Source organism: Dermacentor albipictus, unplaced genomic scaffold, assembly GCF_038994185.2.
Source record: "Dermacentor albipictus isolate Rhodes 1998 colony unplaced genomic scaffold, USDA_Dalb.pri_finalv2 scaffold_82, whole genome shotgun sequence".
NCBI classification, from domain to species: Eukaryota; Metazoa; Arthropoda; class Arachnida; order Ixodida; family Ixodidae; genus Dermacentor; species Dermacentor albipictus.
This window is the reverse complement of record NW_027225636.1, coordinates 830-72,918: the sequence shown is the minus strand read 5'-3', so window position 1 is coordinate 72,918 and position 72,089 is coordinate 830. Positions and strand designations below refer to the sequence as shown.

Here is a 72,089-nt window from a genome sequence, read left to right as displayed (position 1 = left end):
GCAGAAATAGAAGCAAATAAAATAAAAAGAAAGTACAGCGAAATTCAAGTCATTTCAAAAGATGATCTGTTACAGCGGTTTTCAATGGTTATGCATTAATATAACATCAATAGAACAGTAACGTAACCTTAGAATTCCTTTACTTTATTAGAATGAAAAATGTAACCTAAAACTTACCCTTAAAAAAATTACGCTGCCATCATGGCTAGAATAAAAAACAAGTGCTATAGCTATCACCGAAGAGACACGAAGGCGAACGCCTTGTGAATCCTACTCTAATTCACTCTAATTACACCTTAATCCCTCTAATTCAGCCTTATCCCCCTGAATCCAATCACTATAATGAATATATATATAATTAAATTTGCTAATCATTTAGCATCTCCTATACACGGCTGGACATGCTTTGGTTCGTTTCTAGCCTTCCTTGGATCGTGTGATATGTTCTGTACCTCGCAACACGGCCTTGGAACATGCAGATCAAGGCATTTGCCTTAAAAATTACGTTTTCTCTTCGCCAGCATAGAAACACATCAGGTTCCTCGCGAAGCCCAGCTTAGCTAGCACACGCTTTTCACGCAAGCGACAAGCGCTAGAGAAGCCTGTTGTAATCGAAACAAACCCTGATTTATAAATCAGCTGCCCACATTTGAACTGTGCTGCTGCTACAGCTTAATAAAAACAAAAAGCGCAGCAGCCCGCTTGCCGATGCTGTGGAAACACGGCGGGCTACGAAGACCGGATGGTGCCGCGGCACCCACCTGCGCTGCAGCGCCCCTAGTGGCAGCCGCCGGCATTCATTGCATTTGGTGCCACCCGAGAGGCCGCGGACGGCACACTAGCCAGTATATTCTAGGCACTATAACACCGGGTACGCGCAACGCTGGCCCACCTTGAAGACGCGCTTGGCAAGCACCGTTCCGTCTGTCACAATGATTCATTTTCTACTAGAACAGCACGTGAAAAGCTGTTATAGCGTTATTATTACACGAAAACATCTTTTGTTTAACTATGAGAACTTGTTATTGTGTGTACGACTACATGTTACGTAAAAAGTATCAGTGGGCCGCTGAAGTTGGAGGACAGACGACAAGGTTCGCGCTCGCTTTGAAACAGTCGGTCGTTTGTTCTTGCTTTTTTTTCGCTTGGTCGTGCAGTGTGGTTGAGTAAAAATGTAATATACGTGAATGGAAACATATCATTAAGATTTTACTTTGAGAACGCGTTATTTGCATAGCCATATCCACGTTTTAGACGAAGCCTCTTGCAACACCAGCCAACACGAGCCTCGCAGACACATATTGGCGGCGAGGAGTTACGGAGTCGCCATCTATCGGAAGCGCCTCGCTGGCGTAGTATGAGGGATCACGTGGCGCGGTCCTCATAGGTTTTGCTGTCAGCGCTCACTGAAAACACCACGCGCGAACTCTCCCGGACATTTCTGTACGTACTTTCGAAACGAGAGAAGTTTCTTACTGTCTAAATAATAATCTTGGGCAAGCTGAAAGCACACAATCGTTTACAGACGCTATCTCTTTAACGAATACGTACAGTGAACGCCACTGCGCGCGGTCGCCGCGATGGAGTTTCCTCAACCCGCTTCTTGCGTGAAAGGAAGGTAAACGCTGGGAGCAAACTATGTGAAATATGTTCTTATAGTATTTGTATAACTAAATGGAGTGTAATAGAACGAAGATTTAATGCAGCGATCGCGCAGATTCGCAGCGACCGACTGCGCGTCTGCATGCTTGTCCGCGCACTGTGTCGCTTTCTCCGCGCGCGCATTTTCCCACCGTGCCATGAGCTTCAGGCCGCAGAATATGAGCATTTGACAGTATACAAGCAATCATTGTTGCGTGGGCGCTATCAGAGCTGTTCAAAAATAATTTTATCGTAGAGACTTCGACGCCTACGGGGACTGTGATGTGACGTCGTGACGATTCAATCTTTTTTTTCTTCTAAATTCTTTGACCTTTCGATACTATTTCTTGAGTTGCGTCGCACTGTATGTTTATCGGTGTTCTCAGCGTGCCATTTCCCGCTGCTTCTTTTTTGTAATCCAGTGCATTAATTCATAACACAAACATGACCATATGCCATGCGTTTTTTAAATGTGCTTCTTACCGCTGCCTTTCCACTCCGCTGACCTTGCCAGTATCTAAAGCATCGACAAGTTCATAGCCCAAACCATCATGACATTAGTCGGGCAGCGGACTCGGGCGAGCGTCTCAGTGCGCGTTTTCAGAACATCGCAGACCGGGCTCCGTAGCAGAAATCTTCCTCGCGTCTGTGCTTGCTGCATACCCGAGTTGTAGCCGATGACTGTTTGCCGGTTTTATGTTTCGCGAGCCAAGCTTCACGCAGCTTCTTGTCCTGCGGCTACGTGTGAATAAGGCTGACACCGGCTTCCGTTACGTGCGTCCGGCCCTGCGGTACCGAGCAGTAGCCTACCATGTAAAGGAGACACTCGAAGCGGGAAAATTTCGCCACTAAATGAGGACCGCATTGTACGAGGGAATTTAAACTCATTTTCAGCTCGCTTCGGCGCGCCCGAAGCAGCCGACGCGGCCGCTATGTCCACGTGATCCTTCCTAGCACGTCACGCCGACGGTGGCGCCAGCTTTTCCAGTGGTGGAGCTCGAGGCCAATACTAGAGAGGCTAGAATATACATATCACGACCTACTGGAACTCCAGACCTGCACAGATATGCGGCTTCTATGGAAGCAGCTTGCGCCCACTTTCGTTCGACCGACGGCCGTAGGTGGCGCTTTTATAACCTGTTCGTCTGCTACGAGGTGGGCTGTTGTGCGGCGTTGTTAGTAGTACGGCAGCTGTTGTGTTGCGACGAACTGCTTCTCTAGTTGACGATTTTTGCTAACACAGTGACAGAGATGTCACAAGGCTTTGATCGGTCACTTGGCTCCAAAAGTTGACTCACCAAACCTAAAAAATGTCGGAGCGTGTAGTCCGCTGCTCTCTAAAATAGCGTTAAATAGCCGCTCCCACTGCCTTTTTAAAGGAGATTATTATAAATCGCATTGTGTATAGAGTTCGCAACGTACCCAACAGTTTCATCGTACACGTTGTAAAATTCGCGTCTGCGCTCTTTAGAAACTTGAAGCCACCGTAATGTTCGACGACAGAACGATTACCACTCATTTTAACTCTTAAAAGTTGTCCGTGAATGCGTCACGAGTTCAAAAAGTGAATTACGCACACAGCTTCACTGCATACGTATCTTCAGCACCACCGTTATGCTGCCGCCGTACTACGCGGAAAAGCTAGCTTTACAGTTTGAAAAGAGTTCCGTGACACGATTTTTAAGGCCTGCACTGCAGCACGTTTTAAAGCACTGGGATCGCTTAATTTTTTGCAAGCTTTCTACTGAGCTACACATCCAACGATATTAAAAACAAGGTATGCTCACCTTCCCTTGAAACAGAATCGATCAGACTATTGCACATATCGGGTGGAGGACTTACTAGTGAATACTTTTACTATACTTTTACGAGATCATCTTCCTTTCACTACGGCACACAGTAGTAAATCCTAATGTCATCTACGACATTAGGCTGTCTGTAATCAACTAAAGAAAGCTAGATTATCCTATGAATCTTTTTAAACAATTTTTCCAGTCTCTTAAGGAGGCTAGGAAAGCGAAATTTATGCCGTTGATCTAGCATTGCAGCGGCCACCTATGCTCGTTGTTTACATTTCTTGCACCGCTCATCCTCTTCTAGTTTCACTATTCAAACGCAAAGCATTCGCAAATATGTCTTCTTTTGTATATTTGTGAATTCATTCATTTACCGCCAAAACAAGCGCTTTGTGCCTGCCGAAATGGCAAGATAAGCGCTGAACAGATCGCAGAAGCAGACGACAGCGAACAGGTTATGACTAGCGCCACTCTGCTCGTACGTTCTTTCCCTAGCGGCAAAAGGGGGCGAACTAGACCAGGCGTGCTGGGGGAGGGAGATCTGTGCAGGTCTGTAGTTCAGTAGGTCGTGATACATATGGCGTAAACTGCTGACACGCACGTGGTAGGAGCGAAATGCCATACTAAAACGCTGCTGCCACGCACGGAAGTGACGTCACAGTTATGATGACGTTGTTTAAACAAGTATGGCGTGTTCCGGTTTATAGTTTTGCGCGCGCTGCTGGAGCTGCTTCAGCTTTTCAGCTTAGCTAAAACAGAATTTTACGGTTTCTTACTGTGTTGTGTGATAGAATGTTGTTCTAGTTAGTTGCGCTGGAAGAACCGGATGGGTTTCGAGCTTGCGATCTCGAGCCACACTTGGGCGCAACGCTGGAGCAGCTCGTTTCTTTATGCCTTGGAGCGCGTTTATGGTTGGTAGTGTGGTCTTGTGCAGCTCCTGTTACGTTTTTCAGTGCTGTTGCTCTTGTTTGTTGAATTTACTGATGTGAATGGAGCATATGTGGGCTCTCAGTTTGGCAGAACTTTTTGCTCTTATGGTAAAAAACGTTTAAACTCGTTCCAAATGCTTGTTGCTGCAGTTGCCGCTTAGTGTTGTGCATCGATCGCGAAAAAAAAAAGTTTCATCCTTCGTAGGATTGCTGTTGCAGATATTGCCTAAGTAAGTGAGCTGTTGCAATTTTTATATGGCACTCGATGTCGCATTTACCTGTACTGTTTCTTGTCTTGCATGTTCGTACTGTTCCCTTGTTTATCGGATTTTGGCGGCTAGCGAATCGCGACTTGCTTGAGCACCTGCTCGCCACAGTTCTAAAGGAACATGTTGAGCAACCCCAATGTAAACTATGAAGACAAATATTGCAGAACGTGGCCCAGCCACTCATAGTTCTACTTTGGCTCAATTTTGTTCTAAAGCTTGGCTGTCTTGAAGACCAAGAAATTTTCTTAAATTTCTTCCAGCTAGTTTGCTAAGCTGCTATTTAGTATTGCTTCTTGTGATAGCGCTATGCGAGGTACCAGGTTTGCGCAAATGTTCCTCGCAACTTGTTTACAAACATGATGTAGGTTCATTGCAGGAACCTGCATTAGGTTATAGATGTGAGATGCACGCTAATATGACCGGTGTGGGTTTGCGGGTCCCTGCATGCCACTCTCAAGCAAATGCCAAGTTTCCATTGTTTGAATCTTCCTTGACTTCGCAGGGCTTGTTTGGTTAATCCCTTCATCTGTGCAATAGAATGCTCATTAGTCATGAGCCTTACCCTGATCCTCTTGTCCAACAAAAAAAAAATCTTTTAGGCATTGCATTAGGGAATATATCTGAGTGCCAATGTGACAATTTTTGCCTCTGTAACCTTTTTTTTCTCCCATCTTATCAGTGAAGGCCTTGTTCGAACAGAGTGCCATGCAGTGACAGAAATTCTCATCACAGTGAGAAAATCTCTGAAGGAGATTTTTGAGTCTGACTAGGACTTCGTCTTGGGCAAATTGGTGAAGTCTGCTGCACATTGTTTTTGTGTGCGAAAATCTATTTACAGAGGAAGGACACATGAAAGTGCGAACTACTAACTGATTTAATGATTCAAAGGATGAAACATAGTGTACAAATTTTGTGCACAGGCAAGAGGTGAATGTTGTGACAGTGCTAGTTTGTCTTTTAATGCTACAAATAGCCATTAAACAAGTGCACCTCTGGGGAATTAAGGCAATTGAAGCGCTACTAACATGTGCACTCTCTGATAAAATATACCTTCGTGAGCTCATGCGATGTTTTGTTGCTACTCCTGCACAGGATCATAATGTGCGAAAGCACGGCTCATATGAGCAGGCCTTGCAATGTGTGCTGCACCATCCGGTTTATTTAAATTGTTTGAATGCTCCCTCAAATAGTCATTCAGGCATTGGGCCGTTTGGTCCACGTAGAACTTGCCACAGCTGAGAGATATCTTATGACCAAACCACAGCACAATGCTCAATATGGTTGGCGTGATTTTTCATACACCCTTGTCTTTAGGTACGAGAACACAATTGGGCTAATTTGACAGGTGTATAAAGGAACAAATGGGACATTGTATCTAGCAGGCATGTTCTTGAAGCTGTGGGTAAATTTGTGCGCATATTTGTACATGAGGTGTACAATTTGTACACCTCAGGCCTAGTGGCGTCTGTTCCGCTTACATTTGATTAGCAAGTCCTTGTCGAGCTGCTCTTCAGCTTTCGGGAAATGGATTCGGCCATGGCACGCATGACCTAATTCCCCCACCTGTTCGCTAGTTGCGCTTCTGCTGTGATGGGTGTTGCGACGCTCGCCACCAAGGTGCTCTGTCAGGAGCATATACTAGATTGACAAGTAACCTTATTTCCGCATTTCTTGTCAGCAATTTGGGCACACTTAGCTAAAACTTTCATGTTTAGTGCACTAGTGAGTAGTTACTCTAAGCACCTTTATGACAAGTTGACTGTCTTTGCTATGCGCTTAGCTGAAAACCTTCTATGTTTTTAAAGCTGATTCTGAACAGTATCCACAATTGCCGACCAAGTCACTTCCTTTGGTCTCCTCGGATGTTCTTATCTTCCAAGCTGAATTAGCCTTTATTGAGCTGAGCCATAATTGTTTGACCAGATGATGAAAATAGGTAATGAACTCGGAGAAAGCATAGGGTAAATTAAATATGCATTTTTGGAATTTATAAATAGTATGGATAAGGGAAATGAAAGTGGACGAAAAGATAGTTTGCTGTAGGTAGGAGCTGAATCCACACCACCTTCATTAGGCATGTAGTGCCTTACCAATTCAGCTACTGTGGCACTCACCCTCCCATCCCCTTGGCATAAGCCACTACCACTCACAGCCACAGCAGCAGACGTCTTAACTGCAGGCATCATAAAATACATCAGCAGGCAACTGTTCAAGGGCTCTGACTTCGGCTGCCCCTTGATGCCCTAAGACAGGGTATGATGGTTTATTGGCCATTTGCCCAATTGGGGCAAGTGGCCTGTTGATGTGATTTGATCAAATGAACAGGCATTTGAAATCCCACTTACTCAATTGGTTGTACATGCCGTTACCAAATCTGTTCTTTGAAAGGTGAAGCGTTCCTCACTAGGACGCACCATCGCACATAAGAAGAACAGATATCACTAGATATGACTTCGTGCCATATGTGCTCAGAATTAGCCACAAATTGAAAAACTTGACTAGTAGATATGGTGCCCCAATGGTTTCTCCCGCACCGAAGTGATTAGCCCAATTGTGTCTTTGTAACACGAGTACTGAGAGACAAGGATGTACAAAGAACCATGCCAAGCACTTTGTGTGTTGTGCTGTGGGGGTTATCAGTGCAATACCTCTCTGCTGTGGCAAGTCCTATGCAGGTCAGAGGGACTAGTGTCTAAAGGGACACTAAAGGCAATTATTAAGTCAAGCTAAAGTAATAGATTAGTGCTCGAAAACGTCGAAGGCATCACTGTTATTGCGAACAGAGCTTCAGTAATTGATGAACGGAAGTAACTGCAATACACAATTAGAGGCTGCCCCAGCACATTAAAGTACCAGCCCGATGATGAAGGCACTCCTCATTAAAGTTCTGTCGCTAGGACTTATCTAGTAGTAATAAAAAGATTGCTGCATTGCATTATAAGATGAAAGAAAATGCTATTCGTCTAGTTCTATTTGATATTTAGAAAAAAGAACCCATTGAGGTTACCCTTGAAAGCATCGCCCACGCTTACATGTTTTAGTAGTTTCGTTATCACATAGTGCTGAGCTGGATTTTCTGGCTCGCGAAACTCGCACAAACTGCAAGTTAGAGAATTCGATGTTTATGTGATGTTGCGGGATTCCCGAACAGTCCGTGCTACTTGATCAAGAGCAGTTGCAGCGGCGAGTCCAACGTTCTGTCTTGGCTCGGTTGCTACATGGCCAGGCTTACGCATTTTGCACAGAAAACTGTAGCACCGTCTGTAGGGTACTGTTTTACTCACCAATGGAAGTGAAGGGCAGTGATGGCACAACGTCGCCACTCTGTCCTCAGGAGCAGGCGAATTGAATTGCTCTCTAGGTATGCGAACCCTTCAGATGCAATTTTCTCGTAAACTATCTCTTCTTGGCATCGAAGAAGCACTGTGAGGTTTATGGAATGCTACTTTAATAGGCAACATCTACTTAGTATTTGCCTTTAGTGTCCCATTAAATGGCCATAATAGGAAACACTCAAACAATTCAAATATATTTCATGGTGTGCATCTTGGCACGCTTTTCAAGGCCTACTAATGTGAACTGCGCTTTTTGCGTGTTATGATCTTGGGCAGTGCATGAGTTCATGGAGGCATATGTTATTAAAACAATCCTGCATGTGTTAGTTAATATAATTCATTTTAATTGCATGTGACCTTAGAAGCAGGCTAGTAGCCAATAAACTGTTGTATGCTACCCCAAGGCATTTAGGCGGTCAAAGTTAGGACCGTCGACCATTTGCCTGCTCCTAAGACCGATTAATGGCAAATCAGTTCTGTGGAAGCCCGCAAAATCAAGGAGGGTTCACGAAAAGGAAAATTCTCATCAACCTGACTTTAGCACAATGTCCTGGGTTCCATCCCAGGACCTGGAGAAAATTTTTTTTCAGCTATGAAGCTTTTTTTTTTCGAAGAAATCCCTTATGGGTTTTTAAAAAACTGCTTTGGGCTGAGAAACCTATGAAGCCATCATTGTTTTAACATACATCACATGACATAGCCATAGGTACGTACGATTGTATAACACATAATCACTGATAACTTGACAATCCATGCTTCTCTTTCATATGCTCGTCCAGTACACATGTAGAACGCAACAGTCTGCATGTTGTAAGCTGACTTCAAATGGCCGGAGTAGAAATCATGCTGTCAGTGTCACACAATCATAGTCACTGACGTCTTTTTGCTTTTGTTACACACATAGTTCATTTTACACAAACATGTTGGTCCGCCTAGCAACACTTCACATTAATCATAACAATGTTGGGTTACCAGCAAAATGTTACCATAACATTGGTTATGGTTGCTCCATTTTGATTTCCGACTTGTGTAGTTGTTTAACCCTTTTGCTGGAATTCAAATTAACAAGTCCTCATTGTTAATTACATGAATGCAATAATGACTTGCAGGCTAAGGCAATGTTTTCAGACTTGCGACGGAAGCACTGTGAGCAGAGGTGTATGTACAAAGAAGTTGTGCGAAGGCTAGGTTTGGTCGTCCTGGTCACCAATTTATGGGAGGCAGCATGAAGAGGTAACTAGGCTTATTCAAGCCAGCCAGCCATGGTGTCACGGGATCTTGGGAGCAGCCGTTCAGGTCGCGTGCACTAGCATGTTCTATTCTTGCTCTGCCTGTGCGTGAGCCCATCTTCTTTGCCTATGTTGGAAGTGATAGCCGCGCCGCTACAGAGCCCATGTCCTAGTGCGAAGTGCAATTGAAATAAAGTCCAATGGTAAAGCCCCCAGGTAAAGTGTGCAGACGGTGTTGTCATTGGTAGTGTCGGGTTCTCGCAATCTGTGAGATATACACCAGGCAGCATAGGTTGTGAGTGAAGCGCAGCCACATATGATACCAAAGTGAGAAATCGCAACCTGCCACAGGCACTCGTAGATGCACGGGCCTGTAGAAGTCGGAGCTCCAAAAGTAGACCATCTGGCAGCTTGGGACTTGTGTGGAGATAGCGCAAGTGTTGGTTACTCATGTTGTTGACTTGGAAGTGATTCTCGAGCTGAAGAAACCAGATGGCAAAGTTGCTCCTGCAAAATTTCGGTAGGCCATGCATCTGCGGAAGATGTGAGCACAACATCGGAAAGCTTGCCTGCTGCTGCTTTCAGTGGAATCTCGAATGCCGATAGCATCAGGGTTGCAGTGGTCACTCAGTGCATCACGAAGGTTGTGCTTGTGGCAACGCCGCGCCAACGAGAGTGAAATTTGCGCCTTGTTGAGTCGGTGGCTGAGCCTCTGAATTGGCGATGAGTGAGTTGCCCCGAGTGGAAAGCGGGCAGCTTGTGGGGACGTCTAAGGAAGAACATCGACGAGCTGTAAAGTAGCCGAAGGCGCTTGCGTTTAGCCCAGTGTATTTCTTGGAAAGAATCGTCGAGCAGCTGCCTTTGAGCTGGGGGAGGAAGCTCATGGACCACGTAGAGGTTTGATGCTGGGGTCGGCGCATGCCGACGACCGGCATGGGTGGAAGCAGGTGATGTGGGACGACCATATTCAGAATGACACGATAGATGGCGAGAGCTGTTGTGATGGAGCACCAGCTGGAGGAGAGTGAGTGCTCGAGGTGACATAGTGAGCAAGGACGGCTGCCCACGAGTCCTTGTACAAGTCAGAGCAGGGGCTGAGAGCCGGAGCCTGGAACCTTGTTAAGAAGGAAATGGTTGTTTAGCGGGATGAACCAGATGTCCAGCATGTCAATGTAGAATTCCCATGCCCCCTACAATCGCAAGACTTCTGCCAAACCGTGCGAGGCCACGTCACTACTCGCCTTGGTAAAGTCGGTGCGCTGATGCTGGCATGGCAGGGCTCAGTCGTCCTGGTCACCAAGTTGTGGGAAGGCTGGGCTCGGTCAGCTGTGTCATCACTTTGAGGGAGGCAGAGCGAAGAAGTAACTGCCGTAGCCACTGTTTGTTTAAGCCAGCCATGGTGCCACGGGATCTCGGGGCAGGCTGACACCGCGGCCGCTTTGGTCAAGTGCGCTAGCGTGATCTATTCTCGCACTACCTGCATGTGAGCTCATCTTTTTCGCCTGCGTTAGAGGTGACAGTCATGCCGCTACGAGGTACTAAACATGTTTACTGTTTGAGCATCTCTGAATTGCATGAGCTATTAAATACACCCATCACACAAGTGCAGAGCCCTTCCGCTAAGTCTATCTGGCAGGAGTCTTTTGTCCTGTAAATATTCACGTTTTCCCTGTCCATTGTACAGCTGTATCCTGCTACGTCTACTTGGTTAGGTGCCGACGCCAAACTTGGAGGAAAAAGCGAAGCTAGATCCTTATTAAACGATTTCAATGTGATAGAATTTTTACAATGAATGAAGGGAAAATCAGACATCCACCCATTCGTAGCAATCGCTACAAAGGAAACCCATACGGATTCCTCGAAAGAAAGGCCTCATAGTTGAAGAAAAATTCGTCCTGGTCCGGGACTCGAACCCGGGACCACCGCCTTTCCGGGGCAGCCGCTTTACCATCTGAGCTAACCAGGCGGCTAGCAGATGGCAGGGCGAAGTCGAATTTGTCGACAACACAAAGCAAAGGCAAGAGTTTGACGTAGTAGTTCTGCGGAAACCCGCAAGGTGGAGAGAAGCAATGAATGAAGGGAAAATCAGACATCCACCCGTTCGTAGCAATCGCTACAAAGGAAACCCATACGAATTCCGCGAAAGAAAGGCCTCATAGTTGAAGAAAATTATCAGCATTCAAAATTAGCTCTCATTACAAACCACATTTACATTTGCAAGAAACTCTCACTAAAAGGCAAAGCTTATACTTTCTGATGAGCCTACCTTGTGCATTTTCATTCCTTAAGAATTTGTGTACTTTTCCTTATAGCTTTTATCTTCAACATTAAGTGAACAGGGTTTTTCAACTTATGGTCAAAAGACATTTACACAAGAACTAAAATTCGTGCTATCTTGTGCTGTCAGGCCAAATTTAAGCTTTTCTGTGTTGTATGTCATCTTGCTTTTGTGTTCTACTTGGCGCTTAATAGACAATTTATGCACAAACAAACCATTTGTATTACAGACTCTTCAACTTTATATGCAAAAAGTATTGCCATTGCAGACAGAAAACACTGAAATATAGTAATTCTGAGAATTGTTTTCTGTGCAAGAAATTTGGTTGGCTTTGGGCAAGGGTCTAAAAATGTTGCATAATTTGGTTTCCTAAGTAAAGTCAGTTTTTCCGTAATACAGCTGTAGTCACAGGACATGTGTGTTCCTTAATTACAGACGTGCGCACCACATGTGCTTACACATGTGCTTAAGATACCCCGATAGACATTTTACGCACAAACAAACCATTTGTATTACAGACTCTTCAACTTTAAATCCAAAAAGTACTACCATTGCAGACATAAAATACTAAAATATGGTAAAAAATTCTGGGAATTGTTTTCTGCACAAGAAATTCGGTTGACTTTGGGCAAGGGTCCAAAAATGTTGTGTAAGTCGGTTTCCTAAAGTCAGATTTTCCGTAATACAGCTGTGTTACGCGGTGAAGCATGTCAAAAATGAAAATAGGCTGTTGTCACAGGACATGCGTGTTCCTTAATTACACATGCACGCACCTGCTGTCTCCTGTCATACTACAAATACCGACACATGTAATAACTACTGGCAGCCATTCAAAGCTGTTTGTGTGGAGATTTAAGGCCCACGTTCTGGGATGAAAAGTGCGGCCCTAGCTGTAAGAAAGTAACGTTTTGTTTATGAAGCCAAAGTTTATAGTGTTCATGTTTTTTAAGTGTTTAATATTTCTAGAATAATAGCTACATCCTTGCAAGGTAGTTGAAATAACAGCTCACATTGCCCCAGCCATGTCCAAAGTAGCTCTGATGGCCTGCTAGTACAATAGATAGGTGTATCGGTGCTTTTACTGACAGGAGACGTAGGGTGCACAGACGTATCATTAAGGGGACACTAAAGCAAAACAATGAATCAGTTTAGACTAATAAAGCATTGTTTTAGAACCCTGCAGGCAGTCATTTTAAAACAATAGTTTGGTTATTAGATGTGAAATTGAAGTTCGAAGTATCAGTATTTGAAATTCACGCCAAAACCTCGACACAGCTGCGTCAGTGTGACGTCAGGGATTTCAAAGTATATTTTTGCATTTGGGCAGCGTTAGCTGAGTAAAAATTCCAAAAACTTCATATTTGGTTCCTTTAGAACACAATGTAGACAGTCTGTACCGTTATGTACTTAAGTAGGCCCTAGAAGATACCGTCCAAATCCATGACGTCACAGCGACCAGGTCTGGGAACTTTAAGGAGGCGTCGCAACCCGTCTTTTGTTTTTGCACTTTTTCTGGTCTACCAAGCATCTTATACTGGTAAGAGTGGTGTTTTTGGTGTTGTAGAAAGGTAATTTACTAATGCAGAAGAAATAATTTTTCTCTTTATTGTCACTTTAAGGAACACATTATATGTCCCTGACAGTGGCCCCTTTCCACTTTTATAATATGCTTCGCCGTCGTACATTGCATATGCTTCACTGCATAACAAGACCGTATTGTGGCGAAGCTGATTTTAGGAAACTGAATTATGCAACATTTCTGGGAACCTTACATGGCTTCATTCTATAGAGGCTCTAGGAAAAGGCACGCTGCTCTATATTCGCAGCAAACATAATCTGCGTCATAGAAAAAGAAATGTTTGTGATGTTTATTCGCAAAATATTCATGTAACATCAGCCAAAATATTACCTGCCGTTTTATTGTGGCACTGCTGCCAGTAAGCCTGAATACCTGAGTGGATCTGAGTAGTCTGGCTCTGAAAATTGCCCATTGATAATATTTGCATTCCGTTAAGATCAGTTTTTGCCTTTACTAAGATGCAAATGAAAAAATGTTACTGTGATGTAGCATTTAGCATGACCTTTAATACGTCCCGAAGACATGGTGGACCGATCACACTGAAGGCGCAGTTCAATCTTAAGCTGGGTCCCCACAAGAGATGAAGAACACGATGTGATGATGGTCATGTGCAGATGATGAAGTGCCTAAGAAATGCCCACATTATAATTATTTGTGTCTATAGAAGAATTATAAGCAACCTCTAAAAATCTGACTTGTTGTGATGAAATTGAAAAAGTTGGCAGGTATGTATTATGACATTGATGCAGAAAACATTCATTTTGCCATTAAAGAAAGTCCTGTATGCATTCACTTTTTCATCTTCCCTCTTGTGTTTGGGCCTTCATTGGTCTGCATTGTGCAACAGGTGAAATGATGAGAAATATAACTAAAGACAAATAAAATCCTAGCCTGCTAACATACGCCTGCTCAGTACACTATTGACACGCTCTGGTTTATTAAGCGTGCTCACCTGTCAATTCAGGCACAGAAGCAGGTCCTGTTCTTGAGCTGAAACATACACAGCCATGCTTACATAGGAAACAACTTTCAGGAGGCCAATTATTGACACGCATTGCAGATAGTACTATGGATCAAGCATGAAGCTGACCACAATGCCCTCGAACTCTTCCCAACATACATATATTTTCTAGCATCCTGGGCCAACCTTCTGGCCATGCTTTGAAGCTGCTGTCAGGTTTCGAACCAAGCCCAATCTTTCTGGCTTTGTTGTCCTCCTCGTCGTACCATTTCCCCCCTCATTTATGTTTGTCTTATTGAGATAGATATTATGTGATGATTTTTCATTTGTGTGTAGTATGGGCAAAATCAATTTAGAATAAAACAAGCCACCCAGCTATTTTTATGGCCTAATTGTTTTTGCGCTCATTGATCATGGAGACCTACCTGCACGGCTGCATGTATATGGCAACTAAGTTCTCGTCAGATGTTATGTGAATATTTAATTAATAAACTTCATTTACATTTCTGCGCAGCACAGACCCATTGCGGCTGCAACTATACTGAGCTGCATGGCTGTTCGCAGCATCATTACGGAATAAAATCTGCCAGTCTTTATTTAATAAACAGTCAACATAGTGAATAACCGAATACTATTTTGTATATTCTAAATTTAAGTACTTTATGGCTTGCACTGTCGTGTTCTTATAACTTTGGCAGGCCTAAAAATCTCAACAGACCATCTAACTATGTGGAGTGATTTTTTAGCCATTACATATTCATTGCGTTTGCCTGTTTTCCACATGGCTACCAATAATCAGTAGATATCATGTCGGTTATTTATATTTGGAATTGGTGACTTTCCAAAAACCTCATAGTACCCCCCCCCCCCCCAAAAAAAAATCCATCGCATACATGCAATAAAAGTTTAATGCACCCATGGAAGGGGAAGTAAATCGTAAAGATTTAAGTTAGAAGCTGAGAGTATGATGGTATTTCGGCGTGAACAGCAGACTACAACAAATAAAGCAGCGGCACAAAACAAAGCGAATGAAAAAAGTATTGTTCAGCCAATAAAAACATTTCACTGTTGCTGCAAGGTGAGAAGAGGGAAGCAGCCCTGCACTCACCCCAGCAACTACAGGCTTGACCGAAGGGTCCAAGACATCTCGAACATAATGTGCACACTTGGCCAAAGAAGCGGGAACCATATCGAGAAGCTTGTGTTCTGGCCACAGAAGCGGGAGCTCACAGGCCTTGTGTTAGAATTCTGTAGCCTGGTGAAGTTACAAACCGTACTCTTGTAGCGATGTGTTGGCCAGGTTTTGACTGGTTGCCCTGGTCCAGTGAAGTGTTGACTGCATGTCTTCAGCACAATCCATGGGGCAACCTTCCTATGTGGCTTTCATCCATGTTCCAGCTATTCCCTTCATTTTTGTCACCTGGGGCTTCGTGGTCCGCAGTGATTAGTCCCTTACTTAATATGTACAAATAGGTCCTTTAATTTTCCTGTTTTCTTGCCTTGAATGCCCTCATACCTATTGCAAACAGAAAAGGAAGATAGCACCACTCTTCTATCATGATCGTTCACATTAGAGTTCCATTAAAGGAGCAAGATCAGGGTATCCATGGCATCTGTCTCGATTCTTTACATTTTGTGCCATAATACCCAGGACTCGTACTGTGGCTGCAGGCGTCATCTGTAAGTTTGGGAGGTGGGAGCACCTTCTGCTTGCTTCAGCTCCTGTCTGACCTTGCCCTTCAGCACAACAGTCTAAAGTTCACAAAGCCAGGATGCCCCCTGAGGTGAATGACACAACCTGTCAGCCCAGCCCTTGGAGCAGCCAATGACCTGCCTATCGATGCGAAGGACAACTGCAATGACAACTGCAAAGCTTGCAAGGCTGGGACGATAAATTTCTTCAGTGACATCCATCTTGAAGGCCTAGTCCTTGAAGTGAATGGCGCATAGAGTGCAGACTTATCTTGCCACCACAACGATGACTGCTCCATAGCTCACAAGGCTGCGATAGCAAGTCTCATCGGAAGGCTGATCGTGCAGGCCTAGCCCTTGAAACCACCAGCTGTGTGTCTGCCAATAATCTGTGCCTTCATCGTGATGGGCTCTCCAAGGTCTGCAAGGCTGGAACGCTGAGGTCATCCCATCTGAAATTTGGAAGCTTTGCCCTTAAAGCATCCAGTACCACCATTAAAGATGGGAGGAACTGCAAGGATCACTAGTGTTTACTAACAATTATGTAGCATCCTTGTCTGTGTACTCACAAGTGCCCTAGGGACCTAAAAGACTGAAATATGGGACATTGAGTGGCTGAGAATTATGGGAATATTCTTGCACACTGACATCAAAGAAAAGTAATAGGATACTTACATCTATGTCACAAATAGTTGTTAAGTTCAACTTAGTTTGCTTTCAACGAGAGTGACGTAGAGGCTTGTGAATACTTTGAATTGGACATCTGCTGCAGTAAAGTGAAGCTCGAGGTCCGATTGACCAAATTAGACAAAAAAGCACGTTACACATCCGCCAAGCCAACAGGGATTTTAATAAGCAGGCCATAGAGCTGGGTTTGTTCACATGACTAGAGGATGCCCATTGATAAAGCTAAGTAACTCGGTCTAAAGAATGCTGCAAGAATTTAACACTACTTTAGTAGCGATATTCTCACAGCAAACAGATGCGTTGCAGAAGCAACAGTCATAGCTCCAGAAGCACAGAAACTCGGAGGTGAATCTGAATTTGTGCCACAAAAGCCATTCTGTTCTCTGTCAGCAGGTCTGCTATGCTGTGTCGGTCAATGGGTGCTGTGTCTGCCCTGAAGACGGCGACAGCTTACCTTTAACTGGGACTGATAGCCCATCTAGCACCACTGCTAAAGTAATGTTAAACATTTATCCTAAAGACAAAAACGCAAAACAAAGCAAGAGGGAGGGGGGGATGAAGCTTGCAGAAAAACGAGACAAGGATTCTTTCAGATAAGGTGTGGCAGCCATGATCAGAACCAGAACGATAAGTCAAAGGAGAGTTTTTGCACTTTCGTGTGTGATCAAACGGACAGGCATCATACTGAAGGCGTCAAGAGGAGCACAAGGATGAAGCAAAGGCACTTGGCAGCTTGGAAAGACAGTCACGCAATTGAATGCAGAAAAATTGCGGGAAACAACTCAAGCACCTGAATGCAAGAAAAGAGTGAAAATAATACGTTATGTTAAAGAAAAAGGATTTCCTTTTGAACACAATATTAATATAACACTGCCCCACTGTACGATACATCAAACATTATACACAGCTTCAAAATTGCATAACTGTGCAAACTCAGCCTGAAATAGATGGAATAGAATTTGTTCCTTGTGAGCAAATCGGGATTGTGGCTTGCATAAGCTCAATGTGTGCAGTTTTTGCTTAGCAGAAAGGTTATTAATTAGTCAAACTTCTATAGTGGTAAACAAAATAGGAGTTCGGCAATGGGAAAGAAAAGAACATTAACATTTGTGTGCAGTAGTGTGAGAGTTAACGTGGGCAGAAGTGCAATGTGTAAATAGGTTCTATTTTGGGCAGATATACCGAGATATAAATTGCACTGGTATTGTACTGAATCAAGTTATCTTGACATGAAGCAATAGCCTGCCCTTTAATTTGCATAGATTTTGCCATACAGTCTTGCATGGCTGTTAGACTACTGCATACTTTGGCAAAGCCAAATAGCTGTCATGCTAAATGTCATGTATAAGGCAGCCATGTATGTCTATCCACGAGAAGGCATATCTGTATTTTATGACTGTGCGCAAGTTTATTGTTGACAGATACCGTATGTTGTGCATAACATAAAGTATGTCCTTGCATTCATAATGGACGGCAATATTTTTCAATTCTACCCTGCCCCCTCACTCTAGGTCTTTGTCCAGAGAAGGAATGCCCACTGCTTGAGTGCCCGTGACACAGTCGATGCTGCTTCAAGCTTCAACAATTGTTGTGTCAGTTACAGCTATGCAAGCCAATATTTGCACCAAAAAGATGTTACTTAGCTCCTTCAGGTTTTTTAAATAAAGTACTTTACCAACAAAACTATGCCCGGGGGCTGTCCCCCTTCGACTTTTCTTTGGCATTTACAACACATCCTAAGACCATAAATGCTTATTCAAAGCACCCAATACACTTTAGGCCGAACATTGTCTGCAAAGTTCCATTTGGAGAGGTACTGACATGATATCTTCAATTATTCCTTTTTTTCTCTCATTAAATTAAGGCTTTAGAGCTCTAAAAATATAATAACAAGCCTTGGAGTGGCGTGATTTAGTATAATAGCTTTCCTGGAGCCGGTTTCAGTTTTGTTTTCTGGGAGGATACTATGTAGTGACATCACAACACAGTATGTGGTCATGTGAGAAAAGGACATTGCAATGTTTTGACACTCTCTTGAGGCCTCCGGCTAGCTCAGTCGACTTGTGCACTGCAAATTTTGAAGGTCAATGTAGCAGCACAGTGGACGACTGAATGAGCTAGAGCGAGTGTCATAACATCGTAATGTCTTGCTCCCACATGACCATATACTGTGTCGTGACATCAAGGCATAGTATCCTCCTGGAAAACAAAAGTGGCTGTAAAGAAGCTACTATATTGAATTATTTACGGTGTTTTGAGGCTTCACCCCTCAAACGCTGTCTGTCGTCTTCTCTCCGCCACTCTTCAGCACTGGTAAATTCAATTATAAACGTGCACTAACCAGCTCAGTTAAGCACACTCGTGCAGTATGTACTACCAAGCGCTTTTTTATCCCCTTCCATGTCGCACTGTTACCCCGATGGAGGCGAAATGAAAAGGCACCCATGTATTGTGCATTTGGCGCATATTAAGGAAACCCAGATGGTCATAATGCGGAATCCCCCACTACGGTGTGCCTCGTAATCATATCATGGTTTTGGCATGTAAAACCCCATAATTCATTTCATTCTGATGAGAAGTGGCTAATGTATTTTTAAAACCTCAGTTGACAACGTGTTTTACCTGCTCAGAAAGAATAAATTTGCTTCTTCTTGTACTGTCCCATGGATTATGCATTGCCTTCGATCAAAAGCCTGACTAAGCATTGAGACACATCTTGGCTTGTCCATGGCAATGCTAGAGAATGCGAAATACTGTTTATGAGCTGAGCTTGTTCTTGGCCGTTTTTAGCAAAAAGCCACGGACGAACCTAGCTCGTCGAAGGCACGGAAAATGTTAAACATACCACTATGTGTACAAGTATTTCATTTCAGAATCAAGTAGGGGAACACAAGCTGCACACCTGGCAAGTATTGCTTGTACAATTGACGGAAAGCTAAGTCTACCAATCTTGCTAGAAAGCACGCCTGAAATGATGCACGTCAGCAATTCCAAAACTAGACAGCAAGGACAAAAGTCTAAGAATGCAAGGCATGCGGTGAAAGATGTTGGGTAGCTTTTGCAAAGAAACTGCGGGTAAATTATTAGGCTACTATGAAAATGCCTTTGGCAGACCAGTTCTTTTTAATAAGCTTGATGACACAAATTTGCATTGCTTAGACAAAGGAATACTGTTAAGAGCTTGGGGTCATATGGCTTTCAGTGAAAGGCAATAATGAAGAACAAGTCTTAGCACAGCCACCTACATGCTCTTTTTGTTTGTACAATGATTTAAAGCAAGGGGCCCGGCCCGGGTGGGGGGCTCAGAAGCAGATTAAGAATGATGTATGTAGGACATGCCCACGCATCATTAACAATGGCAGATGAGATAGGTGATATTTCTGGCTCCTGTTCCAGACATTAAAATATGAACCAGATTCTCTCTACGATGACTGCTTTATCATCAGGTTTATAATATTACCCTTTTTTATACACCTAAACTTATAAAAAGGAGCTGCAGACAGGCTTCACACAAATCAGGTAGCAATGTCTTTTGACAAATTGGCTTAATAGCATCAGCATTAGGCATATACTTCCACAATCCTGTTCATTAAGTACTACTTGGAACATATGCAGAGGAAAGGTCACTTATATTGATATTAATTAATGCTGCATGAATCTCGGAACTTTCAAGCAACCAGAGGGGCTCCATGCTGTAACGTCTTCCTAGTTGTATTAGTATGTATGGAATACAGGTTTAGTCAGATAAGTACACTAAAGGCAAAACATTTTTCTTAGTGACCATAGTTCTTTCTTTTGTGTTTCTTTTTCAACTTGGAAGGAGAGAAATGAGTGCAAGATGATGGTTGTCAGTACATTTAGATTGCCACAACAGAGTGATTAATAAAAATGGAGTTGCTGTGAACCCGTTAAACGCATATCCAATATATAAAGAAGGGAACCTTAGCAAAGCTGCACAACCATTAGTCAAATCAGTTCAAGTGCATATACTAGTTAAAAAAACAAGCTTAAAATATAATGTACCAAATATTAATTTAGCCGTCATGTATACCACTCATAGGTGCTAGCGTGGCTGAGTTAGTGATCAGAAATGATCCTACAAAAAAACCATTGTTGTAGAAAAAACAAAATCCGTGTTCCTGCTAGGGTTTGAGTTCATGACTTAATTTATAAGCCAGGTGTTCCATACATGACATGGCAGCAGTTTCATTCTTTTCTTTCTAATGTAGACACAATCCAATAATTGTAACCCAGTGTACTTGACCACATTTGAATGTTTCAACAATTCAAATGCTGAACTCTTAAGAGTACTAAAAGTGAAATATTTTTATGTGGGTAGTTCCATCAGTCAATACAGTCATTCTTAGTCCACTATAACTGCTGTTGTCTTAAATATTAAATGGTGGGCAATATTGGGAGATGTTGAACAAGTAAGCACCATCGGAAGATAAATAATTTTTGTACACCACAGGTCTTAGAACAGTTACCCATTGACAAAAAGCTAATAAAATTGACATTGTGCTTAAGAAGCCCGAGTATGTGAAAGTGCACGAGCAAAGGCTTTGCAAGTTTAAGAGCTGTCCATCAAGAAAGATGTGTTTTCAGGTAACACTATATCATAGTAAATACAAAGGGCAAGTGGAACAGTAGGAGCTCCAGATTATATTTGGTCATGGCCAGGACATAACGTGAAATGATTATGAGACTTTCAGCTGTCCACAGAGTTGACAGTGCAAGCCTTACCTTAATTAGGTTTCCCTAAAAGGCTGCCACAGTAGGTTGACGCCTACTTGTATGTAATGGTTCATTTGAAGTTTTGTGGGTTGTTTTCGTCACTCCACTTGGAAGAACCCTTAGCACACCCCTTTTACTATTGCAAACTAATCCTTGCCTTCAAAGCCTTCCACTTCCCCTTTCCACAGCCTTCATTTTACTCTTACGCACCTGATATCCTCCTCGACCTTTGCGAGCGATGAGCTATGTGGAAATCAGTTTTTAATAAGGCAAGTCCCTTTGTCCAAACATTGACTCCAGGCAGAAGATTCTTTTGTTCAGTGACTGTCAGTCATTTAACTTATTGTGTGGTGATCTACTTTCTCTACACAAAACCTTGCACAATAAGGTGTAATTTAAAACCACCATTAATTTCTGGCAAAGTGGTACCTTAGTTGGCCAGGCCATTGCCTGACCAAGTGTGCTGACCAACTAGCTATCCCTAGTTAAGTACAAGGGCATCTCAGTCATTCAAGTGAGTATGGGAAAGAACATTTCAACAATAAGTTTGGTTTATTCTCACATAAGAATAAGTTATTCTGACAGGGCTGCCTTTGTGGAATCGCTGGATCAAAAAAGCACACATGCATGAATCACGTGCATGCATACTTTCATATGAAAAGCTGACATTTCTATTGCGTCATTCTTTCACGCTACAAGTAAATGATATATTTCATTAATGTGGAAAGCTGGGCTAGTTGCTGATTAATCATCATACCTTGCAGCTAGTGTCATAAATTCTTAGGTGTCTTCGCCTTGTCCTTGTCAGTGCACTGCTTCACCTCCAAGATATGATAATCTATTTCATGTTTTGCAAAGGCTAACTATGAAGCTTTCGATGACAGTAGATACAGAACTATCAACTGACAACTCTGACTACCTAAAAGATAGACCATCAGAACACCAACATGATTGGGTAAAAAGGAAGCAGAGCAGTTCCTGACTGCCACCTTTGTTTCCTATACTAGCGAACGTGCCACAAATGTCGGACACGTAAATTGGGCAGCCACAACACAACGGCTCCTGAATTTCACAGGTGCAAACACCTCGCCAAAAATTCTAATGTGTAGTGCGGAAAGACATTTTTATAGTGTATTCTGTATGTATTGGTAGTGCGCTATCAAAGAACTGCGGCACAAAAAAATCGTGAAGCTATTACGAAATCAGCTATATTTATACATCCTTCACTGCAACCAACAACGTTATACCAGAAAGGAGTTCCTGCCGTTTACACATATAACCGAAGACAAATTCAAAACCATGCATGTTTAGAGTGTTCAAAAAACAGAGCTATCTTAATAAATTTACAAGTACCGCATCGTTAGCCTGCACAACGCCTTGTATTGCATTGGAAATAAGAAAGGAAAAAATTAAAAAATGTAAATACAACACATAAAAATGAGTAAATCATTGCATATTGTCCCAGTTTCTAAGTACTAACACATACAGCTTTAATGGACGACTGCAAACAGCAGACAGAATGAATCACTGATTGGTAGCGCACACCAAAAGACACGTAGTATGAGCTGAATGAGTACTGATTTGCAGGAACTGTGAGATCTGTGAACTGTGAACTGTGAACTGTGGTGAACTGTGACCATTGTGAATATGGACAGCAGTTCATGGCGAGAACCACTAATTTGTTAGTCACTGTGCAACGAGTAAAGAATATGTACTTCTGACATGCAGCTTCTTTGCAGTACAACGTAATAATGAACCTCACTGACAAAAAAACTAGAAAGTTGGAAACATCTCACTCGCACGAAGACATTAAAACTACGAAACTCAAGCTAAACAGCTATTGGCTTAATTTTGTGGATGGTTTATTGTACCAGTGCAGTCGGATATGTATGGTACACGTCGAATACATTTTCACTGCAGCAAAAATTTTATGCGATGAAGCCGATAGATTTTGGTGTAAAAGCTAGTTCGTCGCAGCCACTGCAACTGCTGAGAACATATCGTAAAAACTTGATTTGCACACACACACACACACACACACACACACACACACACACACACACACACACATATATATATATATATATATATATATATATATATATGTGTGTGTGTGTGTGTGTGTGTGTGTGTGTGTGTGTGTGCTGCATATATATATATGCATATATATATATATATATATATATATATATATATATATATATGAAGGCCGGACCCCGGCCGAAACGTCAATAAACCGCTTCATACGCGCGTCTACTTCACTGTGAATATTTACCCGGACCCAGAACTGCTTTTTTTCTGGTATATATATATATATATATATATACTGGCTACCTGCGAGACACTGAACATTGCGAAAACATGATGAAGCGCAATTTGTTTACCGGAGTTTAAAATTTTTACGATAGGCTTCACTGCATAATACTTAATGCTGCTGCAAAGCCCATTTGCAGACAACAATTATGCATTGCAGCGAATAGCTGGGTTTATTAGTTGGCTTTATTGTTGTTCGCGAGCGGTTGTGTAAAGAAGGCGCAAACAGAGAGGAATCCTGAGGGCAAAAAAACGGTTTAAAACACCACACCAGAAACACCTCTGAATGCATGTCGGTACACATATAAGATGGTTCTGTGCTCATACTGTGACCGGAGACGACGTGTACGCACGTCTGTAATTAGGGACTCTTATTATAGTCCCCGTGAGAGTTGAACTGAGCCCCCTTTCAATCTCAGTATGCTTCACAGCAATGCAGTTAGTTTGTATAACTCACCACATAACTTGTCTGTATTGTGGTGAAGATAAAGCAAAAAACAACCATTAAGAAACACATACAAGACCTTTGCCCACGTGTAGGTGTGTGTGTGTGTGTGTGTGTGTGTGTATATATATATATATATATATATATATATATATATATATATATATATATATATATATATATATATATATATATATATATATATATATATATATGTATGTTAGCACATATGCTCCTCTGCACTGCATTTTGTACAATTTAGCCCACAAGATGTCTATGTTGCGGTCAAGTTTGCCCCCTGTGGGTTGTATTTTGTCCCCAAACAATAATCGTCATTTATCTTGCCCACATTTCCTTTCTTTAATGCTGCGAGGCCGGTACTTCCTAGTCACGAACGGCTTGTGCGTAATCAGCTTGACACAGCAGTCTCAACAGTAAAGTATCGAGCACCGAGTTTTCAAGAAAGGAAATATGCAAGTAAGGCAGATATGACGATTATCGCTGTAGGACAAGACAAGCCCGAGAGGGTGTAAACTTTTTTTAGAGTGTACTGTGGACTGTCAGCGGCTGTGAAATCTTCAACATCTAGCTCTTCTCTCTCTTTCGAGATAAAATTTAATTGCATCTAGAGAAGCCAAAGCCCCAGGCTTGGAAAACTATTCTCCATGTTAGACGGCAAGGGACTAAAGAAAGGAAGTGAGCAAAAAAAGAAAAAAAGCACACTGACTTACACTTACATCCATGCGAAATGCACTATCGCAAAAGTGATTTTCTCATTGCCTTTGTGGAGCACAGCTCACATATATTTTTGGTTGCACCACAAATCGTGTATTGTGTGGCTACTGAATTCCTAAAGACAGCCCTCACTGTTACAAAGCCTCTGCAAATATAAATCAATGGTCCCTGTCCTAGTTAACACAACAGGCGGGTACATGTATGACATATGCTAGACAAATAATTCTAAATAAATCCCTCTTGAGCACATGGCCGTTAACGAGACCTTTAGCATTTTGAAATGCAAGTTTAGCTCTGAAGCGGTTAAATTGGTGATACAGCCATGGTATGTCTCGAGGTAGCATTTTCTTGAATCTACTGTGTGTAAAACACACTCACGATTGTTGACAGTTGAATTGTTACAATTGCAATCAGCAGAGAGACCTAATCTCGGCCTACATAGCTATACATACTAAAGGGCTCAGAGCACATATTCAACATTCCACCATCTTGCTTGAGTACCATCTCGTTTGCTTGAAAGTGGTGAGCTCTCAGGCTACATTTTCAAGAACCATTGTTACTCACTAGCCTCCACTTTCAAAGATGTTTGCATGTGCTGCAACATCACCATTTCCCCTTCGGGGTGAGAGAAAGCTCTATTAGAACTGTTTATGACATCTGGGCCTTCTTTGTAACCCCTGGTATTTAGAGGCATACTTGATCAAGTGCCTTTACAAATTCACTGTCCTTCGTTATTAAATGTGACCACTGTAACTGCAAAAAGACCATTGAACACCTCCCCTGTCAGTCTTTGATGTCCAATGTCAGCCCTTTTAGAGTGTACCCACACAACTGGATAGTCGACCTTTCACAGAGGCTAGGATCCTGGGTGCTTGGCCATATTAATGAAGAAAGCTATGCATACATGCTCTTATGACTTTCTAAAATAAACGAATCTGAAAAGATACTTATAGACACCATCTGTCTTTTGTGCGAGTGAACTGTCTCGACTTGCCTCCTTTTTTTCTTTTAAACCCTCATACCCTCACCCCCATGCAGGGATAGCCAACTGGATGTACGTCTGGTTAACTTACCCGGCCTTCCTTGTTCCTTTCTTTCTCTCTCAGATGTAAACCCCATGCAGAAAAACCAAAAACCACACAATATCTAGTCAGCCATACCTGTTGAAACTAAGATGCGACATGCTTAAACAATTTCAGACGTGTAAATTCACCTAAAATACAAGTACAAAAGAAAGGACAACACACATGTAGCACATGCACTACTGATTCTTGTGCTTTCTTTTAATTGTCCTTGTATCTTATATACATTTACAAGCCTGCAATGCTGAACCAACTTGCCCAACTACCTACATTGCTTAAACCAATTCAATTAATATTTTGGTTAATGTATACCCAAGAATTCGTGCGATGACTGGCAGATTCTTCTCTTGCAGAACTTCATCCGACCAAACACCAGAGAAAAGAGTGATGCTGATACAGACACACAAGTTTTTTTGGCAGTGGAATATGTTAACTGGACAAACTGCTGCAAGCGTTGCATAGCAACATGCAATGAAGCTGGTGAGCAAGTTGAAGTGCATGATCTGCAAATTTTCTGCCAATAATTTGCATTGTCAGACATCTGTGACGAAGGTGCAGAAAGGATTGCTGGCATCTGGACCAGGTTCTTGCTAAGTTCGTAGCAACTGCTATTACACTGGAGGACAAAATAAAGCAACCACTGGGCCACATGAAGCAGCATTCTCACTTGTTGCTTAATCCAGCAAGGACAGAAAAAGAGTGGAGAATGCTGCCTTCCAAGCTTAATTACAAGCAATGCAAAAGCAACCTTGGAAATCGAATCAACTGCATCATTCTGGGCAGAAATGGGAGAAGTAAAAAGATAGGATGACATGCAAGAGTACAGAAATATCTGTACATTGGCCCAGCACATATTAATTTTATATTATTGCTGCAGCTGAAGGAAGCTATGCTTAAAAAAAAGAGCAGCAGCTGGGCTTGGAGTTTAAAAACTGCATGCCATAATCACAATAATATCAGCTTTTGCCATGACTGGCAGGAGCTATGTCAACGTGTACAAGCATCAATGACCAGCAAATTAAAGTCCACCAAACAGGAAGTGGACTAAACGAGACATTTGCTTGAGCTTTGGCAAGTGTTATCACCTGGCATTTCTACTTTCATGGCCTCATCAATAAAGTAATACGCATAAGTAATACAATATTGCTTTTGCTGTAATGGACTTTTTATTGTGTATTTGCTTATGTTAGTATACGTTTTTTTGATGTAGTTTTATAGGTGCCACACAGCACAAAATTTTTTGTTATAGTTTATATTGAAAGATTTCAATAATGGGGTTGTTACTCTTACTTGTTTTTATGCCAACCCAGTAGCCCAAGTTGTATATTAGCTTGTGCCACTAGATGTGTGGATGTGTTATGTTTGTGATGCCATCGTGTTCGCTGCGTTGTCGTACATCATTCCAGCTTTGTCATGCGACTCTCACGCTACCTGCGTTGGAACCAGATGGCTCACATGAAAAGATTCAGGTGTCTCAGCAGCAGCACACCCACCCGTTGTTGGTCACCTCCATTTGAAATTGAAAAGGAAGTTTCACACGAGTGTTCATTTCGAATCACCGATAGCAATACCTCACCTTGGCATAGCCAACTACCTGTAAAATACTTCACATAACATCAATTTTCACATTGCGTGGGATTTACGCAAGTTTATCTCATAGTTTTCATGTAGAGCCTTTTGGACCTTTATGTGGGGGATAATAAAATGGCTTTTCAAGTCTAGCTCCTCTGAAATATATATAATTCAACACCTTGCATGCTAAGCTGCAGCTTCTTAAGTCCCAAACTGGCATCAAGAAAGCCAGGACTGTAAAATGATACTGGGCTGGACAAATCAGTTTCCAAAGATTTATGTTACGTTCTTGACCTCCTTTCCAGAGTTCCTGTGATAAGTTTGTGTGAAAAGACATTCTCGAAGCTAACATATGTAGAGACCACGCTGAGAAGCTTTATGTCAAGAATGGCTTAGCTGGCTGATGGTGCCTTTGGTGGAGCAATGAATTGCAATTTTTTTTATGATGTTATGAAGATAAATAACACCATAGCATGCAGACTTATGCTGCAGAAAGAAAGCAAGAAGCGAATGAGTAATTGCAAAGTGATCTGCATATTGTATCCCAGCTGTATTGTGCATGCCACATTACCAGAGAATCCTGCTGACCTTTAATTAACCTTTCCAGCACAACATGTCTTTATCAAGCCATACCTTTACATTGGGTTGATACATGCAGGGATGCCCTTTCACCTTCATGTAAGCTTAGCTCTGTCAACAGCAGATGCACTAAAGCTGAACACTCTTGCTACCTACTTCACATACTGCAACTGAAATGAAGGAAACACAAGTCTTAACAGTAAACTTTTAAACAGTGCATTTAAATACTTGTGCAACCTTCTTTTTGGAAAGACCATGTGGTGCCTAGAGATGTAGCTTGACAAGTAAGAAACTGATGTGCTTTTATCTAAAAATAGAATTGATTGATGTTTTGTGGGACAGGGTACCTGGTGTCTCAATGAGCACACTTTATGGCTGAGAATATTTTTGCCATTGTGTCAGCTTTGAAAACTTGTCAGAATCTTTAATCTTGGTGCATTAGAAAACACCTTGACACAAAATGAATGTAACCCTTGATGTCATTGAAAGAACAGTGCTGAAAACAATTCGATAAATACAGCAGAATGAAATGCAGAGAACTTAGGTGGGAAATAGGTAAGCAATTTACCAACCACATTATCAATGCAAGCAGCTGACACTTAATAAAATAAGAAAGCCCTGGAGCAAGTCTCTGGCTTGCAGTGAAAGACCTGTGCACACTTATGATGATATTGCAGTATTCATGGCAGGGACGGGCCATTCAACCTTACGCACTGTAACACTCTGTATATCTCTCTGAAATCTTCTTGTACCAACATGTACAAACTGCATGTTGCAAACAGCAAAATCATTGCTATTGTCCTACAGACAGTTTCCATGTTTATTGGATTCTCATTTTAACAGCTGACTTTAAGCTTCCATACTGAGAGCTGGACGAGTTAGTGCGTTTTTGAAAGAGTAGAAACAGTGCACAAAGTATGAAGGACAGTGAAAACGCAACAGGAGCACTGACTTGCAACTGAATTTTTTATTCAGGTATACATACAAGAATAATATGCACACACCATGCAATGTGAAAAAAAGCAAGCAAATGAAGTGCAAACTATTAATCATGATTGACATTGCTAGAAAACACAAGCATGAGTGACGTCGTGAGTTAACTGCGACATCATACTAAATCCATGCAAAAAACCATGTTAGAACTTACATGGGCATTATGCGATTCAATAAATTCAACAGTATGCTTATAACCTATGTATTCTAACATTTTACTTGAATAAGGTGCTAAGAAGATCAATCTATATATAGCTACAAATGCCTTAGTCACCAGATTTGAAAAGCGGGAGGACTTTCGTTTGTTTCAGAGATGAAAGAATACCTGTTGTGGGAGAATGCTGAGAAATAACAGCGATACTGAGGAGTCCATTGGGAATAATATAATGTACCAACATGCATTAGGAATTACGTCAGGATCTCCAAATTTATTAAATTTGCAGACATACTTCTATATTTTAACAATATTATTAAGGCATACAAATTTTAAAAAGAAATGCCACTACGTTAGTATTTGCCATAGCAAATGATTTCCTAGGGGTGCATGTACAATGGCACCCAATTGAATATTGTACAAATAAAGCTCTACCACATGTGTTTGACCCCTGTTGATTGCAAGTCGCACAAGCCTGTTCCCTTAGTGAGTGAAACTCAGTGAAAGAAACTTGGCCTTCTTTGTGGAGCAAAGACAGTTGGCAAAAATGAAGCACACAAAGGTAGAGAGGTTTTGGTATAGCCTGCACAGTGAAAGATCCACTCAAGATCCAGGTGCTGTACCGACGTATCTTCAGAAGATAAAGCATTCATCTAAACACAAGCACAGGGTGTAAATGATCGCACTCCGATGCATGTGATACATAATGACAATCGCCACGAAAGCCTATCGCATTACTATTACTTCCACAGGTAATTTTCATGGCTGCTATGGAATGGCTGTCTCGCTGCACCACAATCTATAGCAACTAATACACTGGGCATTTCAAATGGTTCATGAAAGCGGGTTGGGCCCTGGCCAGACTGAAGCAGCGGCACTCGAGAGACACTTTTCAACGCCCAGCCTCGTGTGAGTCACTTGACACTCGTCACGGACACTTGCTGACATTGCCTTCAGGCGGGAACAGGCCTTTCTGTTATATTCACGTTTCACGTCCAGGCTTTCGTTACTAGGCTTCTGCGTGCGTAAGGCGACGCGAAATGTTTGAACGCACTTTGCTCATCGACAAAAGGCGCCCTTACTTTGCACAGCGATTTGGAAATGTGTATGCACCCTACATCGACGTCAATGCCGACGCGCACCACTTCTGCGTTTTCGAGCTCGAGAGCAGTGTGTCGACGTGGTGTCCAAGGCCAAATAGGCATTCGACTTTGCCAGAAGGCGTACACACAACTTAAAGAATCGCTACATACGACACACCCTGCAATATGCATGATCCGTGTCGGCACCATATGCAGTCGGCGCTGTGCTACCACGACTCTTCGAAACCGACAGTCCAAATGAGGCGACATGTCGTGCTGTTTCGTGGATGCAGCACAGTTCGTTCGAAGCTTCTGTAGCTTCGTAACGGCAGCGTTATTCGTACTCGCCGATATTACACAGTGACCCAATATGCAGTCGGCGCTGTGCTACCACGACTCTTCGAAACCGACAGTCCAAATGATGCGACATGTCGTGCTGTTTCGTGGATGCAGCACAGTTCGTTCGAAGCTTCTGTAGCTTCGTAACGGCAACGTTATTCGTACTCGCCGATATTACACAGTGATTTGTACACACCACACAGCCACAAGGAATCGCAACGGTCCTCCCACTGCGTGCACGCGTGTAGGCGCCGACAGTCATTTTCGATTTTGAAACGCTGCACAAAATAAATGCTTTATTTATTTAGGCGTAGTGTATTTAACAACAAAACGATAACGTTAGCATTTCATGTATTTTTTTCTAAGTTTTCTTTTTGTGACGTCATCATGCGTGGCAGCAGCGGACTCCACTTGGGGTCGTCTGCTGCCACGTGCGTGCACCCAGCGCCGCCCTGATACATATACCGTCATTCCCATGACGGCACGGTGCCCCCATAGAATCATAGAATCTCCCATAGACGGTGGCGCCAGAATACCCTCTAGGTGTTATAGTGAGAAACTCTATGCACTCAAGGAGAATGGTTGCAATGCATTCTAGCGTTGGTTCTAAATTCTGTGGTTCTAGCCAGATTAAAGTTCTTTATTCTATGAAGTTACTATCGCTGGTTCTTTACTCTATGTGATCGCATCACCACAGTGAACTCAATTGATGTACGTACTGTACGTTAGCGTTCGTGCACATACGTCGCTTATCAAGCCGTTCAAGCAGAATTCGCCGGACGGGTGAGTTTGGAGTGGATTGGCGGAAGGCCGAAACTATGTCCAGCTTAAAGATGTCGCGCGAATGCACCGGCAACGGTGATTGTCACAAACCAGCAAATGTTTTGTCGTTCCTGTCCCATGTGAAGTCGGGTCATCTCATCGCTGGAATATCCGGTGGTGTAGCCTCAACCTTAGCCGTACATCCGTTTGACCTGTTGAAAATAAGGCTCGCAGTGAATGACGGTGCGGTGTCAAGCAGGCCTCACTACCGCGGGTTTCTCAACGCGGTTGTTACGATATTTAGGCAAGAAGGCATCATTGGATTCTATAGAGGCGTGACGCCCAACTGCATCGGCGCCGGTGCCTCCTGGGGCTTTTACTTCTTCTTCTACAATGCCATCAAATCTCAGATGTCATTAAGTGTTCGCACCGAACATCTCGGACCCGGGCAGCACATGCAGGCGGCCGCCGAGGCTGGAATTATGACGCTGCTCATGACGAATCCGATATGGGTCGTGAAGACGAGAATGTGCCTTCAGTACACAACGTCGCATTTGCCGGAGGAACTTCAATATAAGAGCACGTTTGACGCCCTGAGGAAAATCTACCGCATCGACGGAGTTGCGGGCCTTTACCGAGGTTTCATCCCAGGCGTCTTTGGCGTGTCGCACGGTGCTCTGCAGTTTATGGCTTACGAGGAAATGAAGAAATTCTACCACAGCCACCATCGAGGCGACGCCCGCAAACAGCTAGGCACGTTGGAGTACTTGGTGTTTGCTGCCCTCTCGAAACTTTTTGCGACCACTGCGACGTACCCTTATCAGGTAGTGAGGGCAAGATTACAGGATCAGCATAAGAAGTACGCCGGCATCGTCCAGTGCATATCAAGGACTTGGCGATTTGAAGGCTACAAAGGCTTTTACAAGGGCTTAGTTCCGAACACACTCCGCGTGACACCGGCCACTGCGATAACATTTGTGGTATATGAGAACATTGCCAAACGGCTTGTGAACAAAGATACTTAGATTATGGCGCAATGAAACTTTATTTCTGAGCAGTGCGCAACGCAGATAAAATATGTGACAAAATGTTTTTGTTCTAGAAAATAATAGATATCCTTTTCATAAACATTGTTACTAAGATGCCGTCAGTCATTCTCTGTGCTAATAGGCAATCCATTAAGCCAAAGAAAAACAGGACAGTGTTTGTACATATTTGTTGTTTCTATTATTGTGGCAAAGACTTGTCTTGCAATGCAAAAGCATGGGGATGCATTGTGATCAGGGCCCACTCTATTTCCATGTATGACTTCATATATTGTTCTTTGTTTTAAATAAATATTTGAAATGAAAAAATGTCTTAACATTTTTTTTTTACCCTGCTTGATTACTTGGGTGCATCTTCATAAGTGGTATGAGTGGCCTAGCTTGTGTTTGGAAAAGCCGCTGGTGGAGCGGCCACTGCCAGTTGCGGAAGTGCGAGTAAACAATGACGACTACAGTGGCTGTGTTCCAATACTTGCCGAAGACGGAAAAGTAGACAGCTAAGTGGACAGTGGCTATTTTAAGCCTTTTTCCAATTCTTACACAGACATCAAAGTAGACAGCTTTGCAAAGATAGCATCGAACTCAAAAACGATTTAGGCTAATGTCCTGTCCAGACAAGGTGGCGGCTGAGCAGGACGCTCGGAAAGAAGACAGAAAGGTTGTCTGTGCACACGAAAACAGACACTTTGCAGGCACAAGCACTTAAAATACAGAAATAATTTGGGCTGCAAGGTGGCGTCACATTGCAGAAGCATCTTCCGTAAGGCTTCCAGACGGTTAGAAACATGTTCCGTTACATGGCCTCAAAGCTGTGTCAGCTGTCTGCGTAGTGTGGTGTTGCATCCTAAGCCGGCTGGTGGAGGGCCCTATCATCGGAGAGGACCACACCGTGAGGTTGGCGGAGACGCTTGTTCCGGGTGAGAGGGTCTGGCCAACGTGGTCTTTATTCAACTTATGTAGTATTTCAAGGACAAATTGCGTCATGCTATTAGCTGTTACACAAGTGGTGTGATTATGATTGGTGGTACACAGGTGGCATGATCCCACCTGATTGGCCTAATGAATTCATACAGATGCACAGACATGGAGGTCACAGCTCCATCATGCGGACATTACAGATAACAATGGCAGCAAGTGCTACTTATGACACGAGAGAACAGCACGACACAACATCATCTTCCCCTGGGAGGATTATTACTTCCTTATACAAACTTGGGTATCCTAGTTCTGATATGAATGGACCCAAAGAAATACACACTGGAAGATGTACACTTTCCTTCTGTAGAAATAACAAAGAAGATCATTCAGTTCAGATGTATGCAGTAGATAACACAGTATACTTCCCATTTTTAGACGACAATTGTCAAGACATTTCTACATGTACAAAGGTAACTATGTGCTGTAGAGACTCGTGCATGAGGATTACCTGTATTATACTTTAGTTCCACGTGGAACAACTCGGAGCTGCGCTTTGTAAGTGGCATATGATATTACTGATGCTGCAGAGAAAGATTCACTTAGTGTCATCCACATCATCAGCCTGGCTACACCCACTGCAGGGCAAAGGTCTCTCCCATACTTCACCAACTACCCCGGTCATGTGCTGATTGTGGCCATGTTGTCCCTGCAAACTTCTTAATGTCATCCACCCACCTAACTTTCTGCCCCCCCCCCCCCTGCTACGCTTCCCTTCTCTTGGAATCCAGTCCGTAACCCTTAATGACCATCGGTTATCTTCCCTCCTCATTACATGTCCTGCCCATGCCCTTTTCTTTTTCTTGATTTCAACCATGATGTCATTAACTCGCGTTCGTTCCCTCACCCAATCTGCTCTTTTCTTATCCCTTAATGTCATGCCCATCATTCTTCTTTCCATAGCTCGTTGCGTCGTCCTCAATTTAAGTAGAACCCTTTTCGTAAGCCTCCAGGTTTCTGCCCCGTACATGAGTACTGGTAAGATGCAGCTGTTATACACTTTTCTCTTGAGGGATAATTGCCACCTGCTGTTCATGATCTGAGAATGCCTGCCAAACGCACCCCAGCCCATTCTTATTCTTCAGATTATTTCAGTCTTGTGATCCGGATCCACGGTCACTACCTGCCCTAAGTAGATGTAATTAGTAATGTAATTATTAATCATAAAATTTAATATTGTAAATAATTGTAAAATTAAATGTAAAATTAATGTAATGTAATAATTACCCTATGCGTAGGAGGATCCTCTCTGGGGGTTGGAAATCCAACGGCGGCATGGATAGAGAGGGACAGAATGACCAAGTGCTGTGACATTTCAAAATTTTATCAGAACTCCAGGCGTGTTTATCCAGCCCCTAACCCCTCGACAGGGCCCAAGCGGTAGACTGGAGGCAGTTACAAACCAAGACCTTTCGCAACCCCGTTCATCTCAAGAGGACATATCCAGACATTTATTCAGACGATAACTGCAAACTATGTGGCAGGGCTCACGCATCTTATACACATTCTCTGGCAATGTGAGGTTATAGGCAGAGGAAACACAGCCTCCCCAGATGAAGCTGCGGCACGGTGGACGGCCACGCTGCGCAACTAAAACCCCCAAGATCAACTATGGGCCATCCAGCAAGACCGTGAGGCGGCGAGCAGACAGCATCTCCGAACCTACTCAGGGGCAGCCCAGGCCACTAAATTTGCCGGATTTTCAATGAAGTTGTTACTATCACCATGTTTAGCATGTAAACTAACAATTCGTAGGAACATGCAAATGCGTTTCGGGAGTAACATTTACTTCAGGCTAAGATATTGCAGCAAAATTATCAAATAACCATAGGCGGCCAGAAATTGAATGCATGGTATGTATAAATAGAATGGGGCAAATCTACATGTCACAACAGCAAATATTCAGCTGGGTTTGTAAACAAAACAGGTGGGCCAAGCAGGTAACAGAAACAGCACGGCACTGCTTTCAACACTCCTTATTTGTCAGAGTTGGTGCAAACACGCAGTGCCACACATACATAGATCACAAAGGCACCCAGCATGTATTGGCCAATAGTCCAGGAGATTGACGGCGCACGACCATCGAGGGACGTTATGATGCTTGTTCCTGCCCTGACCGTTTAGTGTGGGAAAGACGCTGCGACAAAACAAGTACTACTGCCATCTACTACTTGCGAAAGCAGCGAAGCATTCACACAAACCACACCACCATAAAACGAGTCATCCAAACACGGGACTAACAGCACATTCTACAACTCTAGCACATTAAATTTACAGGCGAAGCCCGTTTCCCCATGAACCAGAGTGCTAAACCAGCCAAACCGACTAATTACGGCAGCGACCGAGACGACATAAAAGGACCACACGACACGAGAACACCATGGAATAAAGAACACGAGAACAGAACCATGGAATAAAGACCAACAGAACACTGAGAACACGTTCAAAATATTTGCCATCTTCACGCCACGCCTACACATGCCAACACTGCCTACACGCTCACGATTTAAGCTGGGGTTTAGCTGCTGGGTGGATGTGGCGTACGGTCCTGTGTCCAAGCTTCAGCGACGTCGTTCGTAGCTAAGTACTCTTTTCGTTTTATTATCTAGTGTATTCAAAGTGTTCTCTTTTGCATGGAGTAGGGGTGCAAATTTTGAATTCTTGGTAAGAGTAGTAAACGTAGCGGCTTTGTCTGAGTTTGGCCATTCCCCCGTTAGGCCTAGCTCCATCACTGGAAAAGCTGGCGCCACCGTCGGCATGACGTGCTATTAGGGATCACGTGGACATAGCGGCCGCGTCGGCTGCTTCGAAGCGAGAGTTTAAAATCCCTCGTACGCTGCGGTCCTCATTTAGTGGAGAGATTTTCCCGCTTTCAGTGCTTACATTACAACGCTTGAAAGCACTAGAATGGGTAATAGCCAACGTTACTAGACTAGCTTCAGTTTTAAAACTCGGCGCCGTTGTGCGGAACCGCCACCCGCACGCGCGTTCGTGGCGCTGCAGTCCCGCCCGGCTTCACTTCCTCACTAGCTGGCTACGCGGGCCGGCCGGACTAAGCACGCGGTGCGGCGTTGGTGTATTCTGTGGTTCGTTGTTGGTGGCGAATTTCAGCAAGCATGTCATCCGTGAAACTGTAGCCTTCGCCGAGTTTCTTAAGAATATCAGCAGACGATGCCGACGTGCTGCGTACCTGGCTGCACAGGCCGCTATCGGAACGATGTCGACAGTTCGGCGCACCACTTTTTCTGTGCTCCCAGCAATGCGACGCTTCGCTCGGCGTGAAACAGAGCGATTCCTCGTGCCGATCGGGAAGTCATTGCGAAATCAACGGCACGCGCTCGTGCCACTGCTCCCGCGTTCGTCGTCGTCTTCCACAGCTGGCTGTGTGGCCGTTCATCTTTCCAGCGTAGTTTCACTTCACTTCTGTCGTCGTAATGGGGAGGCCGCGTTTACGGTGGTATGAGCCATTGCTTTAGGGAGTATGAGCCACTCATGGTCATACGTAACGGAAAGATTTAATTTTGAAGAAATTTAATTTCGAAGAATCACAAGCAGCAAATCGCAGGCGAATGCTGCTAACCACGCCGCCGAGCAAACTCGAGACATCGAACGCAAGCGACAACTGCGGACATACCGTCAGTGACGTCGTCAGTGGCTGGACTGCACATACTCTTTGAGAATTGATTCATTGTTCATAAGTGCACTGGTACTTTACTCTAAACTGGAGGGCTCAAGTTAGTATGGAAGCACAATTTTTATTAAGGGGACAAGATGTTGCCGAGATGGTTGCAGCACAGCTTTTTTTTTCTCCCAGGCACCTTTTCTACTTGGAGCTTCCATTGCAGTGTTTCGAGCCTCTTTGAACCAGCACATAGTGTATATAAAAATTGGACACTGATTGGGAACATCACCTAAGTTCATGCCTATCTATAGTAAAAAGATATAGCACGACCAGACAAAATAAATGAAGGGGGAGGGCTGTAGCAATACTAAGTGTTAAATGGTGCTTTATCCTTTCCCTGGAGTTTTCTGTTATTGTGCTTTTTATGGATCCTCCGCAGTAACCATGCGAGTGCCAAACTTGAGCTTGTTGGTTTCAAGTCTCATGGTTGTTACTAACAGAACAGTGTGATAAACGAACAATGGATTTGAGGCATCCATTCACCTTGCTTGCCCCATGGTGCTGCTTTATAAGCACCGTAAGCATCCAGGCCAACTAGGAAGGGAGGTTTGTTGCAATTGCTTCTGAACTTTATTGCCACCAAACCAAAAGTGCTCTCAATGACAGATTTTGGACAGTAGAATGCTTGCATCCAGCAAAGTCTTAAGAAGGGAGCGTTCAGGATGGGGGGGGGGGGTTGGGGGGTGCAAAATGGGCTTTTGAAGCTGGCAGCATTACTGAAGGGGCTTTGCTCATCTGCCCTTTCTATGGATACACAAAGATAATTTCCTCTTTAAGAGGGATTGTTTCAGAGTTCGTTACATGGCAACAGTGTTGGGTGTTTAGTAGCTTGTCTTTGCCCACTGTTAATAACCTGTTTCTTCTCCAGTGCCCCTGTGAAGTGCCTACTTTTTGGACACAATGTGCTCTCCATGCATGCATGCATTTTTAGCTGGTAAAGACGTCTGTTACCCCTTGCCTCAAGCTGGTCGTTGCTGATGTCACCCAAGAAGGCATTGGGGAGTATGGCAATGTACGCTTACAAAACACTGTTGATACCAGTGAAAATAAATTAATGGAGCTGCTGTGTTTTTGTCCACTCCATCCTTGTTAGTTACAATGAGCAATGCTGAACAGAAGGCATATGTAGTTGGTCGTGCATAGCCAGTGCACTAAGACTTGTTGGCATGTTATGACCTTAGCACAGTGTTTATATGTAAAAACCTTCTGATGTGTTGACGACTTCCTTCTCTTTATCATACTTTGCCTGATGGAGCCAGCAAGTAGTGGGTCAACCAGATGTTTAACAGGCTTCCCACTAGTTTTGCCAGAGTCTACTTTACCAGGGTGCTGCTCATAGTTATCTGTTTTCTTGACCTTGCACTGCACTTCACGCATGGCCACACCTGCTAAACCTATAGCATGTGATCAAAAAAGTGCTATACATCATGTTGCTCCAAACTCACGACATGTGCTACAAGGCCTTGAGGAACACCCCCATTTATTTACGCCCTCATCATACTGTACGAAGCTTTGCATAATAAGTGCGAGAATTAACATCTGCTGGTATTTCAGTGTTGTTCCTGTCCAGCTTGCTGAAAGCTATCCTGAGTGTTTCAAAAGCAAACGACCGCTGCTGGACAAGAAGTGCTTAAAACAAGGGTCGCTATAACCACATATGTCACACGAAATGAAAAAGGCCACTGAGTATACAGGCGGTTTACTTCATATCCAACAAACTTGGTTCTCCCTTTGCTAGTGAGTGAACTCAACTTGCCCCGAATACATGGCCAGTGACAAACTGTGTGCCAGATGCTGAGTCCCCTGCAAAGCTGAAGACGTGTATGAGATCCTGACACCCTACAGCAGCTTCTACACTGGACAAACAGGCTACTATAAAAACGACTGGCTTTACTAATATGCTAATAACATGAAAATGGGCAGAAATTTGGCTATTCATTGGACCCAACTGCAGGTGCAAGCCACTGTTCCACTATATGTGTGTTCACAGAAACTGGAGCTATACAAATGCAGATAAAGACAATGATGTTTGAAAGTAGTAGAGTTGAACTATATTCTGCACAAGCAGTGCTACCTGCAGCACTGGTACCTTGTAGCCACAATTTATGGCTGCACCACCATGCAAAGGCACTGTTGAATTATTAACTTCTATTATATTTATGGTAGCCATATATTGCAATTACATATCATCCACATTGTGCGCAATATGGTTAAATTTCAATTATGATAGCCATTCCTAATCTGAAATGCAAGAAAAGAGCAAATATAGGCAACAAATTGCAATTCAAAGAGACAAAAGACAACCAGTGCACAGGGTAAGGACAGACTTCCTTTCATTGAAAAACAAATGTGACATGTGTCATGCCACCAGCAGTGGGTAGCAATCTTTTAAGCTTGGGTGACAGAGGACTTAGCAAAATGCTACAATCACGCTGTAAAATGGCCTTGGACACAAAAAAACGACATCATATTGTACAGAATGAAAGGGCAAGACTCCATCTAAGAACAGTCTATGGCACCACATACTTGAAATGGTGTAAAAAATGTTGACATGCCCTACCCATAAAGAAAAAGCAACTAACACAGAAAACACACCTTAAAATGCAATGTGCAGAGTCTGAAACCAACAAAAACAACCCGAGAAAGGTTTCACTAAGTCTTTCAACGATTAAAATTGTCAAACTGTCTCATCACTTCTTAATGAACCTGCACAGCTGAAAAAGAAGGAAAGCCCAATAGCAGGGCTGCAGAAAATGCCACCGAATAAATATACTTTGCTTACCAACGGTACCTGTGGTTTAGTTGTGGTCTGTGTATAAACTTTTCTTGTTTAGAATGGTTTAGCGGATAGGGAAAGGATGACCATAAGAGCACCAGGTGTATGCAGTCTACGCACAAAAAGCCACTGCTTTCTTCCTTTTTTTTCTCGCTACTACTATGCATGAGTAATTTAGTGCCTTAATAGCACTGCTAACATCCTACTGCAAAACACAAAATTGGGCAAGCTGTGGCATAAAAAAATTGCAGTTTCGCTCATAATGTGAAACAATGATGCAGTAGCTAGTGAAATATGCAGTGCTTGTTGAAGTGAACACTTGCCAATGCAAGTCGGTAACCTCCTTAAAAAGTAAAATAAGAGTCGTATTTATTTGTGGGAGTTGTGCCTCTCAGTGTTGAAGTGGAAAGACTTGGCTTTTCTTCCTCCTCTTTCATATCCGGACTTGGCCACTGATCTACACCAAAACAACCCTTTAGCTACAACCCTTTAGCTTCTTACTGCTGAATTTGTTTTGGTTTTCTCAAATCTATATTTGGGCTACCCATTGCTAGATCTCGCGCTTTGCTTGAGGAAAACAAGACACCAACAGCTTCATCCAGTAAATCGGAGAAGCCAAGCACTAGAAGAATATTAATGAAGCAGATGCACCTAATCATTGTAATCACATATAAGGAGAAAATTTAACATAGGACTGCCTTCACAAGTGGGAAGGTGATGTGTGAGAACTTGAAGGTGTGGATGCCAGCTCTATATACAGTACGCAGACATTAAGCACGTGTTTGCCAATCATGGCACCTGTTGGCTAGATCACGCTCTCCGGGATCAGTATTCACCACGTAGAATTGTGGACTGCCACTCTTTTGATCGTATGCTTGAATCCTCGCGGCACAATGAGAACTTTATGTGCAATATTCTAGCAAGAAATTTGGGAATTCCAGTGACAACACCAGTAGACATCAGAACAACCAGGGAGTTAGTCCATAGCAGCTATTGCTGTAAAAAGGAAGACTGGCATAAGCACAAGAATTGAGATGGGCATACTACATGCCTTTGTTCTGGCAGTGGCCCACTACTTTGGTGATACAGTTAATGATCTCCACTGTCACTGGACATAATAAGAGTTCTTTAATTATACACTCGCGCACCCGCCGCCTCTCCGGTCGCCTAAGTGGACATACTATGCTGGCTGATAGCGGCCCCCTCCCACTTTTAGTACGCTTCACCGCGTAACTAAAATGTACTGCGGCAAAGAAGCCGTACATTTGTATTGAGTGAATAAACAAATGTTTTTTACAACAGTACAGAAATAAACGCGCACCATGCATCATTCTACCACACGAAAGAGCGTCGCAACATACGGTAGCTGATTCACACAGGCCGTGTAGCCCACTTATCAGTCGTAAAGGGTATTATGGGTAATTCAAAATTTCACACACGCATATGTGTTTATGTTTACGTTCGCACTCCTTGCGTAATAAGACTCCCAGAACTTCCACAATAGAAAGTAATTTACAATACACAAACGCAAAGAACACAGAGATATGTCTCGCTTTAAACTCGGGAGTCATGCAAATGACATATAGCGCGCGTGAACATGCTGTGTGTTAGCGTCGTAAACTTCATACTAGGGAAGGAGCTAGCACACCACAATCCCGCGTCAGCCGCAAATGAGACCAAAACTGGAGCACATGTCTGTGAACGCGCCACTCTGCTCCTCCACCAGCCCCGCTGCACGGCTGCACCACTCGTTTCAAGCAGAGCACACCAAACACACATTCAGCGCTGAACAGTGGGCGGTCGACGCAGTTGCATTTACATGACTTGCAGCGAGCAGCACATCCCTCGATGCCCGTTAAGCAAAGTCGGGCACGGCGACGTCACATCGCGGTTCGCAGAACTTCGCTGCCGAGGGGCTAGGCCACTTCGACATTTCAATTGCCAAGGGGGCACGGGTCACACAACGCAGATTCTGTACTGCCAGAGCTCACCGATGCCAAAGCCGCTCTGCCGCACCGCCACTACTCACGGCTTTCCGCCAAGTAACACAGAACCTCAAACCAACACACAAGGAACGCACGCACAATCACATGAACAACGTTGAACAACGCGCGGTCCAGAGGACGATCACGCCGAGGACGAACACGCCACGGCGTTGCTCGGCGCCAGCATCGCGCCTTCTCAATGCTGTCCCCTCACATTTCTCTCTCGCAACTACTGCTCCTCGCGCGTGCGCAGAAAGAGCGGTGAAATCCATTTTCGATGTGCTCGTAGCTGGTTCGTGGTGATCTGTGTTTTATGTAGGGAAAGCGTTGTGTAGGGTTTCTGTGACAGTGGTTCTTCATTATTTGACAAGGTGGCCATACCCTTTTTCGATAGGGGTTTTCGGCTCTTCTGTGCATGTAAAACCCTTCCATCCGCGCGTCACCGCCGTATGGACGGGCTTTAAGTGCATGCAGTCCGCAAAAGCCTAGAGCATCTGCAGTTAGCCTTCGAGACTCATTTTTTGTTGCCCAGAGGCAGGCGCAAGGCAGGCAAAGTCGAACAGGCGCACGTAGAGGTACGAGCTGTAGGTGTTCTGCGGTTCGCCAGGGCGTGGCTCTGGGCACCAAACGACGACGGGCACATCGAGGCACTTTACCTAGGACCCCAAGTGTGCATCATCGAAACCGCCTGTCAGGATTTGCCAATTGCTTTGCATGCCGTAATGTGGCCGTAACCACTGTGACTGTCACGTTTAGTATCACGTGAGCCCAACCAGGAATGCAGTAAGCTATGGTTAGCTGCAGGGATATTATTTGGGCATGATTAGAGTACAGCCACAGAAGGAACGCTACAAATGCTAAAGGTATCTAATTCAATGGCTATGAGCGCTCTCAACCGCTAACATCTGCTTCGAGTTCAGCAGCTCCAACAAAGGCCCGCAATGATGCCGAAGAAGAGAGAAACCAAGGATGAAGACGTCGACGTGCTTGGTCTGCTTCCATCGCACAAGCGGCACAAGAAGCACAAGCACAAGAAGCACAAACGCAAGCGCGGTGGCACGGATCAAGAGGAAGAAGCTCCATCGCCGCCCGCGAGCCCGCAGAGTGGAGACGGCAGCAAGCCTGCATTGAAGCTCAAAATTAAGATCGGCGGCCAGCAGGCGCTGGAGAAGAACGTGACTAGGGCAGACGAGCCGAGTAGTCACAGCGAGGACGAAGAAGAGGCCTGGCTCGAGGCCTTGGAGTCTGGTCGCCTCGAAGAGGTAGACGACGAGCTCCGCAAGATGAAAGACCCTACGCTAATGACAGCTCGGCAGCGGGCGCTGCTCGAGAGCAAGTCGAAGGACAAGGACGAAGACGGCCCCGTTCAGGTACTCCATCTCCCAGGTTTTGTTGCCGTTGAAGAGAGAGAGAGAACTTGAGTTTTAGAGGTGTATTATAGACCCTCAGTCCAGGGTATTGCTTGTTGCATGCGCCAGTGCCGATTCGATGAACGCAGCAAGCAACCGCTGATCTTGTATCTTATAGGCCACCCGGCGTTAGAATCAATAAGAGTTGGGTTCCTCAGGAGGAGTGGTGGCGCGGCTAAGCAGTGCCAGAGCATGTGTTTTGTGTTGGAGTATTGACTGCAGTGTTTACATTAAGGCGGTGGCAAGTCTGGTGAGCCCCAAATACGGTGGAATCTAGGTGGCGTTGGTTTGTGCATGTCTTGTGCGATACCTGCATTGTAGAGCATATTTTTGGAAAGACTAGTTTGGGCTTCTTACTGTTTAATAAAGTTCACCATGCATGTATGTGAGACAAGACATAGACAATTCGTGCTTCTTTCCGCATATAATACCTTGCAACATGTGGGACATAAGAGAAAATGAATAGCAGTACGCCAAGATTGAACAGCTACAACTTTTACAGACTTATGTCTGATTTTTTGGCGCAAAAGCACCTAAGGCTATTTTGCACCAAGCGAAAGCTGTCGGTTAAAAGCAAGTTCATAGAGATTAAAATTATTGTTGAAGTCATTCATTATGGAGTGTTAAAGTAAAATGAACTTGAAGCTTGTGTAGCATTTGTGCAGATTTTAGAAATTTGATGACATTACTAAATTGCATGACAGGGTGGTCCCCAATTATGAGTGCCAGGCAGCCTTTTACATACTTAGTAACAAGATGGGGATAAAATGGGAGGACACAGCACGACCGATAACTTTCAAATGGTTTATTTGAAGGTGAGGCATATATGTCGATACGCAAAGACGGACTTAAAAGATTAATAACTGAAGCAACAGCAAACAGAAATTTGGGCACTGACTGTGTAAGCACCCGTCCTTCTCTATCAGGAAAAGAATTATTTTTGATTGTACATTAGTGTGCACTGTGATAGTGTCTTTCTCAACACTATATGTATGTGAATGAAAAACAAAAAGGTAATATTTCTGTGCATGGCATTTGCAATGCCATATGTGCCTTGGTTTCGAATGAACCATTTGTTGAGAAAGTTAGCGCTCATGTTGTATCCTTCCTCTTTGTCCTTGACTTTTCAAGTGTTCCCGTACCAGAACATCAACCTTTGTCAATCTCATACAGACCTGCCAAAAATTGCAGTTTGTGCAAAAAAGTAAAATTTTCTTGAAAAATTTGTTTTTTTTTACTCAAGATGCAGAGTATCAAAAACTCATTTCCAGGCTTTCTTCCGTAGGAACGCTGTGAAAACACCTGTGCCACAGGCAAACATATATTTTATGTTACCAGTGGCTGAAATTTCTGTTGGTCTTATATATTGGTTCTATTGAGGGAGTGGCAATGCTGTGGGGAGTACTGTATAATCAAGCAGCTCTGGAAAATCAGTCAGTGACTGTATCGCTGTACTTTTGAAGTCAAGGACACAGATAAAGGTTGAACGTTATTGGTGTTATGACAACTGTAAACAAGTGCAGAAAATCTGGCATTTCACAATAAAATTGTAAAAGCTGGAAGGTATACCCTTTGCATGTAATACCCTTAAGGCACAAGAATGTATGATGAGAAATAAACAGCATGGACTTCTGATGCTCATTCTGAGAAATGGGCAAACCATACTTGTGCTGTATAATTAAAATAAAGTGGCACAACATTGCTGTGAGCTATACTGTAATGGAAATTCTCGTTCTACCCTTAGAGGAAGTTTTAGTATGGGGCCCAACTTCGATGCCGTCTATTGATATACATGTAAAATTCGGAAATGCTTTTCTGAGGTAACCCCTAAAACAATTTTAATAGGATTCGTTGCATTTGAAAGGGAAGTCTAGTGACTGTTGGAAGCAGAACTTCAATATAGGATGTAATTTGCTACAAAGATTACTAAAAATGGGAAAGCTTGAAAAAGCATGAAGCTTACAAATCTAATTCTGCTCTTGAAACAGATATTGCAGTTCTATAAGCTGCATCCATTAGAACATCGATGGCGAACAAATTTAATTTGCAGTACTCAATCTCCGAGCTGCATAATCAAAGGGTACTGAAATCTGCTACATTGTCCAGCGCCTCGCTGGTGATACCAGTACACCTAAGCGCCGCCTCGAGACTTTTGTCACCTTATACAGTCCGAGATGGCATCCTTTATCGACATACAGGTGCCTGTGGCCATGTGACTATCCATACCTTTAATGTATCATGATGCCCCCTCTGCTGGCCACCTGGGCCAGCAGAAGACTGGCATGCGTTAAGGGTGTGGTGATCTGGCATGCACGCCGATGACTACCTGTATGTGGCATCCTGCACCATTTGTCAAGCTCGTATGGTCGTCGCAAACCCACAACCTATGCCCTTACAACCAATAGCCCTTCCTAATGAACCATTGAGTATTGTGGGCATTGATCACATGGGCCTGGTTCCTTGCAGCAAGCATGGCAACTAATTTCTCATTGTGGCCACGGACTACCTGACTAAGTAGGTAGAAGCTCGAGCCATCCCTGATTCTGCAGCTGCTCATGTCAAGACATTTATTAATGAGTGCCTCATATTGTCATGACTAAAGGCTAGCAAGGGAACAGAAGAAAATGAATTGAGGGACACGAGCAGTGACCATGCTCCCTTTGAAAGAAGATGAAGTTGATGCATCGGCTCTTGTGGTCTTTGAATACAGAGCTAGGTTTTGTCCCGTTTTTTTTGACGTCGCAACACTGATGGAGGTGCTGGACTTCAACACCTGATGCTCGGGACTCCTCTGCGGAACGGCCCTTCCAGTCCGAACCCACAATCAGTTCTGGCTATGGATACTCCTGTCCACCACTACAGTCGCCGACAGTGAGGTCTTAGCCCTGAGGTAAATGCCCTTAGAACTCCCCCAGCCAAGGAGTCCGCCTGAAGAAATGGCAATGGCAGGCGTTTCACAGGTGACTGTTGAGCACCCTTGGATTCCAGGGACCTTCCACGGTGATGTTTTTGAGGGTGCCGAGGATTGCCTTGAACAATATGAGAAAGTCACCAAGGCGAATCATGAGACCTCGGAACAGGAACTCTCGCACACATACTTCGCCCTGGCAGAAAGCGCTTGTGCATGGTACGGGAACCGGGAATGCACTGTCTTCCTGGAATTAATTTCGGCAGCAACTTTCGGATACCTTCGTTAACAACGATCATCGCGACTCGGCTCAGCAACTCATCAAATCATGGATACAAAAGCCGAATGAGACCGTTGCCATGTTTGCGGAGGACATGACCCTCCTCTTTCGCCCAGCTGACCCCGCGGTGCCTGAAACAAAGAAAATTTGACATTTGATGCGAGGCATCAAAAAGGCTACTATGATCGAGCGAGCACTTCAACAACGGTGCCAGCAGTGCAACTGACTGAGCAACACCTCGATCAGCACATCTGCACTGACTGTCGGCAGTGAGTGTTCCCTGCGTGAGCTCGTCCGCAAGGTCATTTGGGAGGAGCTTCGCAACCTTGTGGTGACTCTGCAAGAAGCTGTGGTGGCTTCTGTCGCAGAGGTTGTACAGCAAGAAATCAGGCAAGTGTTTTCTTTGCCTGAATTGCTACCAGACCAGTGGTCTATATATACTATGCGTTGGCCGTCCATCATCCAACCCCAGCGCCGCATAGCTCGTCATCCCTGCCTCGTCCTTACTACGAGTCGTTGACCCCCCCATTCCACCTGCCATCGTTGCCGACCCCGCAGCTTAATGTGCCTATGGAAACGCCATCCTGCTACCCTCTGCCAACTACTCCAACTTGTTCGCAAAGGCCGCCCATCAGTCGACCACTTGTTCGCAAGACGGACTTGTGACGCTGCGTCGACCGATGTCCACTTTGCTTCCATTGCGGGGAAGCCAGCCATATTTACCCTTTTTGCTCGTATCGTGGCCTTGGATACCAGATCTTGGCAACCACCTTCCCTCGCGCTCGCCGTGACAACTGACGCAACACCAGTGTATCCACCATATCGTTGACCCCGCTCTCCGTCACCTGCACCGAGTACTTCATTGCTCCGTTGCAATTATGCTGATGTAGTCCGGGCCAGGCCCCCTAGTCCTCGTTGGGGAAACTAAATGCAGCAACCTCTGGGGGGAAGGTTGCAGCCCGTCGAGGTGCTACCACGCCCCCAATGCCATCAGTATGACTGGACGATACGTCACCGACCTCAGTAGAAATCGTTAGCAGCATCCTCGCAGTTTACATAGGCGGACGCCCAGTGACAGCGTTGGTAGATACTGGCGTGGACTTCTCTATAATAAGCCAAAAACTCAACGATTGCCTTAAGAAGGTCAAGGCTTCCTGAATGGTTCCCCACATAAGAAATGCAAAAGGCCAGTTGATGACGCCCACAGGAAAAGTTACCGTTAGAATTAATATCAGTGCCTCGACCTTTGTTGCTACTTTTGTTGTTTTGCTGGAGTGCTGCAAAGACTTGACCTTGGGAATGGAGTTTCTGCATGAATATGGCATCGTAAACATTCCAGACAGGTCGGTCACGTTTAGCATGGGCCTAGGTTCAGTTGTATTCTGTACAGAGAAGTGATGTAGACCTTTACGCATCGCCGATGATGTGACCATCCCATCGCGCTCATGCACCCTTCTGTTGGTGACGTGCGATGTACTGAGCAACTCCTACGCTGTTGCCAAACAAATTCTGGCATTGCTATTCAGCCATGGCATATCCATTGCAAGAGGCATTGTCAACATTAACTGTGGACGCACAGAAGTTCTCATAACAACTTTAGCCAGAAGTGCCGGCATCTTACAAGAGGTATGACAGTGGCGTATGTCAGAGAGTTCACTCAGGTCACAGACTGCTTCACTGTAGAGCAGGGATAGATCTCAAGGTGCCTTGAGATCTATCCACCAATGTTGGCCCAAGCTTGCTGCCTGTGCAAAAACAAGGCCTCCTGGAGCTTGTACATCAGTTTCAGGACTGCTTCTTGTCGACATCAAGAGTTGGTCAAATGCCATTAACCAAACATCGAATTATCACTGATGATACAGCCAGGCCCATACGGCAGAAGCCGTATCATGAGGCCCCACGGGAATGCGAAGCCATAGAAAGTCAGGTAAAAAGAATGCTTGAAGATGATGTTATTCAGCTGTCGAAGAGTACTTGGGCATCGCCAGTGGTGTTAGTAAAAAATAAAAGGACGGCAGCTTGCGTTTCTGCGTTGATTACTGCAAGCTGAATCAGATCACCAAGAAAGATGTTTACCTGCTACCTCGTATAGACAATTCCCTCGACACACTGTGACATACACATTATTTCTCGTCAATGGATTTAAGGAGCTGGTACTGGCACATACAAGTTAACGAGAGAGCTGATGAAGTTAAAAGATCCATCAGGACGATTGGCACGCTGGAGCCTTAAGTTTCGAGAATTCGACATGGTTATTGTCTATAAATCAGGAAAGCGGCATAGGGATGCCAATTGCCTTTCTTGTGCCCCATTTGAATCTGATGATGCAGCCTTTGTCGGAGTTGTCAATTGCGCAGAAGCAATTGAACAACCGGAATTGCAATCCATTATTAAGTTTCTTGGAGGGTCAGACTTCGGTTGTCCCAAGGCTTTTTGCAAGAGGACTACCATCATTTTGCTCGTGTAACGACGTCCTGTATAAGGCGAACTTCTCTCCGAACGGAAACACCTACTTACTCATCGTCCCAAGACCTTTTAGGAGTGAAATAATATAGGCATGCCATGATGATGCAACATCCGGTCATTTGGGCTACACACGAACACTGTGCAGAGATGAAAATACTATTGGCCGAGACTCACGGCGACTGTTCAACAATATGTCCGGACATGCCTTGAATGCCAGCAGCGAAAAGTGCGAGCAATCAAACCAGCAGGCTTCCTCCATCCTGTTGAAGGACCTGAAACTCCATTTGCACAAGTAGGAATGGATCTTCTAGGCCCATTCCCAACTTCTGCTGCAGGTCACAGATAGATTATTGTAGCCACAGACTACCTCACTCGCTACGCTGAAACCAAGGCTCTGGAGCAGAACATAACAAGTGAAGCAGCCCGATTTTTTAGAGAATGTTGTATATAGGGATGGTGCTTCAGCAGTAATATTAACTGACAGAGGAACTACATTCACGGCCGAGCTATTGGACACAGTATTAAGACTTAGTGGAACAGCTCACCGACGAACAACGGCGTACCATCTGCAAATTAACATACTGACAGAATGCCTGAATAAGGTGCTTGCGGATATGCTCTCCATGTATGTAGGTGTGGAGCACAAGAACTGGGATGAAATCTTGCCATACATCACCTTCACATACAACACGGCTCAGCAAGAGACAACACAAATGACACTGTTCTGTCTCCTACATGTTCGCGAAGTCACATCTATGCTAGATGCACTGCTGCCACATGAATGTGATGGCATCGAAATGGATGCTGAAGAAGCCTGACAACTTGCTTGCATACGTATTCATAGACAGCAGGATTACGAGTCGAGACACTATAATCTTCGTCACCGACCAGTCTCCTACGGGCCCGGAGGGAGAGTTTGGGTTTGGACTCCCATTCGCCGTCGCGGCCTTTCGGAGAAACTATTAAGGCGCTACTTCGGGCCATATAAAGCTCTTTAGCGGCTCACTGATGTCAACTATGAGGTTGCTCCCGATAGTCTGCATTGCTCAAGGCGTCGACATCTATTATCAGAGGTTGTGCATGTGATCCGGATGAAGCCCTATTTGTCCGAGTGAATTCACTGCACCGCAAGCATGTCGCAGTCTTGCTGCCGTGATGATAAAGCAACGGGACGACGCTTTCTAGGAAGAGAGGTTAATGTGACGACTAAAGGCTAGCAAGAGAATAGAAGAAAAATTGAGGGACACGAGCAGCAACCACGCTCTTTTTGAAAGACGAAGTTGGTGCGTTGGCTCTTGTGTCTCTGAATACAGAGCTAGTGTTTGTTTCTCGCATCCTGTTTTAAGGCAAAAGCCTTTAATGGCTCATGCTCGCGACCACGGCGGCATCTGTTTGCAGAACATTTCACACTCCACTAGGAGGCGCTCGTGACATCATCAGAGTGGTGCGTGTACTGCGCATGCGCCCAGTAGATGGCAACACCCTCGCGCTCCGAAACGGCGTTGGCAGACTCCTTGCTAGCCGAGTCAGTCGGATGTCTCCGAAGCGCGCTCCCGTTTCTCCAGCAACCCAAGGGTGCACACGCTGCCAAACGAAAGTGCCAGGTGCGGCAGGCTCAGCGACAACATTCGAGTGGAAAGGAACAGCGTCTCCCAGAGTCTCCCAACACAAGAAGGTTGAAAGCCAATGAACGGATGCGACTGAAGCGACTCAGCCGGTCTCCTGGGACAAAGGCTAAAGAGGCAGAACGCAACTGACAACAATGGTTGGCATCAGAAGCACAATCTAGTACATTAGAAAGAGAGGTACCCGTTCCAGAGTGCCCCTGTCACACAACTGTGCTGTCTCCGAGACTGCAGTTTGCTGTAGCGACCAACTACTTTAACAAGCATTTCGTTCAGGACACGTTTGGTGCTACGTGCTCTGTATGTGATTGCCTATGGTTTACTAACGACTTGGCTAAGGCCCCACAACAGAGCTATGAACTTCTGAAGGAACATTTCCCTGACAGAGACGTTACTGCATTTAGTGTATGCTGTACGTGTCTCCAATCATTACGGGAACCCAAGATTCCAAATTTCTCAATGAGCAACGGCTACATCTACCAGTCGAATCAGCCAATAGATGATTGAATCGACATCACAGTGCATTCAAACCAAACAGAGCAGTTCAGACAACAGCAACAGAGGCAGTCGTAGAAAGGCTTTCGCCTACTGAAGTTTAGCTCAGCAAAGTGCCCATCCATCTTTTTGACGTCACGACAATATTCCGGAATGGCACGCTAAAGATGCCAATTTAAGACCATGGCACGGCATTTATGTTGTGTGCCTTCAAAACTTCCTTGTCCAAATGTGGAATACGAGATGCTGCAGTGTCCTCTCAGCATCCATAAACAAATGGACAGGTCGAGTGACCCAATTGCACCATAAAAGACAATCTCTTCCTACGTCTGTCCCACACACGACGATTGGGATGACATCGCTGTTGCGGTTCTCACTCCAAACACGTGTCAACAGGGAGTCACTTGCGTCACGCCGTTTCAGCTGCTCTACGGGAGGACACCTAGATTACCGTAAGAACACCTCCTTGGCTTTGACATGTCTGTGAAAGAACGCCCTGCAAAAGTGGACTCTAGTGATATCCTGCGCCAGGCTAGCCGCCTAGCTCTGCTAGCAATGCTGTACCGGCAAGCGCAGTTCAATGCAGCTTCTCAGCAACATTCTGCTCTCTCTTTCCATACAGGCGATTTAGTCATGGTTTAACAGGCACTGCATTTACCTCGGTGCTGCAAAAAATTCTTTCCCAAGTTTTCTGGCCTTTTCAGTGTTGTGGAAGTTCTGGGTCCTATGACATTTCATTTAGTTGCGATTCCCGAACTTGGTGACAACCGTCGCAAACGCACCCTTCCTACTCACGAGATGAAGCTTTACGTCCCTTGTGAAACCTGTACTGAACTCCTGTGCTAACTCGAGGGGAGAGGGGGTGGCAAATGTAACGGTAACGAAGAGTGCTGCAAGTGAAAGAAGAGGAAGAGAAGGGCAAGAAGAAGGATGGAGTAATGGGTCAGAGGAATAGTTGGTTTTTGCAACAGCTGAGATTTGGGTGTGTCGTGTACCACTTGGAACCCGCTCAAGGCACCGGACTCCCGTTACAATGTTTACAAGAGTTTTGCAAATGTTTAGAACTTCTTGCTCGGCGAGTTAGTGTATGGCTATGTTAGGAAGAGTTGCATGTACAAAAGGACGAACACAGGAAAAAAAAAAGTAGTAGGCAGAAAGAGCACAAGCTATCAGCTCGTTTTATTAGTTTCGAAGCTGTACATATCTGAAAAGTGTGCAAAAGTTGTACTCGCATATAGTGGTGTATTTGAGAGCTATATATAATACATCGTTTTTGTCTGCTTTATGTATCGTATTTACTCGAATCTAGGCCGACCGCCTAAAATCCGAAGCCAAAAAAAGAAAAAAAAGAAGATATATTACCTCGAATGTAGGCTGAACAAAAAAACCGAGGACAGCGTTCACAAAATGCAAACAGCATTTATTGAATCTGAACGTACAGGGCTCATTCAACGTCGTCGTCACTGCTAGACTTGTCACTGTCACCTTCAAACAGTGCACTATTCGCAACTTTCACGGCCTATAGGGGGCGCCACCTTAAATCCAACATGGCTGTCCGAGAGATGAAGAACTAGAGCAGTCGGTGCAGTGCTGCGGTCGTCTTGTTCAGTGACATGTTGTTTCGCGTCATAATGTTGAAATGTCTCTTCAATTTACACGCCCGCTGTCGTTAGCCTGCGTAACGGCTCACATTGGGCGAGCAGAACACAGGATTCGAAGCCTGCTTGAAGGCGAGGAAGTCCTAAACGCTGGTCATTTTGTGTGCTGCGGCATAAAAGCGTGCACGTCAACGTCCGTGACTGTTGAAGGCCTTTGCATACAAACTACGCGGCTTCGAAGCAAACCACACGAGCTGTGGTTTCAGTTTTACCGCGACGGTGTTATTAAGAGAAGTGACCGTGCTTTCTATTTGCTATTCTATTAATTTGACCTCTTTGAACGGGTACCATGAGCTTTTATACGGTGTGATGCTCTCTGCAAGTTGTTACTTAGACCGCTTGAATAAGCCGCCGTGTCAAGAAAACAAATCTTTCTGGTGTTGCGCGACCGAAGTCCTTTACATCGACGGCGTGAAAAGCAGCGTTTTGTGTGCGAAAATTTCTTGTCTAGTTATCCCTGCCTGTGTTCGCAAAGCTGGATGTTGAACACGAGAAGTAAACGAAAACCATATCTGACAGCTTTTGCGAGCTAATACGATAAACATTCACCCTTGTAATTTAGTTGTTGCGCTTTATGCGTGCTGTGCAAGCTAGTCTTGCGGTAGTTTTACAGCCTGCGCGAGTCCTACCGCGTCTTGCCTATAGACAGATCGAGCGCTACACAGCTGATATTTACCGGTCCGTGGCAATGCTCGCTTCATCCTTCCAGTTATCTTTATAAAATAATATACACGCAGATCAGCTGAGGGTTCGCTACGCGAACACTGCACAGTAGTTTAACGTTTGTTGGACTACGATTTGTAAGCTTACGAGTGCAGTCATGCGCGCCTGTGCACACGTTGCAGCCAAGCATCGAAGTGGCAGACGAGGTACGAATTCCAGGTCCCTCTACGCCTGCGTCACTCTGCTTCGATGTACAAATGAGGAACTAATCTCTCTGTTCGAAAATGGTGGAATGTCAAGCCGGCGTTGCAGAGCACGAATGCATGAACGAGAACCAGAAATTTTAAAGCAGGTACAAGGCTTCACGGAGAATGTTTGAGCTCCAACGTAGCCGCAAAGACATGAGTGGCAACAACGCAAGCATGAATCATTCTACAACATATTTAAGTTAAGATTGCGCATTATTTCTTTCCCTGCATGTAATATAGTGCTGTGCTCTTTATGGAGGTGCGTCTATTCGCGATTTCAAGTGCTCGGAATTGTCGCTCATCTGTCATATTCCAAAAAAAGTCATCCGGCATGAAGTGCGCATTGCAAACCTTCATCGCTTCCTTGAAAGCTTTGCCTATCCGCAGCTTAATAATCAATTTTTTTCTCATGGACGCAGCCGGTGGGAATGAGTGAGGGCTCACACCACCTACCACACAACTACCGCTCGGCACCCATTGCGGCACGCAGCAAATACGGTTACTTCTATGTTTACTCATTCTGAGCATGTTAAGTGTCCTTCAGGATCCCACTGGAGCTTTGAACGCGTTAAAACATCAACCAAAAGTGAAGGAACAGCGTAGACAACACCAATACGCTACGCGAACGGGCGGCAGCCAGCGGCGAGGATAATCTTTCGATAGTTTCCGGCCGCCGCCGCACGACGGCGCCACCGTACGTGAAAGTTGCGAATATCAAAATACACAGCCGTCTGGTTGGCGTTGCCGATTTGCCCAAGGTTGTAGCCTGCCGCTTCTCTCTTTCGCAGCACGTAGCGCTGAAAAGCTATCAGCTTTTCTTCGAAATAGCTCGGCAGCTTCTGGGTGATTCAAGTGCAACGTCGGAGGCTGAAGCCGAAGCGCTTCATGAATTTCTGAAGCCAGCCCCGGCTGGCTTTGAAATCCTTTGGCGTTAGGCCTCGTTCCCTCGAAAGTTCCCTAGCTTTCGCTTGGAGCACGTCTGTTGTCACTGGAAGGGCAGCTGCCCTCTGCGTCCGAACAAAGTCGGCCAAAACTGTCTCCACTTCATGGTGACGGCCTTTCTTTGGTCCGCTAAATGCTATCCTCGTTGCGGCGCACGCAAGAAGCTGCTGTCATTGTCCCCTCCAACAACGGACATTTTTCTCGTCGACGCTGAAGTCCCGCCCGGCTTGAAGGTTCGGCGATGCCTCTGCGGCTATCACAATTTTTCGCTCGAAAGTGGCACTGTAGTGGCTCTCCTGCTTGGTGCCATCGCGATAACCCCACGCCGCACACCGATACGGCCGACATTACCAACGCCTCCTATAATATAGTTAGAGGAGGCGTTGACATAACGCAGTCAAAATGGCGACCTCGCTTGTGTACGGTTGGCTACTGGTACGGCTAGTAGCGGCTGCGATATTGACTTTTCTAGATGGCGCTAGCTATGCAGCATATTTAGCAATTTCAATAAAAAACTGGCGCGTTCTTTAAAATCCTCGAATCTGAGCCGACCCTAGAGTTCTTGAAAAAAAAAAAAAAGACTATCGGCCTAGATACGAATAAATATGGTATGTTAAGTGCAGTTGGCAGATTTCAGTAGAATTTTTCATTGCCAAGTCAGAGTTGAAAACTTTACTAATAGTTTGTCTGAGAAAATTTTTGATATTAAAATTTTTTACTAAGGATAGACAAGCTAAACCAAAAATCCGCTTTCTACACTCACTAGGTTTTAACTTTTCCTGCTAAATGTAATAGACCTCATCAAATTCAGTGCAGCGACTGCAGAGAAAAATGGTTTCTCCTATCGCATGTGTTGAGATAGGAGTCCCCGAATTAATGCTTCCTCTTATATCTTGGCATAAATGCTTCTTGATGTCATGCCCTTGGTGCAGGCAAGTAGCAACTTCAAGCAGCAGACCAATTTCAAGTCGGGATAAAAATGGCAATCTTTCCCTTAAGCAGAATGCTTCGGACTTTTTGCACTGAGTGGAACACACAAGGTCTGTGCTTGTTCTGTAGTACATCCTTTAATAAAAGTATACGGGTTACTTTGCTGCCCTCACTATGTACGCCGTTCAGCTGTGTAGTGCGATTCCTTTGGAACCCCCCCGACACTCCAGTCTTTGTATTTCGAGTACGAGGGTTCTTTTTTCCTAGGAGCACTGGAACTTGCATTCCCCAGCAACTTCGTTCATAACAGCCCACAGTTAGCCTGACAGTCACAGGCAACATACCTTGTACACTTTTGACAAAGGGTGTATTTCACTGAGTAAAGAACGCTGCGATTTAGAAATGCTGATAAAACAGCCCCAAGGTAAACAAAAAGGTTGATGAATTGCATGTTGGACTATGTTTAGAAGGATATGGTTTGCTGCAGACATGCAAACATGCATTACAGGTGGAGCCCATCAAGGAGATGACTGAAGAGATGATCCAGCGTAGAATGCAGCGTGCCAAGAAGCGCAAGCAGCAGGCCGAAGAAAAAAAGGAAAAAGACAAGAAGCAGACCATTGAGCGGCTGCTCAAGAAGTCAGAATCTCGGCTTCGGGCCAGCAAGAAGCCAGCTAAGAAGGCAGACACACCCAAGGTATCGCTGCTGCGGAGCAGTGAGGCTGGCACGTTGCTAATGTTTCCAGCTGGCCTTCCATTCCCTCTAGCACCTGCTGCGGCTCCCCGCGAGTACCCACAGAAGGCTTTGTGCGGCATCAAGGGCTGCCCGAATCCAAAAAAGTACTCCTGCTCCAAAACAGGAGTGTCCCTCTGCAGCCTGGAATGCTATAAGGCAAACATGCTACAGATGTGCGTGTGAGTTGTCCTCAAGGATAAACACGTTGTCCAAAACAAGCATTTTTATTGTGTCTTTATATTATGAGGCTGCAAGAGTTGAGAGCAGCTGTTGTGGCCATTATCCTTTGCCAGGTCATATGCTGTTGTAGAGAAGGGTGAACAATACTGTTAATTTGCAAAAGTAAGCAAGTTCCAGAGACAGTATTCATATTCATTACATTTACGGAGTGTTTTGCATAAAAGAAACCAAACAAAAAAATAATTGCGAGAAATCATGGACAATGAACCAATGCAAGTGAATAGACAAACACTTCTGGAAAGCTGTTTGCTTCATTGAAGATATATATTAGTTGCACTAAGGACATTTATGTAGTGTCTGTTCCATTAACCAGTACATCTATAGCAGTACTGGGGCATTCTCCTGCAGCCACCACAAGGGGACAGGGCAGCCTTCCCGAGTGCTCTACCACAGCATCTAACCCTTCAAGTGCCCTAAAGCTCGACACAAGTGCCATGTACCATCTGGCCCGGCAATTTGCTTACACGCACAACTTTAGACGACGTTGCAGAGGCATGTCTCCGACAGAGCCAAGTTCTACCTTCGCATTGTCTCCCATTGCCTATTTTAATCTGATACATGCCCCGCAACCTGGCTAGATGAGAGCATGTGGTCTTTGTATCAGCAGTGAAAGTTCAACCGCAAAAACTGGCGAAAGAGCCGAAGAAAGCAATTTGATTTAAAAGACCCTTCCACCAAGCCCCATTGCAAATTTTGGTTATTCATTAGAAGTTGTGAAGTGGCATCTAGGCAACGTTTCACCGAAATAATTTTTCAAATCTATTCATTATTGCTGGAGCTAGAAGAAATTGAACTTCCTGTTAACATGCTGCCAGGAGACAAGTGTCACTGTTAACAGAGATGCTCTCCTTTTGCCTCGACTAGTGTCTGCAAAAAAATTTTTTTTCCCTGCCTTCTCCCATACTGGAGCTAAGGGGTTCATGCGACAAGACCTACCTCCTTTTTTTTTTATTGCTGGGCAATGCAGTTCGCTTCTTGCATTGCATGATTAACCAAATGCATGTGCTACGGTCGGTGACATTCCAAGCAGTGTGGCTTGCATGGAGGCATCTGTGCATGTTACGTTGACTCTCTTGCTTGACGTGCAGCTCCCTCAAGAGTAAGGCCATACAGTTGTTTCATACTTTGCAGACACTATCACCACCGCGTGATCTACTAGTCGCGCTTGTTTGTTTGCAGTGCCCAAACCTGGCGAGGGGCCCTTTAGAAAGTGGAAAGTGGCACACCTTAGGCAAATGGGACCAGTAGCATATTCTTTAATTGTTGTGACTTACTCATATCACTTTCAAAGTTCAATTACTAAGCTAGTACACCTTAGGCGAATGAGACCAAGAGCATATTTTTTGTCATCATTTCGAGTTAGACTATTTTTCAAAGTGGAATTGGTAATTTCCTCAAATGCATGCTTGAATATTCATTTTAAAGGCCAATTGCAATGAAATTTTCGACCACGTAAGAAGCCCAGTTTCAGGTCATTTAGACAGACAATAGCCTCTGTGAAAAATCTTGCATTTTAAATACAGGTCAATTCGTCACAATTCATACTGAAACTGAAAAAAAAAAGGGAAAGCTGCCATTATCGCCTGACGGAAGTGACGTACAGTGGAGAACCAGCCCGTGCTGTCTCCTTGCTTGTATTCTGTTCTGGTGTAACGCGAAGTGTTTACCGAGTCCAGCTGGTTTTCTCTATCTGGTAGTCTACATTCAAGGGCCTCGATGTGTTCTGCCTCTGCTCCAAGACTGTATTGTGGTGGCCAAGCTAAAGGTGTGGTATAGTCTTGCTTAACACGGATGCAATCTATGCATGGCACAGTTGCACTACATTGGCAAAAATTGGATGCTCTACAGTCTATAGTCAGGTACAACTTTAGAAAAAAGGAGCTTTTACTCCTCTGAGGCGGATGCACATGAGCATCCTCCAATGGGCAGGCACTCTGGACTGACATCATGAGCCGGACGGCTGGTGAGCCCACCGACGAAAATGGCCGCCCACACTTCAAACTGGGCCAAGTCACGTCAGCCCTCGTCAGAGTGAATTCCCGAACTGTTTTGCAGGAATAGAATGTGTCCTATCGCATTCTAGAGCAGCTGGAACAGGGTGCTGTTCAGGTTCACTGAAGTGAGTGTGTTACGACAAACGAGTGTTCGCTCACTGCGCACTTGTCTGCTAGCGCTGCGGCAACAACTGATTGCCGCGCTGCTGCGGGTAATGCCAATTTTTTATGTGAACACCCCCTGGCACACTTCGGCCTCTGTGGCCCCAACCCACGGGCTGCCCTGCTTCCAGCTTTGATCCTCCCTCTACCCCTTGGGTGCTCTCCTGAGGCCTCCATTTGTCGGTTACATGTGCCCTCCTCGAGCAGTGCTATTGTCGTGACAAAAAAAGTGACCCGTGACTTATACAACACCAGTCAGAACTGTGCCCCTTCAGACACAGCTATCGCCAAATGGGGTGTCCGTGCCCACTACCTCAGCGTGCGGGTGTGCCTGCCTTCACGTACTTGTTTAAGGCGCGGTAGCACTGGGTCGATACGAGACCACACAAGACACTCACGCCAACGACTGACCGACTATTCAGCACAGTGCGTGACTGAAGCCATCATAACAGGCTGACAAAGCAACCATATACAAATTAACTGACGAGCACGAGTTGTCGTACCGCGACAGGCTTGCTTGTCGACGGCACAGACAAAATCAGCATGCCGACCATTGTTCGACCGAACCCCGCACGATTGGCCTTCGAACCGACAACACCATAGCGACAGCGTCTTCGTTTGTATATATAATTAATCGTGCTCAAAATGAGTCAGAAATGCCTACCCAGTTGAAATGCACAAGCTTCAACCCTCTCAAGCTGCGCATGTGAAGTTTGAGCCAATGTTGATACTGTCCAGCGAAGGTTAAGCCTGGCGCAGTGAAGTTCGTGCACCCGTTACAGGCAGTCCTGAACTGAAATGTAAGCAATTAGGATGAAGGAAACTGCTTTTATAATTTGGTTCTGGCCTTAGCGATTTGAAATCAACTACACTTCACCTCGCACGGCACGAACACAATAAGCGTCAAGCTGCGACATAGTGCTGTGCCAACATACGTATGTACGTCACCAATCCCTGCTGCTGGTCAAATTCCCTACGTAGATGGGTGAGTCTGTGCGTGTTGTTATGCTGAGACATTTCTTAATTCCATAGATTCACTGTTTACTTCTGCATCAAACGGGAAACAAGAGACGATGAATTCGGTATACAGCAGCATAAACAACCGTCTCACTCAGTTATACCAGCAGTGTCAGTGCTGTCATCCACGTTTTTGCGAGAGAACACAGCCTATAAATGAGCGCGTATACTGAGCACAGTTGCTTTATGGCATGCGCTAACTGCAAGTATGATGGAGTTAAAGAAAAGCAGAATCAGTAATAAATTAACAGCCCGTAAAGTACGTATCTGGATCATAGTTACCATTGTTTAAGTGGTTCGGCCGTTCATATTGACTCGTCTCAGGGTGGAACAGCATTGCAGATATATGCAGATTTGTATGCTTTGCTATGTTTTGACATTATTTCACATGAACGATGCATCTTTTCTGCAATATTTGACGCTAACAACTATATGCGGCTGTATTTGTCGATGTTTACCTAAACAAGTGCACCACTTTGATAAATTCCATGTGGAAGGCTGTGCGTGAAGACTTTTTGAATATGTGAAATGTCTGAATGATGTGTAAAAAGAAAGCTCTAAGTGCAGAAATTACTGACAACAAACTACAAGGCAGCTGTGTCTGCAGACGGAACTCAGCGCACCTTTATCGGCTGCACTGTTTGCGCAACAGTGCACTCAGGTCTGCTCACTCAATAGTTGGCAAGCGTTACATGGCTTCCAGGGACGAAATGCTGCCCCGAAGAAGCCATTAATAATTATTCGAGATCCATGAAACGTAGAACCAATGTGCACTCAACATGAGTGCTGGTACACAAACCAACCGGTGAATGCCCTGGCACCCTTCCAAAACGTTTGCAGCGGCGTGCAGTAGAGGGCAGCACAGGAAAATGAAAAAACCGGATTACTGCCATCTGTACAAAGGATAAGTAGCTGAGGCGTGGCACGGCCGGCCTAGAGGGGCTCGGCTCGTTGCTAAGTTTGCGTAAACTCACGACCAGCCAGGCCGGACTGCGGCCGTGATAAAACTTAGCCTATTTTGCTCTGGTGGTATAGCAATCCTGCATGGCTTGCTGCCACATCTACACTATGGCCGCCATGTGACGTTCTTCTTTGTGACAAATGCAGCATGCAGTTCCTGCTTGTTTCTGGTGCCGTGGCAGAAAGAATTTCGTTCGTTTACTTCGATGCGTCCGATGCAGAGACGCACGAAATATCTTGAATATATGCACTGAAAAGATCGTTTGAGAATATCACCAGTAAATACCACTTATCTTTGGTTTGCGTGTGCCATCGCGGTATATAGTACTTATAGTCACCTCAAGAAAGCATTTGCCAAGCAAATCTCGATGGGTGACTGTGCGGTTGAAATGTGGCTTGTGAAGCTTCGTCAACTGCAGTTTACATGCTTTGTGTGTGTTGGCTGGTCTGCATCGCACTTGCCTGCTGCGCCGCAGTGCACGCTTTCGCTCTGAAAGCTGGGACAGGAAAGATGTGTTCGGCCTTCCTCTACTCTGTATTACGTACTGCACAGCCATTGCTCGTGTGTGAGTACATATTCAAGCATCTGATGGCCATGCAACGCATCGGCATTTTCGCAACAGGGAGAATGCACGCCAAGAGAGACGCCCGTCAACTTACAAATAATGAGAGCAATGTGCCTGCCTGCCTAGGTACGTGCAACGTGGTGCAACTGCGAGATCGGCAGCTACGTGCGGTTCAATATTCGGCATATCCGCAAACCGCTTTACCGCCAGGTGCACGCATTGTCTGCATAGGTGCTATTTAATAACTGCTAATAACAAAATGAGGCAATTACCAGCCCTGCAGCTTTGCCAAGATTACTTTGAGAGTGTACGCTAGGCACTTAGTCAATTTAGCCCAAGTAAAATTTTGTTGCAGTTGGCCTTTAAAGGGCCCCTCACCAGGTCTGGCCATTTTGAGCTGACAATCGCAGAGCATACAATGCGTGCTAACGATCGTGTTTGCAAACAATTACATCGCTACATGCTGCGGAAAAGTCAAATTTCAATCCGAATGCCGTTTTCCCTTTCCCTCGTAACCACACTGCAATCTGCATGGTGACCTACTTATGTCCCTGCACCTACGTTCTCGTGTCCGCAGTGTGACGCCACTCGTGGCGACACGTGACTTTGAGAATTATTCAAGGCAACATCTGTTATATGTGTGATCATATAAGGGGACATCGCACTAGCATGTAAAAAAGGACATGGACAGGAACACGAAAAAAGACACACATGTTCCTGTCTGTGTCCTTTTTGACGCGCTAGTGCGATGTCCCCTTATACGAATAACCACCAACTAGCCCAGCTTTCTGCCTTAAATAAGTGTGATCTGTTGCTTGAATTGACGAATTGAAGTTGAGATAAATAATAAAACGCACAAGCAGAATGTCTGCATGTTTTTTGTTTTACTTGCACTTCGTCTGCTTGTTCCCATGGTCATGCAGTCCCGTGCGCAGGTACTGAAACTATGCCATTTTCTACCGTGCTCCAGCGCGTGATCATGCTCTGCGATCCGCTTGTTCTGCCTCAGTATTCGTGTAGCACTGAATTATACCGCTAGTCATGTGTCCTTGTGCACAGCGCGCAAAATCCTGCGCTGTACAAAACAAGACAATAACAACAGCTCATGCGTGACGGCGTCAGCAGAAGTGTGCCACATCACAAAAAAGCAAAGAAAAAAAAAAGGAAGAAATTGAAGGCGGGGCCTGCGACTTATACGTCACGCGATCCTCGAGGTCCGGCATGGGAAAACGCAGCAAAGAAATTTCGCTTGTGGAGGCTAAACAGGGCGAGTGGAGAGAGTGTCTCGCTATGCAGTGGAGCTCGCCTTCTGAAATCATGGGTTCGCGGCACTGAAATATTTTTATCTTGGCTATTAATGAGCCGATTTCAAAAATTTTTGAGGCAGAAGGCTCCATAGAGGACACGTGACAACTTCCAGCATATAACCAAAATTTGCTATGGGGCCTGGTGAGGGGCCCTTTAAGGCATAAGTTGCATTGGGAAAGGTGCACAGCATTCTAAGAAATACTCTAATAAGTTGTTTATACCATGTTATTTTTTATGTGTTTCTTTTTCATAGGCCCCTAAAAAAGCTGCAAAATATTTAAGAAATGACCTAAGTGCATGTTTGTGCATCTGAACGACAGATACGGGTAGCATTTGCGACTGTGCTGCAGCACCTCCTCGCCGAGGTGTGGTTGTCTATATTGGCACCATAAGCAAACTCCCGGACCTTCTAACTCCTTCACTAAAACACACACATATTCACTTTTGTAGCACAAGTTCAATCAGAACTGTCCCAAAATGTTATACGACACATCTTAAAAATGACTTTCATCACTGCTTTTGAAGTTGATGCCCTATCTTGGCATGCACAACTGTGCACATGGCATCTCAAGGGGATAACGAACATTACTTAACAAACCTGTGATCACATTTTAAACTTTAAACATGACATCACTGCAGCCACTTGATAGAATCAAAAAGCTGTTACTTGTCTTCACCATCTTAATGGTGCATCAAAGCCTAGTGGCTCAAAAAGAACTGTCCAGGTTTAGAAAACAAGCAGTACAATGCTTAGACAAAGCAGAACTAACATACAGAATTTAAAACTTCTTTCCTATGTGCCTTTGCAGTGGCAAACTACATACAGCTTCACGCAGAAACTAAAGTACTGGCAGCATATATGCTTACCTGTGCGGCCCTTGTTATCTCTGGCATTGCATATAGCACCTAGGCCAATCAGCAGTTTAACCACGTCATGTTGGCCCACCTGAAAAAAATTTGCACAAATTGGCCGGCTGGTGTAAAAGACATTTTTCTAGCATAAACCTGCCTTAGCAGACAGATGGAGTGGAGTCTGTCCCCATGAGTTGATGCTGTTGACGTCTAGGGCATATTTTTCAATAAGTGACCAAATAGCAGATATGGCACCTGCCTGTGCTGCCAGGTGCAGGCTGCTATTGCCCAATACATCCATCTTGGTTATGTCAACCTGTTTGTAGAGAGGCATTTAGTTAACACATAAAATACCTGGATAAAACGCTTTTTGAACATAGTAAGAAAACATTGCTGATTTGTTGTATAGGCTGCTGTGGACATGTGGGCCAAATATATTCCCTGCTGCACTGCATGCAGCGGAAATCTTGTCAAAGAACGGCGAGTTTTTGACGAGATTCCGCAATGTTGTCTTCTGCAATATCGTCTTGCAGCAGCATCGCAAGCAGCTGGACCCGCCAATGCAATTAGCCAATACTGTGATCACGAGAGCATTCTCAGCCATAAATAATCGTTAATCTTGAGGTAAATAAATGAAACATATATATGCCTGCAATCTCTAAAATTTTAGACAGAAAAATCATTCCATTTTTGCATTGCTCATCTACAGCCACCAATTGTGCATAGCTACATTTGCTGCGCATGGCCTCCTAAGACATAGCAGCGGCGTACTGCATAGCATAGTCTACCGCGACCGCAACAAAGCCTTTCGCCGCCGCACCCACAACATTTAGATGGGCTTAGCTCTCTTTACATCTCCACTGTGTAGGCTCCAGCGAACTCGTTGAGACTAAAAAAAAAAGCCAGGTATTGGTGCGATAATCCTGTTTCGAAAAATATTTGCAGCATGTGATTCACAAGATAATGTCTTTTAATAACGAGGCCATTTTTGATTAGTTAGAGAAGTGTTTCGGGGCCCCTTTAAAGAGACATTTTGCATTCATAATGAGAACGGAGTTCGTGTAGTGAAGAAAATAACAAAAATGGAAAATCAGAGTAGCTCCAACTGTTGTGGACTATGGTACCTCTGAAGTGACGCCGACACTGGCTTATTCACAGAGAGCTGCATAGAGGTGGGCCAGGTGGAGATTATGCCAACTATTCCGTTTTGGCACAGGCAGTTCAACTAGCAGCACATTCTGCAGCAATATTGCACACAACAAAGTGCATACTGGCACACAGAAAATGATAATAGGCTGCTAGACGAATAACCTATCAATTTATCTTGACTTATGCTCCTTTAGTATCTCTTTAATTCAGCATTCCCAGGTCTTTCACACAGGACAGTCAATATAGGAATAATACCAACTGCAAAGTTTTCTGGGAGGAGGGACCAAGGTAGTGTATCATAACCTTTTTTGCGTAGAATGACTGCACCTCTATGCCTGATGCGTGTTGTGTCGCAAGTAGTAGCGGTAAAGTGCATTGGGCGCTGGCGCATGATTTAAACTGCATTCACCTAATTGAAAAAGAGTGTTCAGGAGCTCATTCGACACCCAAATCTTGCCTGTTTGAGAAGCAAAGTGCAACTGATGGTTGTTCAGAGTAGACTACATGCGTGTGCACGCATGCAAGCCTTGGCGCTAGCTCGGCACTGAGCAAATAGCAGCCAGCGACGCTGGTCCAGATTTGCATGGTCGATACAAAAGCTCCCTGCCAGTGAGGCATTGCACAGCAAGTCATTGCTGGAAGCTTGCTGCTAGTGCATTTTCACAAATTCCACAAATAGCCAGAAATGGTTGCATGGAGTGCACTGCCATATACACGCATTGCCACAGCAAAGTATGTTGCATTTACATTATGGAGACAAAATCTGCCCAAAATTTGTCTGTTGTAGCCGATAACCCATTATAGCTGGTTTTGCTAAAAGCAGGATTATTGATAATATAGGCAGACCAAAGTAAGTGTGAATAGTGAGCTACATTCGAGAATATGTATGAGGATCCATTGTAATGGGGCATGGACTAGTAAAGTATTCTTGCGGAACTAATGTGCCACAGTCGAGCACACATATATGCCGTGCATGGTGCACTGTCCTCTCTGTTCGTAGGAATGGCACTTCTATTCGAGTATGCTGTTTGAATGTAATAACTTATCCAAATTTTTTCGTGTTGTGCACAAGCTCAAGAGGGGGAATGATGCACAAGGACAGGACGAGGAGAAACACATAAAACATTGGCCTGCTTGGTGCATCTGTTTTGTTCTCGCACTACAGGCTGTATTCCACCTCACTGCAGTGCAGTGGAAGATGCAGTGTGAATGAATGAATGTCTGATGTTTAATGGCGCAAGGGCCAAGTATGGCAAAATAGCACCATCATCATCATCATCAGCCTGGTTACACCCACTGCAGGGCAAAGGCCTCTCCCATGCTTCTCCAATAACCCCGGTCATGTACTAATTGTGGCCATGTTGTCCCTGCAAACACCTTAATCTCATCCGCCCACCTAACTATCTGCCGCCCCCTGCTACGTTTCCTTTCCCTTGGAGTCCAGTCCGTAAGCCTTCATGACCATCGGTTATTTTCCCTCCTCATTACATGTCCTGCCCATGCCCATTTCCTTTTCTTGATTTCAACTAAGATATCATTAACTCGCGTTTGTTCCCTCACCCAATCTGCTCTTTTCTTATCCCTCAACATTGCATCCATCATTCTTCTTTCCATAGCTCGTTGCATCGTCCTCAATTTAAGTAGAACCCTTTTCGTAAGCCTCCAGGTTTCTGCCCAGTAGGTGAGTACTGGTAAGACACAGCTATTATACACTTTTCTCTTGAGGGATAATGGCAACCTGCTGTTCATGATCTGAGAATGCCTGCCAAACGCACCCCAGCCCATTCTTATTATTCTAATTATTTCCGTCTCGTGATCCGGATCCGCGGTCACTACCTGCCCTAAGTAGATGTATTCCCTTACCACTTCCAGTGCCTCGCTACCTATTGTAAATTGCTGTTCTCTTCCAAGACTGTTAAACATTACTTTAGTTTTCTGCAGATTAATTTTTAGACCCACTCTTCTGCTTTGCCTCTCCAGGTCAGTGATCATGCATTGCAATTGGTGCCCTGAGTTACTAAGCAAGGCAATATTATCAGTGAATCGCAAGTTACTAAGGTATTCTCCATTAACTTTTATCCCCAATTCTTCCCAATCCAGGTCTCTGAATACCTCCTGTAAACACGCTGTCAATAGCATTGGAGAGATCGTACCTCCCTGTCTGACACTTCTCTTTATTAGTATTTTGTTGCTTTCTTTATGGAGGACTACAGTGGCTGTGGAGCCGCTACAGATACCTTTCATTATTTTTAAATACGGCTCGTCTACACCCTGATTCCGTAATGCCCCCATGACTGCTGAGGTTTCGACTGAATCAAACGCTTTCTCGTAATCAATGAAAGCTATATATAAAGGGTTGGCTATATTCCGCACATTTCTCTATCACTTGATCTCTATCACCTATCACCTGACGAAAGATCTGATCAAGAAACGCCAATGTATGAAAGCCTCTAACCCTACAGCTAGAATAGAACTGGCAGAACTTTCCAAGTTAATCAACAAGCGTAAGACAGCTGACATAAGGAAGTATAATATGGATAGAATTGAACATGCTCTCAGGAACGGAGGAAGCCTAAAAACAGTGAAGAAGAAACTAGGAATTGGCAAGAATCAGATGTATGCGTTAAGAGACAAAGCCGGCAATATCATCACTAATATGGATGAGATAGTTCAAGTGGCTGAAGAGTTCTAAAGAGATTTCTACAGTACCAGTGGCACCCACAACGATAATGGAAGAGAGAATAGTCTAGAGGAATTCGAAATCCCACAGGTAATGCCGGGAGAAGTAAAGAAGGCCTTGGGAGATATGCAAAGGGGGAAGGCAGCTGGGGAGGATCAGGTAACAGCAGATTTGTTCAAGGATGGTGGGCAGATTGTTCTAGAGAAACTGGCCACCCTGTATACGCAATGCCTCTTGACCTCGAGCGTACCGGAATCTTGGAAGAACGCTAACATAATCCTAATCCATAAGAAAGGGGACGCCAAGACTTGAAAAATTATAAACCTATCAGCTTACTGTCCGTTGCCTACAAACTATTTACAAAGGTAATCGCAAATAGAATCAGGAACACCTTAGACCTCTGTCAAGCAAAGGACCAGGCAGGATTCCAAAAAGGCTACTCAACCATAGACCATATTCACACTATCAGTCAGGTGATAGAGAAATGTCTGGAATATAACCAACCCTTATATATAGCTTTCATTGATTACAAGAAAGCGTTTGATTCTGGGCTTCTTCGATTTTCCACTTCTTGCTACCCGCGAGCTGCCAGAGCCAGCCAGAGCGTCTTCATTTTTCTCGGGTTGCTCCGCCCACCGCGCTACACACTTCCGCCGGGCGTTCGTTTTGCTCGCGCTGGACGGTTCTGGCTACCTGTGGGCTACCAGAACTCTGGAAGTTCTCTGGTTAGCAGACGACTAAAAGAGGCGATGGGCGCTCGCCGCCATCTTTATGGGGACTTCACGGATTGCAATGCGGGCGCTTGAGGACTTAAATTTACCTCGCTCAGCCAACTGTCTACGGTCATCTCCGGATTTCCTTACTTCTAGCGTTATCTTTTTAGGTGCTAATGCTTCGTTCCGCATCGCGAAGCAGTGTGATACGAGCCATGGTGAACCGTTTGAAGCTTTTGTGTGTGTGTGTGTGTGTGTCCCCTGATTGCTTCTTCGCGGCGGTGAACTGCGCGCCGCGCTCTCATGCGTGCATGTTATCTGCATCGTGTTCCACGCAAGCTGTAAACGCTCAATCACACATTGTGGTACATTTTGGGTTCGTCTTTCTCTGGTGGCGTTCCTTTTCACATATTTCGCGTATGTATATCTCTCCTTTCTCTGCAGTTAGCGAAGGCTTTGCAGTTAGCCCGTGTTCGTTCCGCCTCTCCGTCGTATGCTTAGGTGGCAGCTCGGAACCGATATGTGTTCGAACTGCAGGCCGTTGATCTAAGAATACAGTGATTGCACTTGGTACATTTAGACACACATACATTGGCTTATTGCTCTCATGATTGCGACCAATGTTGTTTCTCGTGTGATACGTTTTGCTGGTCACAGGCGACATGCGTTTTCACGTGCCAGCCACGTCCGCAGCTCCTTAAATGAGAAGCACCATCAGCCACAACAAACTTTCTGAAATCGAAGCCCAAGCAGGTTGGCGTGAAATTTTATGCGTATGAGACCTGCAACCTGCTTTTTCATGTCTTGTGATGACACAACACCAACTAATCAATGTCGCCGGCGGTCGACGTGATCGCTGCGAGCAGGGATCTTCCAGCTAACGCTTTCGAGTATACAATCACGATTTTGCGTCTTGTCATCCGCCTCGTCGGAGGCCATCTGCTGCGCTGCGCAAGGCGAGGTTGGCCGACTACGCGTCCTGCGCTGAGTCGCGCGAAAGTGATCGTATTCCTGAAGGCAACTATATATTTTCAAGCTGGCAATGCATAAATGGCAGACTACGCCGAGCGCACGTCGGCCTCGACGGGCGCTGCCATGCTGGTAGCATGTTTACATTTGGCCAGCTGTACTGGCTTTCGATTTTGTAAACTTCGGGCAGGTTCGGGCTGTTTTGGGATCCCAGCCCATGTGACTTCCTGTCAGAACCGGAACTAGCTGGCTGCCGTCTGGCTCCCAGCAGGCTGCCAGAACTCCGAAAATCGAAGAGGCTCTCTGTCGAAACCTCAGCAGTCATGGAGGCATTACGGAATCGGGGTGCAGAGGAGCCGTATGTAAAAATACTGAAAGATATCTATAGCGGCTCCACAGCCACCGTAGTCCTCCATAAAGAAATCAACAAAATCCCAATAAAGAAAGGCGTGAGGCAGGGAGATACGATCTCTCCAATGCTATTCACAGCGTGTTTACAGGAGGTATTCAGAGACCTGGATTGGGAAGAATTGGGGATAAAAGTTAATGGAGAATACCTTAGTAACTTACGATTCGCTGATGATATTGCCTTGCTTAGTAACTCAGGGGACCAACTGCAATGCATGCTCACTGACCTCGAGAGGCAAAGCAGAAGAGTGGGTCTAAAAATTAATCTGCAGGAAACTAAAGTAATGTTTAACAGTCTCGGAAGAGAACAGCAATTTACAATAGGCAGCGAGGCACTGGAAGTCGTAAGGGAATACACCTACTTGGGGCAGGTAGTGACGGCGGATCCGGACCATGAGACGGAAATAATCAGGAGAATAAGAATGGGCTGGGGTGCGTTTGGCAGGCATTCTCAGATCATGAACAGCAGGTTGCCATTATCCCTCAAGAGAAAAGTATATAATAGCTGTGTCTTACCAGTTCACCTATGGGGCAGAAACCTGGAGGCTTACGAAAAGAGTTCTACTCAAATTGAGGACGACGCAACGAGCTATGGAAAGAATTATAGGTGTAACGTTAAGGGATAAGAAAAGAGCAGAGAGGGTGAAGGAACAAATGCGAGTTAATGACATCTTAGTTGAAATCAAGAAGAAGAACTGGGCATGGGCAGGACATGTAATGAGGAGGGAAGATAACCAATGGTCATTAAGGGTTACGGACTGGATTCCAAGGAAAGGGAAGCGTAGCAGCGGGCGGCAGAAAGTTAGGTGGGCGGATGAGATTAAGAAGTTTGCAGGGACGGCATGGCCACAATTAGTACATGACTGGGGTTGTTGGAGAAGTATGGGAGAGGCCTTTGCCCTGCAGTGGGCGCAACCAGGATGATGATGATGATGATGATTGATAGTGTGAATATGGTCTATTGTTGAGAAGCCTTTACGGAATCCTGCCTGGTCCTTTGCTTGACAGAAGTCTAAGGTGTTCCTGATTCTATTTGCGATTACCTTAGTAAATAGTTTGTAGGCAACTGACAGTAAGCTTATCGGTCTATAATTTTTCAAGTCTTTGGCGTCCCCTTTCTTATGGATTAGGATTATGTTAGCGTTCTTCCAAGATTCCGGTACGCGCGAGGTCGTGAGGCATTGCGTATACAGGGTGGCCAGTTTCTCTAGAACAATCTGCCCACCATCCTTCAACAAATCTGCTGTTACCTGATCCTCCCCAGGTGCCTTCCCCTTTCGCATAGCTCCTAAGGCTTTCTTTACTTCTGCCGGCGTTACCTGTGGGATTTCGACTTCCTCTAGACTATTCTCTCTTCCATTATCGTCGTGTGTGCCACTGGTACTGTATAAATCTCAATAGAACTCCTCAGCCACTTGAACTATCTCATCTATATAAGCAATGATATTGCCGGCTTTGTCTCTTAACACATACTTCTGATTCTTGCCAATTCCTAGTTTCTTCTTCACTGCTTTTAGGCTTCCTCCGTTCCTGAGAGCATGTTCAATTCTATCCATATTATACTTTCTTATGTCAGCTGTCTTACGCTTGTTGATTAACTTGGAAAGTTCTGCCAGTTCTATTCTAGCTGTAGGGTTAGAGGCTTTCATACATTGGCGTTTCTTGATCAGATCTGTCGTCTCCTGCGATAGCTTACTGTTATCCTGTCTAACCACCACCACCACCGACTTCTATTGCACACTCCTTAATGATGCCCACAAGATTGTCGTTCATTGCTTCAACACTAAGGTCCTCTTCCTGAGTTAAAGCCAAATACCTGTTCTGTAGCTTGATCTGGAATTCCTCTATTTTCCCTCTTACCGCTAACTCATTGATCGGCTTCTTATGTGCCAGTTTCTTCCGTTCACTCCTCAGGTCTAGGCTAATTCGAGTTCTTACCATCCTATAGTCACTGCAGCGCTCCTTGCTGAGCATGTCCACATCTTGTATGATGCCAGGGTTAGCGCAGAGTATGAAGCCTATTTCATTTCTAGTCTCGCCGTTCAGGCTCCTCCACGTCCACTTTCATCTATCCCGATTGCGGAAGAAGGTATTCATTATCCGCATATTATTCTGTTCCACAAACCCTACTAATAACTCTCCCCTGCTATTCCTAGTGCCTATGCCATATTCCCCCACTGCCTTGTCTCCAGCCTGCTTCTTGCCCACCTTGGCACTGAAGTCGCCCGTCATTATAGTGTATTTTGTTTTCACTTTACTCATCGCCGATTCCACGTCTTCATAGAAGCTTTCGACTTCCTGCTCATCATGACAATGTAGGGGCGTAGACCTGTACTACCTTCATTTTGTACCTCTTATTAAGTTTCACAACAAGACCTGCCACCCTCTCGTTAATGCTATAGAATTCCTGTATGTTACCAGCTATATTTTTATTAATCAGGAATCCGACTCCTAGTTCTCGTCTCTCCGCTAAGCCCCGGTAGCATAGGACGTGCCCGCTTTTTAGCACTGTATACTATGCTTCTTTTGGCCTCCTAACTTCACAAGCCCTATTACATCCCATTTACTGCCCTCTAATTCCTCCAATAGCACAGCTAGACTCGCCTCACTCGATAACGTTCTAGCGTTAAACGTTGCCAGGTTCATATTCCAATGGCGGCCTCTCCGGTGTCAGCAAATAGTACCATGCTAGTGTTAATGAGTTTGCAGTGGACTGATGGATTCTGTGAAGTTACTGTGATGTGGCTGTAAAGGGGCCTAAAAGAGTTGATGAAAATTGCATAGAATCTACGTATAATAATATTATGGAAATTACTAATGATGTGTACTATGAACATTAAAAGGCATTGCAAAAGAATGATGCAATATACAAAACATAATTAAATTATATTAATGAGTAAATTAATATATTATAAAAATATTTTATTATAATATATTATAAAGATGTAAATTATATTATATTATTAAAATTAAATTAATAAAAGTGAAATTAGTTTAGTGCTGCAGATGCGAATGTCCACCAATCAAACATACTTAGTGAAGCTGCAGCACTCTAGGTTTG

At 44.6% G+C, this 72,089-nt stretch overlaps 2 protein-coding genes and 1 pseudogene across 3 annotated transcripts; 2 read left to right on the top strand and 1 right to left on the bottom strand.

Moving 5' to 3' along the window:
* Positions 1-30,956: 30,956 nt before the first annotated feature.
* LOC139053221 (solute carrier family 25 member 32 pseudogene) lies at positions 30,957-32,545 on the top strand (annotated as a pseudogene).
* A 9,341-nt stretch (positions 32,546-41,886) lies between these two features.
* On the top strand, positions 41,887-56,228 carry LOC139053222 (INO80 complex subunit B-like). Its single transcript, XM_070530312.1, has 2 exons — positions 41,887-43,020; positions 55,783-56,228. The coding sequence occupies exons 1-2, from the start codon at positions 42,592-42,594 to the stop codon at positions 56,191-56,193; spliced, it is 840 nt and encodes a 279-aa protein (XP_070386413.1). The 5' UTR covers positions 41,887-42,591; the 3' UTR covers positions 56,194-56,228.
* Positions 56,216-63,453, bottom strand: LOC139053224 (osteoclast-stimulating factor 1-like). 2 transcript variants are annotated; one of them, XR_011510321.1, is made up of 3 exons: positions 63,267-63,452; positions 63,125-63,203; positions 56,216-56,311 (listed from the first exon to the last, which is right to left on the bottom strand). XR_011510321.1 is itself a non-coding variant. In XM_070530313.1 (3 exons), the coding sequence occupies exons 1-3, from the start codon at positions 63,441-63,443 to the stop codon at positions 59,183-59,185; spliced, it is 273 nt and encodes a 90-aa protein (XP_070386414.1). In that variant the 5' UTR covers positions 63,444-63,453; the 3' UTR covers positions 58,441-59,182. The 2 variants fall into 2 exon arrangements, 1 of the variants encoding a protein (XP_070386414.1); XM_070530313.1 differs by lacking the exon at positions 56,216-56,311 and adding an exon at positions 58,441-59,199 and having other exon boundaries at positions 63,267-63,453.
* Between the last annotated feature and the right edge of the window lie 8,636 nt (positions 63,454-72,089).

Excerpts from the sequence above, each read along its gene's own strand:
- LOC139053222 (XM_070530312.1), top strand. The coding sequence starts at position 42,592 with ATGATGCCGAAGAAGAGAGAAACCAAGGATGAAGACGTCGACGTGCTT. Across the intron at positions 43,021-55,782 it reads ACGAAGACGGCCCCGTTCAG|GTGGAGCCCATCAAGGAGAT; the intron begins GTACTCCATCTC and ends CATGCATTACAG.
- LOC139053224 (XM_070530313.1), bottom strand. The coding sequence starts at position 63,443 with ATGCCTCTCTACAAACAGGTTGACATAACCAAGATGGATGTATTGGGC. Across the intron at positions 63,204-63,266 it reads CACTCCATCTGTCTGCTAAG|GTGGGCCAACATGACGTGGT; the intron begins GCAGGTTTATGC and ends AATTTTTTTCAG.